Source organism: Juglans regia, chromosome 3, assembly GCF_001411555.2.
Source record: "Juglans regia cultivar Chandler chromosome 3, Walnut 2.0, whole genome shotgun sequence".
Taxonomy (NCBI): Eukaryota; Viridiplantae; Streptophyta; class Magnoliopsida; order Fagales; family Juglandaceae; genus Juglans; species Juglans regia.
Window position 1 is genome coordinate 14,188,481 of NC_049903.1, and position 59,444 is coordinate 14,247,924.

Consider the following 59,444-nt stretch of genomic DNA (forward strand, 5'->3'; position numbering starts at 1 on the left):
GATCAATCATTGACAAAGCATCCTTATCAGTTCAGTAACTCAAAGATGATCATTGACAAGTCATAAACATACTAACCACTGCAAAGATGATCTTCCCAAAACCATTCTTTTCCATGACTGCAACCTACATGAAATGATAAAAAATAAGAGATAAAACACAACCCTAAAAACCATATAGTTCACTTAAATTAAAACTTCTTGACATGCAGAAAGTTAGTAAAAATAACAATCAGTATTATGCCAAATAAAAGTAAGGTTCCAAAAATGATTCATTCATTCTCTTTGCCATGTTCACAGCGCATCTAAGAGCTGCTTTCTTTGCTCAAATAGTCTCCTTAGGAAAGATCCTCACAACAAATAATCTAAGTAAACATCATATTATTGTCGGAATAGTGTTAAATGAGTAGAAAATGGGGGGAGTCTGTAGACAACCTTTTTTTTTTTTTTATGAGTAAATCTGTAGACAACTTTTTACTACACAGTAAGTTTGCCAAAATCTTGTGGATAATATAATAGAAAAAGTTTGGTCAGCTTGGATTACACTTAAAGAATAGCATACTTCTTTGCAAACTGTAAAGGGTTGTATGAAAATACACCAATTGCAACAATGTGAAGATGATCCCTACATGTCCAGTGTGGTGCATTTGGAGGGAAATGATATTATTGAAAACAGAAGAACTTAAAATGTAGGGTTCTGTTGCTCTGTCCCCTCAAAGTGACCACTCACTTTGATCGCTAGTTCTAAATGTTTTTTTTTAAATATTAAAAAAAAAGACACTTATGCACTAGTGGTCAAAGTGAGAGGTCACTTTGTTGGGGCAACATAGCATTTTCCTAAAACTTAGGCTGCATTTGGATGTTTGGCTGAATTCCGCTGAGTTGAATTTTTTATGAATAGTAGTGAGTTGAGTAGTAGAGTGAGTTATGTGGGGTCAATCTAAATTGAGTTTAAAGTGTGTTTGGATGCTAAGACGAGTTTAGTATTTTTTATAGGAAATTGAAAAAGGTTGTGGGTCTCACATATAAAGATGTTTTAAGTTGAAAAAAGTTGTGGGTCTCACATGTAAGAAGGTTTTGAGTTGGCATGAGTTTAGTAATATGAGAATTGGGTGTTTAGATGTTAGACTCAGCTTAAAATTAGACTGAACTCAACTAAGGTCAGTTGAGTTTGAGAACCAAACACAGCCTTAATCTTCAGTGCTTTGTTTCTTGTATCTCTTTATTTGCAACTTAGCATTTTTATCTGTATACATCCAGCTTGTTTGGCTCTGCTTGATGTGCTAAATATTCGATTACTAATATAAAAACAAGTAAATCTAGCAGTTTTTTTAAAACCTCAATAACAATATAAAACTAGAACATAAAGGAAAGATTTTGAGGTTGAGAATTATCACAAGTGTGCATTTTCAAACACCATGACCTACTAATGCCCAAAAAAAGTCTCCTGTTTAGATTATCAAGTGTAACTTGACGAACTTCTAGGAGAAGCTTCATCTCGCCTTAACTACCCAAAGTTTTTGAAGAACTGACTGCAAAGAGGTTGCAATGATTGGAAAATATCAATTATTGTTTGTGTATCGTGAAAAAAAAAATTCCTCTTCCCATTAAAATTCCTAACCTCTACCAATTGTTATAACTCGTTTCCTTCTGCTGCCCTAGGGTACTTAGTACTGGATATATATATATACATAACATACAAGTGTAGATTCACAAGTGGTTCCACTATGAAGCTCCTTTATGCGAAGTTCGGCATTCTCCATGAAGATCCAAGCATCCTTACCTTTATTCTATTATGGTATTGAGAGCCAGTAGATTAGCAGTCCTCTTTTTTTTTTTTTTTTTTTTAACCATGGCCACTTCTTCTACTACCTCTCCCTCTCCAACATCTGTTCATTCCTCATTTTCTCATCTAGTTTCTATTAAACTCAGCTCAGAAAATTATATGCTATGGAAAGGTCAGATCACTGCCTACTTACGAGGCTAGGATCTGTTCTCATATTTGGATGGCACTCAAAAACCACCTCTCAAAATGCTTTCTGACAAAACCAATACCAGTTCCAAAATAAATCCAACGTTTCTTGCTTGGCAACGAACAGATCAACTCATTTTGAGTATTCTGTTCTCTTCACTAATAGAATTTGTGGTTACTCATGTGATCTCTGCAGGTACCTCACGCAAGCTCTGGATCGCCGTTGAATCTATGTACAGCTCCCGCTCACAAGCCAAGGAATTTCAAGTTAGATTCCAACTTACCAATCTATCTAAGGGTGAAAAGTCCATTTCGGATTATTACAGCAAAGTTAAGATGCTTGTTGATACACTTGCTGCAACAGGGAGCTCAATCTCAGACAAGGAGTTTGTTACATATCTCCTCAATGGTCTTGGTTCAAACTACGAACCCTTCATCACTTCAATTACTACTCGCACTAAACCCATTTCCTCATATGAGCTATACCACCTTTTTCTCATTCATGAGAGTAGAATGGCCCATAACACCCGTTCCCTTATCTCTTCTCCTTTTGAACCATCTGCCCATCTAAATACCAATAGCCCAAGAGATCAAAGAGGTAGAGGCTTTTATTGAGGTGCTCGAAATGGACGAAGCCATGGACGTTTTTCCTCTAATAGGGGACGATCCTCTTCACAACAGCATTTTTTCTCCTACCCAACCAATCAATCAAGACCTACCTGTCAAGTATGTAACAAACCTGGCCATGTTGCATTACAATGCCATTTTTGAGTCGACCATGCCTACCAATATGACCCTCCCCGATCCTTTTCAGCCAACTATACCTCTCCATCAGCTAACCCATATCAAACCTGGTACCCAGACAGTGTTGCAACCCATCACATAACCCATGATCTTTCCCACCTTAACCTCACCTCTGAACCATACAATGTACAAGAGCAAATTCGAGTTGGCAATGGAACATGTCTTCCGATTCATGATATTGGTGAATCTTCTTTCTCTATTAAATCTACTCCTTTTAAACTTTCTAATCTTCTTCATGTTCCCACTATCACCAAAAATCTTGTTTCCATTTTCCAATTCTGCACTGATAATATGTTCTTTGTATTCCATGATTCTCATTTCTTGGTAAAGGACAAAATGACTGGGAGGCTCCTCATCAGCGGACCAGCTCTTAATGGTCTTTATCAATTTCCCACCTCTCTGCTGTCATCCTCTCCTCTGCCGTCGTCCTCTCCTTCAATTAATCTTGGTGAGAAAGCCTAAATCAGCTCTTGGCACAAGAGATTCGGTCATCCATCACTTGTTGTTGTCTCCAGAATACTGCACATTCATTATTTGCCTTATTTTCCCAGTCAGTCTTTATCTACCTGCCCCGAATGTCCTTTAGCGGAGGCCCATCAGCTGCCTTTTTCTTTAAGTTCAATTTCTTCTGTAAAGCCCTCGGATCTATTATGGGCCGATGTATGGGCCTTGCTCCAATTGTCTTAAGAAATGGATTCAAATACTATCTCTCCATTGTTGATCATTTTACAAGATTTACTTGGTGTTTTCCTTTTAAGAATAAATCGGATGTTCTAACTGTTTTCACTTCCTTTATTCAATTTGCTGAACGGTTCTTTAATACCAAAATCATTTCATTACAAACTAATGATAGAGGTGAATATCTTTCTCTCAACAAACTTTGCAAAAATCTTGGCATAAATCATCATATCTCTTGTCCTCATACACATCAACAAAACGGTCTTGTAGAGCGAAAACATCACCATATTGTGGAAATTGGGCTTACGCTCTTAGCCCAAGCCTCTCTTCCCTTTTCCTTTTGGGCCGATGCTTTCGAAACTACAACATACCTCATAAATTTACTCCCCACTTCGGTCTTGCAAAATCGATCACCCCAGTTCATGGTTTATCATAAACACCCCCGATTACTCTTTCCTAAAAATCTTTGGGTGTGAGTGTTGGCCAAATCTCCGACCATATAATCGACACAAATTAAGTTTTCGATCCACCTCATGTATTTTTCTTGGATATAGCACATCTCACAAGGGATATAAGTGTCATGATTATACCAAAAATCATCTATATATTTCCCGGGATGTAATTTTCCATGAAACAAGCTTTCCTTATAAAAAGCCTGTCCTAGCCCAAACTGAATCCCAGCCTTCCTCCATAACTCTCCCCATTTTCCCAAATTCTATTATGGGCCCAGTCCCACTTGAACCCGATTCTACTAATCTCCTTTCTACTCCTTCTAATTCAAGCTCTGGCCCAACTCCATATCTTTCTAACTCAAACCCATTCTCTCCGTCATTGACTTAGCCCAACCCACCCTCACATGTCTCTGCGTCATCTTCGTTTTCTCAAAATCAATCTCCCGAAATCCCTAACTCAATCTCAACCTCAACTCTTGCGTTACCTTTTCCATCACCTCAACTCTCCACTCAACTACTTCCACCACGGTCTCCTATTATAACCCGTTCCCACACTAACTCCTCCAAATCTCGAGCTTTCACGGATGGAATTGTTCCATATCCAACTCGAACTTATCTTCTCTCTACTGCAGTGGTTCCGAATGAACCATCTTCATTCACTATAGTCTCGAAATTCTTTGAGTGGAAATTTTCCATGACCCAAGAGTATCAAGCCCTCATGAATACCAACACCTAGACCTTAGTACCACCCTCCCCAGCCTCTAATCTCGTTGGGTGTCGTTGGGTATTTCACACTAAGATGAGATCTGATGGGTCCATTGAAAGGAGAAAAGCCAAACTTGTGGCTAAGGGATTTCATCAAAAAATCGGTATAGATGAAATCATCCACTATCCGGTTGGTGCTGTCAATTGATGTTGCTCAAGGATGGTGCCTCTGTCAAATAGACATTCAGAATGCCTTCCTTCATGGTAAGCTTTATGATAAGTTTTATGAGACTATGTTCATGCAACAACCACAAGGTTTTATTGATCCTCTGAGACCAAACTTTGTCTGTAAACTCAATAAGGTCATTTATGGCCCGAAACAAGCTCCACGAGCTTGGTTCTCTGAACTAAGTTCATGGCTGATCATTTATGGCTTCTCGGCATCTAAGGGTGATCCCTCTCTGTTTGTCATGCATACATCTACCCTCTGTATGTTCATTCTTGTGTACGTTGATGACATGGTCATCACTTCTTCATCTTCGATTGTTGTTGATGATTTACTTTCAGCTCTTGGAAAGGTGTTTCCAGTAAAAGACTTGGGTCCATTGTCTTACTTTCTGGGCTTGAAAGTTGAAAATCTCGTTGATGGTGTTCTGATTACTCAAAAAAAAAAAAAAAAACATCTCGGATTTATTGCACAAAACTAATATGTCTAGTTGTAATCCCATTTCTTCCCCCATGTCAGCCTCCACAAAACTCTCCAAGTTTGATTCTCCTTCCTTTGATGATACTACTCTGTTTAGAAGTACTGCTGGTAGTTTGCAATACCTTTCATTAACTAGGCCCGATGTGTCTTTTGCTGTTAATAAAGTCTGCCAGTTTATGCATGTTCTCAAACTTTCCCACTGGACAGCAGTAAAAAGGATCATACGTTATCTCAAATCCACCATCAATTATGGTCTTTTTCTCTCTAAATCATCACCCTTTACATTGCATGCATATTCTGACTCTGATTGGGCTGGGTTCCAGGATGATAGAAGATCTACGGGTGGTTTTTGTATTTTTCTAGGGAATCATCTCATTTCATGGAGTTCAAGAAAGCAACATACAGTCGCTCGTTCTAGCACCGAGGCTGAGTACAAGTCCTTAGTCAATACAAGTGTTGAACTTATATGGTTGCAAACACTGATCAAAGAGCTTGGTTTCTCCCTCTCAAAACATCCTATCTTGTGGTGTGATAAACTAGGGGCGACGTATCTGACCTCTAATCTAGTGTATCACTCCCGCACCAAATATATGGATATAGACTTTCATTTTGTGCGTGACAGAGCGGCTGCCAAGACACTGCAAGTTCAGTTTTGTAGTAGCAAAGATCAATTGGCTGATGTTTTTACAAAAACCGTTGGTAGCTGATCGTTTCTCCGTTATGAGATCGAGTCTAACTGTGCGAGACACCCCGCTAGCCTCGAGGGGGCGTATTAACCATAAGCAAGACACTGCCCCTCTCAAAAATAAATTGCAATAGAATCCACCTCTATAGACTCAACAACGACACCAGTAGCTCTAGAATATTCTGAGTGTTTTGTCATTTAGCATTTCTGTTATAACAGAATTTATTTCTTTTCACTCTCTCCAGAGTGTACTATCTGGCTATATAAAGCCAACAGTCTCTCTGTAATTGTTAGGTTGAACACAATGGATTTTTGCTAAGGCATCCTTACCTTTATTCTATTAGCCTCCATATCTCAGCCATCAACCACCACGGAATAAGCCCACGTCGCCCTCTCGCTTTCCCTCTAATCCCATGCATCAGTTACTCTTTCTCATAAGACCCTCTATCACAACAACACCCAGCCCCATAGATGGGTTCCTTTCCGCCTCCATGGTGATAGCCCCACTGTCAAGCTCCTCCACACTGCTGCCACCCTGCACCAATAACCACCAAGCACCGACCCAACTTATAAGCAAACCGTGTCACGTCTTGCGGTGTCGCTGCACCAGACCACCATTGGTAGCCAACGCTGCCGTAGGAGACACCGCAACACTACCCTACACCACCACCCAATGCTGCCGAGACTGCATGAAGAAGTGGGTTGCACCACTATTTTGTTTCTAAAAAAACAAAGCTCTTTTGGATCCCCCATAGAGCCATTGCTCCTCGCTGGAAACGGACACACCACATGGCTGCCGTACTGCACTGTCGCCGCCTCACGCCAACACCCTTCCTCATGGTAAGCCACTGTTATCTTCTCCGTTCCTCCTCCCTCACAACGTTCTCTCTCTCCGTTCTCTCTCCCTCCACATTCCTTCTCTCACCTTATTTTTCCTATGTTCCTCTCGCTGCTTTTCTGTCACCCTATTGCCGTTGATCTAGATTCGGCCACACCCAAGTCCGTAGTTGCAAGCTGCACTTGGTGAGTCGAAGACTCCATCGTGCGGCCTCATTATGCTGGGTCAACACAAGAGAGGTGAGCCCTCTTATCACGGGAGTTTTTGTAAAGAAATCTTAAGAGGTAATGACTTTACATTTTTGCTCTTAATAGGAAGGCCTTAGCAAAATAAGAGTTTGGCTTGACTTTTAAACATTTGGATAGGTATTTTAAGTTGGGCTTGATGTTAAGTAGACTTGTGCTTTCAATTGGACTTATGTTAAGTGAATATTAAGTGAAGATGTATTTTACATGGGCTCGATTTTAATTGAGTACTTTTGTAGCCATACACGTTACTTTATAGAAATAATTTAGATTTTCAATGTATTAGTCGGAAAAAGGTAAATGGTTATTATTTATGTAAGAAGTGATGTTAGCTTAGCATTACGAGAATTTTAGAATTTTAGGACAAATAGGTTAAGTTAGCATTTCGGGTTTAAGAGTCGAAATACGTGTTCAATTGAAAATTTACAAAAGTTACATGACTATTTTATAGGTGACGATTAATATTTGCTCGGCACTGTTGTGGAAAAATTCTAAAAAAACATAAGAAATCTAGGTAAGTAACGTTCATATGCTAGACTTTGCATAAAATAAAATGAACTGTGATTGATTTTATGAAAAATATGCATGTTTTGTTATGAAAAGAAATTTGAAATAACTTCAGTTATTTGTTCGGCATTACTCATGAAATTCTGTATAGGAATAAAGTATTTTCTAGCGGTACAGACATGAGCTATTTTAGCATTTTACTTCTAAACTGTACAAAAGAGAGCGAATATAAAAATTTGTTCATAAATTATATTTTGTGATCTGATTCTGTTCTGTTCTAAAAATATTATGTACTTTGATATGATATGATGTGATTTCTGAAACTTCTAGAATGAAATTATGTTAATGTTCCATTTTGACCATACCATGAGTGTAAAACTGTAGCCTCTGTTCGGGTTGGTACCAACTTTTCTGTTTCCGGTGCATCCACTTTGGAAGCAAAGTGGTTTTTTGCATGTGCACACTCGGGACTCCGAGAATAATAAGGAAAATATTCACATTTTGTTTATGTTCGATTGGCCGCTGAGTTTGCACAACCCTACCACGAGGGTTAAACATGAAATTTCGTTCTGATATAATCTTTCAATTAAGCTATGCCAAATGAGTTTTTAATAAGAATATTTTGAATTTTCACTCTGACATTTTTAGCCAAGATATATAGATATATTTTATCTTTATCCCATTTTATAGTTTTACTAATTAAAATATTAATAATAATTATATTCTAATCAAATTAATAATTAATATTATATATTGAGTGTTTTAAGTATATTAGTTAAATTTACTTAAAGTTGAATTTTACAGAGAGAATGCTCTAAAGGGTTTCTGTTCTAAAGAGTAAAGTCATTTTATTTAAAAAAAAACTTAAAAAAGAAAAAAGAAAAATGAGTACACTGTTAGAACAAAAAATACATGAAAAAGAAACATCAATTCATGTGCGCTGCAGGACTATTAAGGGCCTTTTGATAAAATATGATCATTCATTAAATTCTACAAGGGAGCTATACGTCAAATGGTCAAAGGTCTTAAAGATATTTTGGTAAAACAGAATCTTTCATTAAGTTCTACAAGAGAGCTACACGTCAAATAATCAAGGATTTTAAGGGTCTTTTGATAAAACAGGATTTAATGGAGAAACAAGAAAAGTTAACGGAAAAATAATAAAAGTTACTATTCATAGTTAGATAACCACTTATTATAATATAGTAGTGATATGTATATATATCTGACCTGTATTCACCACACTAAAAAATGGAGTAAATTTAGAATTGGATAATCACTGCCTAAGACAAATTTGGGTACTTTGTACAAAAATGCTTGGAAGTTTACCCTCTTGGAAGTTGAGATAAAAGTTAAAAGTTAAATAAAATAATGTTAGAATATATTTTTTTAATATTATTTTTATTTTAGAATTTGAAAAAATTAAATTATTTATTTTATTTTATATGAAAAAACTTGAAAAAATTATAATAATTAGATGAGATAAATTGAAAAGAATTGTGAAAACAATGAAAGAATTTGACCGGTCCTACTTGACTGGAGACGATCAAATTGAATTTGAAGGAAACTAATTTTTCCATATCTGGGTGTGTGCAATTCAATTTGTTTAACATTTATTAAGTAGCTAAAATCTCACTCAAAAAGCTCCTAGCTTCGTCGACTAGCTTTAGCAAATTCAGCTCAGAAATAATTTTACTTTACTTCCTAAGAATATTTTTGATTTGATGTGTTGGGGGCGCCACTCTGGTCATGACAGTCGTGTCTTCTCCGAGATCTCAAGTATAGGAATCAGTCCAAGAATCTTATCTACACATGATTGGAGTCGGTTGGATGTTTTGTCAAATAAAGATCATGATAACTAGTGGTAGGAGTTGACCTACCCATGGATTTGGTGGCTAAAGAAGAGTTTTTAGCCATGGAAGCTCCGTGACCAAGGTCTGGAAATGGAGAAAAGGGAAAGACGAAGGGAAGATAAAAAAAAAAGATGGGGGAAATTCCGACGAAAATAAAAAGGGGAAGACTAACAAAAACATAAAACGGGTGTTAACAATATCAAGTCTGCAGCACCAACCACCTTAGAGAATTCACCTTAAGCATTGTCCTGCACCACGTCTGCACCTCAAGCACTGTCTTGCACTGCATCCGAATCAAGAACATTCGAGAATGGTCCCAGCAATCCACGTGTCACTCTCTCCCATAATTTCCTGTAAATTCTGTTATAAAAAATATTTCATTTCCTACTTATAAATACCATCAATGTACTAAAAGAAATCAATAAGAAAATCATCAGATTATTTTCCATTCTTGCACAACAATCTTTATTTTAATATGGTATCTAGAGCGCCAGGTTAAAGACTAACGTCTAAAAATGGCAGACTCAAACCACAACCCCCTCCCACTCCTCCCCCTCCTCCTCCTCCTCCTACATCTCAACCTTCCATTAATTCACTTTCGTCCTCTTCACACTTAGTTGCTGTAAAGCTAAATCATGAGAATTACCTCCTGTGGAAGGCTCAGATCATGCCTTACCTCAGAGGGCAAAATTTATTTGGTTTGTAGATTGAACCAGTAATGCCCCCCACCTGTTTGTTGAAAATTCTACAAAACCCAATCCTGATTTTCTACTTTGGCAACAATAAGACCAAGCCATTATAAGTGTCCTTATTTCATCGTTATCTGAAAACTTGATTGCTCATGTTTTAGATGCAAATACATCTTGTCAGATTTGGGTCATTCTTGAAGATCTCTTTGCTACAAAATCTCAAACTCAGACCATGCATGTACAATATCAACTGGCAACGCTCAAGAAGGGATCTAACTCCGTTGCTACTTACTACCAAAAAACAAAGTTATTGCGTGATACACTGTCTGCTTCTGGTAAACCTTTGTCACCCTCTGATTTTATCACTTTTCTCTTGGTTGACTTGGGATCAGATTATGAGTCCATGGTTATGTCTATTACTACTCGAATGGATGCTCTTAGTCCTCCTCAGGTGTACAGCCACCTACTTACACATGAAGCGTGACTATCTCATCAACATACTACTTTGAATGCTGCTATGGAATTTTCTGCCAATGCTGCCTACAAAAATCAACAAGTTGTTTTCAATCGTGGTTGTGGGATGTCTCGAGGAAGAGGTAACGATCGAGGTCGAGGTAGAGATCATAATGTAGGTCGGTTTTCTCCCATTCATTTATCTCCTAATCGTCCCACTTGTCAAGTATGCCTCAGATTTGGACATACATCACTCACTTTTTATCACAGATTTAATCATGGTTATCAATCTCCTTCACCCTCTTCTCTCTCGGCCAACTTCACTGTTGTTCCTCCCCCTCCTACTTCGGTTTCATCTGTTGACTCTAGTTGGTACCCTGACTCAACCGCAACACACCATTTCACACATGATTTCTCTAATCTTTCTATAAGCCCAACATAATACAGAGGAGAAGATCAAGTGTGTATTGATGATGGCACCTCCCTTCCTATTCAGCATGTCGGCAGCTCCACAATACCCTCAAGCAATGGAAATCTTCTTCTCTCTAAGCTTTATCATGTTCCTTCCATTTCAAAAAGTTTAGTTTCAGATAGAAATTTTTGTGTTGATAATAATATCTTTTTTGAATTTCATTCCAATTTTTTTTTGTGTGAAGGACTCCCTTACTCACCAAACTCTGCTCCAAGACAGCACTAAGAATGGCATGTATGTGTTTCCTCCAGTACCCTCTTCTCCTCAAGCTTACACGGGTACTCGAGTTTCACCTCAACAATGGCACATACGGCTTGGACATCCTTTTATGCAACATTTCAAAAGTGTCTCTCCTAGTGACGTCTTCTTCCGCGCTTGACTTATGTTCCGCTTGTTGTCAAGCCAAGCTTCATCAACTTCCATACAATTAGTCCACCTCTCGTTCCACTTCACCACTTCAACTTTTATTTTCAGATGTCTGGGGTCCTGCACCTATTCTTTCCCATGGCTGTTTTTGCTACTACCTATCCTTTGTAGATGACTATAGCAGATTTACGTGGCTATTTCCTTTGAAATGTAAATCTGATGTAACATCTATCTTTTTATCTTTCAAGCGTCATGTAGAGACCCTTTTTAATACTAAAATTCGTGCGTTACAATCCGATTGGAGTGGTGAATATAGATCTTTAAATACTGTTTTGCACCCTTTTGGTATTTCTCATCGTCTTTCTTGTCCATATGCTCACTCTCAAAATAGGTCGGTTGAATGCAAGCACCGACATATTGTTAAGACTGGCTTGGCTTTACTTGCTCACTCATCCACTCCAAATATGTATTGGTCTGAAGCCTTTATTACTATGGTTTTTCTGATTAATAGACTTCCCTCCTCTATTTTACATTTTAAACCTCCATTTGAAATACTATTCAAAAAGGCACCTGATTATACATTCTTAAAATCTTTTGGTTGCATTTGTTGGCCTAATCTTAGACCTTACAATAAACATAAAATGGATTATCGTTCACTTCCTTGCATTTTTCTAGGATATAGTTCGGATCACCATGGTTACCTCTGTTTTCATTTACCAATTGCACGAATGTTCATCTCTAGAGATGTATTGTTTGATGAATCAAAATTTTATTTTCCTACCTATGCACCCAGTGAGAATGCCAACTCCTAACCCATTCCGAGCGAAACTTTACGTCCAATATTGTCTCCAAATACAACCAGATCTACTCACCGACACTCACCATTTCACCATCTACTACATCAAGCCCATCTCATTCATCCACAATCAGCCCATCCAACTTCTCCAAGTCTTCTGATCTCCAACCCAACACATTAACACCAACATCCAGCCCCCAATCTCAAACGAATATCCTACCTAGGGCATCGTCTTCTCCTTCCCCAATCCCACCATCCCAATGCCTCCACTCAATGTCCATCCAATGCAAACTCGGTCTAGATCAAATCTTCACTTTCCTAAGCTTCAAACCGATGGCACCGTTACATGGCCTCCTCCTCAAACTCATGCTACCTCTGCCAAGATACCTGAAGAACCCACCTCTGTGACCGAAGCCTCAAAACATTAGGAATGACGCACAGCTATGCAACTAGAGTTTGATGCTCTTTTGACTAATAATACTTGGACTTTAGTTCTACCATCTTCTAACCAAAATCTTGTAGTTTGTCCATGGATATTCAAGACTAAGCATTTTTTAGATGGTTTGATAGAATGGAGAAAAGCCAGACTTGTAGCCAAGGGCTACAACCAGCTTGAAGGGATCGACTATTCAGAGACCTTCAGTCCAGTTATAAAACCCACATCCATCAGGTTGGTTCTCTCTATTGTTGTGTCTTCTGAATGGAATATTCATTAGTTAGAAGTGCAAAATGTGTTTTTGCACAGTACCTTGGATGAATACATATATATGTCACAACCACCGGGATTTGTTCATCCACAGTTTCCACACTATGCTTGCAAGCTCAATAGAGCCTTATACAGTCTTAAACAGGCACCTCGTGCCTGGTATGCAAGACTTAGTTCCCATCTTTTAGAACTTGGGTTCAGTGTCTCCAAATTAGAAACATCTTTGTTCATTTATCATCATAATTCTGTGACCATTTATTTTCTAGTCTATGTGGATGATGTTATTCTCACGGGGTCACATCCGACTACTTTAGCTCAACTTCTTGAGTTGTTGAGAGCGGATTTTCCTCTCAAGGATTTGGGAGCTCACACTAATTTTTGGGTATTGAGTGCCATTGGGACTCTACCGGCATCACATTATCACAGCGTAAATACATCCTTGATTTGCTAAAAACAACTAATATGAGCAACTATAAACCTGTGAGCAGCCCTATGTCACCCTCCACAAAGCTTTCAGCTTTTGACTCCACTTCTATGGAAGATCTGACTCTTTATAGAAGTGTAGTTGGGAGCCTACAATATCTACTATTTACCAGACCAAACTTGGCCTTTTCTATGAATAGGTTAGGTCAGTTTATGCATGCTCCTTGTTTGTCTCATTGGCAAGCCATTAAGTGTATTTTACGCTATCTCAAGCACACGTTGGATCTTGGTTTGTCTATTACTCAGTCCTCTTCTTCTGCCTTGGCTGCTTTTTTTTATGCCGACTAAGCCGGGTGCCCATATGATAGAAAATCGATCGGGAGATATTGTGTTTTCTATGGTAAAAATCTGGTTTGTTGGAGTTCCAAGAAGCAAGCTACCATTGCTTGATCTAGTACCGAAGCTGAATACAAAGTTTTGGCTCATGCTACATGTGAAGTAATCTGGTTGCAGGGTCTTTTATCTGAATAGAGAATTTTTCTGTCCAAGCCTCCTATTCTTTATTGTGATAATTTGGGAGCCACGTATCTAACCGTAAATCCTGTGATGCACACTTGCACGAAACATGTTGACATCGACTATCATTTTGTACGGAATAAGATTCATGCCAAAGCTCTTCAAGTTTCATTTCTTTCCAGTAAGGATCAACTTGTTGACATCTTCACAAAGCCCTTATCAGTTTCCAAGTTCTGTATTTTAAGATCGAGCCTCACTATCCTTCCAAGACTACTTGGCTCATAGGGGCATGTTAATAATATCACGTCTACAACACCAACCACCTTAGAGAATTCACCTTAAGCACTGTCCTGCACCACGTCTGCACCTCAAACACTGTCCTGCACAACGTCCTGCACTACATCCGAATCAAGAACATTCGAGAATGGTCCCAGCAATCCACGTGTCACTCTCTCCCATCATTTCCTACAAATTCTGTTATAAAGAATATTCCATTTTCTGCTTATAAATACCATCAATGTACTGAAAGAAATCAATGAGAAAATCATCTGATTATTTTCCATTCTTGCACAACAGTTTTTATTTTAATAACAAGGTCGGGTCGTATTCTTTTTGTCACATGGGACTCGGTTTTCCAGCGGTTCCACACCGGTTTTCTATAAAGTTTTTGACCTTCTTCGACTCTGGCTCCAAGTTTCATCTTCAATAACATTGTGCAAAAACTGTCATAGCTGATGAGCCTTCTCTAATGGTAAGATTGGTGCTATCCTCTTTCATTTGTTCTTCTTATCTTCATTTTCCACCCTATTGTGTTTTTCTACCACGTCCTATCTTCATTTTCTGCCTTTTAGACTTTTTTTTGGGCCTAGTTGTATTTTTCCGTCCTATCTTTAATTTCCGACTTAGAACCTTTTTCCGTCCTATTGTATTTTTCTACTCGGGACATTTTTCCATTTTATACTCATTTTCAGCCTTGGGACTTTTTTCCATCCTATTTTATTTTTTCGCCCCCATCTTCAATTGGTTATACCATTTAGCCCCAATTGCTTAGCACAAGTGGTCAATCAAAGAACTAGCTATCGAGTTGTATTTTGGGTTGGTGTATAGGGGTGTAAACTCAAACCGGAAAATTGAAAAATCGGACCGGACCGGATCGAACCGGACCGGTTTTACCAGTTTTGAAACGTAAAAACCGGCCGGTTCCGGTCCGGTTCTGGTTCCAGGATTTTTTGGACCGGACCGGACCGGTTAATTAAAAAAATTAAAAAATAATATTTTTATATATAAGTTTGATATAAAATATTTTATATATATTAAATATTAATATATATAAGTTTTATATATAATGTATAATTATAAATTTTTATGTGAAATTTTATATATAACATATATATTCATATATGAAATAATTTCTTATTATAATTTATAAATTATTACATAAAATGTTAATACTAAATCACTAAAAGTTTATAACTAATACTAATATATAACTTATAACTATACCAATAGTCTAATATTAATACTATTATATAGTCTAATATATTAATAAAAGTATAAAACAGTTTTTTTTAAATTAAATTTTTTTTTTTATAAACAAATTTTTAAAGACAAATTGTGAAATTTAGATTTTAAAAAAATCGGAAAACCGGACCGGACCGGACCGGAAACCGGTAAAACCGGAAGTACCGGTTTAGGAGGGTAACCGGTGCGTAATCGGTTTTGAAAAATACAAAACCGGTACATACCGGTTCGGTTCTAAATTTTATCCAAAACCGGATCGGACCGGACCGGTTACACCCCTATTGGTGTATACTGAATGAGCATATCAAAGACGGAACATTTTCCTCACCAAATAGAACTTTCGTGCAACTATTGTAACAACTAGGTCATAGGGAAGGTCTTGGGAATAGATGCAACTAGAAATTCGGGATATCATTGGTTCATTGCAAATCTTCTACTATTTGTTAAAGACCTTCCATAGGAAAATGGTTGAGTAGTTAAAAAAAAATGAAAATAAATGAGTTACAAAATAATAATAAAAATATAATTTTAATAAGAAAAAACAGATAATACGATATAAAAAATTTTGAAAATAAGAATAGTTATTTTTTTTTTCAGATTACACGATTTTATTACTTCTTAAAAATTAAAATATTTAACTTGTTATTTTTAAATAAAATTTGGAGTTAATTACACTTTGTTGTCTCGAACTTTCACTCAATTCACAATATGCCTCTAAAATTAATAATTACATCAAAGTGGACTCTCGAACTTTTAAAATTTTTCAATCCCTCCTTTCCGTCTATCATCAACGTTAAATCTAATAAAAATTCACTGCACGTGTTGCTCATGTGCATAATATTTACTGCAAAGAAGTAATTTTTATCTAATTTAGTATCATTAACCATATTAAATATAAAATAATATATACTATCAATTAATAATAAATGATAAATCATTAAATAATTTTTTTATTAATTTATATATGGTTAATGAATATTAATGTGTACATAGATTATTCATACTTACTTGCAACTTAGTTATAAAATAATTTTATATATGGTTAATGATTTATTATTAATTGATATCATATATTATTTTATATTTTATATGATCAATGATAAAATTAGATAAAAATTATATATTTACAGTGAATTTTCGTTAGATTTAATATCACTGGTAAACGAAATGAGAGGATTGAGAAGTTTTGAAAATAGGTGCGGCTACTATGCCGCCCCAACTTGATCGTTGGGCTTACCGGCCAGCGTAAAAAGTTTTTTTTCTTTATTCTCTTTTTTAATTTCATATTTTTTTAACATATTTAAATATATTTATAAAATAAAAAATATATCAATATATTTAAAATCAGTTATTTAATTATTAAGTAAAAAAAAAAAAAAAATTTGACCAGCGGTCAAACGGTGTCAAAAAAAGAAGACATAGCAATATTTTCTTTTAAAAATTTAAGAATTTATTTTGATATAATTATTAATTTTAGAGTTACATTCTGAATTAAGTAAAACTTCGAAGGATAAAATGTAATTAATCCTAAAATTTGGCAAAAATTTCAGGGAGCCAATGGTGCTCTACTGCTCTGAAATCGAGCTCAAATTCGAAGCTCCATCAAGTCTCACTCGCTTCCCGTCTCGAGTGCCACTGTTGCTCTACTGAGAAACACAAGCTGCCCTTCGTCAGTTCGTTGTTTACATTACTATGTTTTCTATTTGGCTGCTGATTCCTTGAAGGAAATATCATTATCATACATATTCTGAAACCTATAATTTACAACCTATTTTGCCGAGAGAGGGAGACACGGGAATAGAAATATTGTCACCGGATTCAGGCACTGGTGTGTCGGAGCAGGCGATCAGCACGGAAAAAGTGGCGGAGCAGCAGTCTCATTCAGTTTGGTACAAAGCCTTTCCTTAGTTTAACACTCATTTAGAAGTATTATCGTGCTCATTTAGACACCAGTTAGACGGTGTAAAGCCTTGTTTTACACCACGTCCGTACCAAAGAGACGAGCTCTTCTGATAAATCTGACTCTTTTTGGATCCCATTCTAAGCTTTAGGTATAATCTAGTCCGTGCAGAATCATTGTCTTCACTTAAACGAGACGAGCTACTTCATTTTGTAGTTCAGCTGTTTGAAACAATTCCTCTTTGGTATTTGCATACTACGTTTCCTATATTTTAATTTTTTTTTTATTGTAATTTTTTATGATCGATTCTATGTTTTTTCATGTGTTTAGGTATGTATGTTTTTCTGCAGTTAAAACTTGAGTGAAAAATCCTCTCTTCGGAATTGCTCGTGTCGTTATGGATAAAGCTGAGCTTGAAAGTTTCCTGAAAGTTCTTCCCCCAGTAGACTTCTGCTGTGTCTATGGCTCAGCTCTTCATACAAACAATCGTGACATGGTTTTAACTTTGTTCTTGCCTTGTTAATATTCAGATTCTCAAATGTAAGCATTTGTTTTTTTTTTTTTGGTCAGTTTTCATTGAATTAATGAATTTCTGACATTCCAGTCAACCATGGTGGATTACATTCTCGGTGTATCAAATCCTGAACAATGGCATTCTCAGGTAAGTTCTAACTATGATTATTTTTTGGACAATCCCTTGTAGAGAACGAAGACTGTTTGAATTTCTAATCGAATTTACTTATAAAAAAAAATTTCTGATCGAATTTAATTTTGCTGATTCTATAACCTAGAATCTACAAATGAACAAAAATCACTACGCTTCATGGATGGTGCATCTTGGAGGGCCAAAACTGGTTTGCTCTCTCTCTCTCTCTCTCTCTCTCGTTGGGTCTTGGTCTCATTTTCACTGATACAATAAATTGTTTCATCATGTTAGATTACTGAAATTGCGGATGAAATTGGTGTCGGAGTACACTTTAACCCTTTTGTTACTTGGAATCACAAGGTATTAACCATTCAATGCATACACTCATCAACTGTCTCTGATTGTGCACACTTCTACTCTATGTGGTAGAATCTATGTTCATTAAAATTTTGGTGTATGTTCTGGTATGCCATGTAATATCGTCTGATCAATTTCCCGTAATTTTCACATTTAAGTAAATGTAACAGATGCTCAAATATGGGGTTGTTCGGATGCATGACTTGATTAAGGACATACTCAATTGGGAAAGATTCTACTTGAGTGGTCGTTTACAGAAACCGGTATGTCCTCCTTATCAGTGTCTCTAGAAATAATTTCTTTCATGTCTTCATTTCTTTACCTGGGGATGTTATAATGAAAGGGGTATTTATGCCAACGGGACATCATTTTTCTAGCGAGCACTTTTATGATGTATGTGTATATTGCATCCATCTCTGTTTTCAACCCCTCATTATATGCTACGTATGAGAACAAATTGTGGGATTTGATACTAATATTTTAGAAAAGAAACGAAAAAAATGTTTTATGGATCTTACTTTTCCTGAAAAAGTGGCCAAGCCAAAATTATTTTGCACTGATTGTGTTTTTTCCTTTTCATTAATGATTTAATTAGTTAATTGACTCTTCAGTCAGTTTTTCTTACCAGCAGTTTTTAATGGAAGGGAAACAGTGTAATGGACAACAAGTTCTCTATATAGTTAAAAACTCTTCATCGTTTAAAACTGATTAGAAGATGGAAATGAACTGAGATGCCTTCGGCTTTCACCGTATGTGGGCAGCACTGAAGCTATTCAATGTTATTTTGTTCTACTTAATTGCCCTTTAGAGGTTATTTTTGTTTTCTTCAAACCAAACCCCACACAGGGCTTTCCTTTGCCCAGCCATCTTTCTCTTTCTCTTCCTTTTTTGGTAGTTCTCTACATGTGGCTACAATATGGTTGTTGAACCCAGTCATGATATGATTCCTAGTTTGGTAACATATGCAAAGTTCCAATTCAATTCCACATAAAGTAGGTCAACATGTAGATATGAGTAACTTAGTATGTTATCTGATCAAACTAGTATGGTGTCTTTCTTCTGCTGTTTCATATCCTATAATGTCTCAGCTTGTAGTCTCTGGCTGCCGCAAACTTTCTCTGCATTGCATTTGCCTGCTAGTCTGGACCAGTCAAATTTTTGTTTTTGTCTTTGTAAACTTAATCTCAAGGAAGCTTTATCATTTTCATACAGGTTCATATACTTGTGGATAACCTGGATATAGAAAATGTAAACTCTGCTAATTTAAAGGCTGCAATGACTGCTGCCCTCCTCCTTTTGCCACCGAAATTCACTGAGGTTTTCTTCTATTCCAATCCTTGATCGTTTTAGAATTATTAGAGTTCATAACTTATTATGCTTCTTGCAGGAAGATCTTTATGCCAAAATATGTAGCCTCTCATATATGGGTGACTTGCGAATGCTTTTTGCAGAAGACAGAAATAAGGTGATGCTTGATAAAGTTCAAAATGGTCTTTTGATGGTAACTGGTCCTAGTTTTTCATAGCTTTATGCATGGCTGATAATTTGAGGATCTACTGAAACTATATGTATCTGTGATTTGTAAGATGTAATTAACAATTGACCAAACTTAAGTATTATTCTAGTGATTGATTAACAAAATTGAGTTTATACGACTGAGATATTCCTGTGGAAGACATATTATGCAATTATCACTACTACCACCAGAAGTTTTGTAAGGCCTCATTTTTTACCAGCCCTTCAGTACATTTTTTGTAACTGCTTATCGGATGCCTTTTTTAGGGGGAAAATGCATTTTCCACCCACCAACTAATTCGCATTTTGCAATATGTGCTCCAAAATTGACGCATTGTACCCTTCCAAGTACCATCGAATGCCAAATAGCACCTATTCAAATCCGACCATTTAGATGGATTAAAAGTGGGTAAAATTGAGTGTTGCCACACAATATTGGTGGTCGGATCTCAACGGAGGGTGCACATTTCAACTTTTTGGTAGGTAGAGGACACAATCTGCCAATTTTGGTAGTTTATTTACAGTGTATATTGGGAAATGCATCTTAGTTAATGGCAGTAAGTTTATTTTTCTCTCTTTTTAATATATTATAATTTAGATATTTTTTTATCATTATTTTATTGGACGTTACACCTGGTAAGGCATTTTGTTTTTGGTGAAATTGGATAGTTTTAGCAAAATTACTTTTCTTATGAAAGTTCATTTGTTCATTTATACAACCTGCTCAGGTGAAGAAGATTGTACAAGGGCAATTTGATTTATTCCAGTCAAGGTATAGGCCATTTCTTGAAGAGTATGAGGCTAAGGAGTTGTTGAGATTCATGTCGTCTGGAAGTGGCCAAACAAATGTTTCTCAGGTCTGTTTAGATCCTCAAGTTCTCAAAAGAAAGCTGATTCAATATGCCATCTTTGATTTTTTGTGATCTATTCAAGAGAGAGACCTGAGTGTTCTAACCTCTCTGCTGCTTTATGCGTCGGACATGTTTGGGATCTTGAACTCAGCCACGAAGTATACTTGTAAAATTTAGCATTGAAATTTCTACTGCCTTTTTCTTATGTAGCCATCCTCAGGCAAGCAACATTGAAGTCAGATTAGCTGAATGAGAGTTAGATGCCATTTACCTCGCTTTTCTTTCTGCTCATTCTGCTCATTCTGCAATTCTGTTTCTTATTATGATAGTTGCGGTGTTTTTAATTTTATGCACCTTTCCACTCCTCCATGAAACAGTTGAAATTCCAGCATATAATAAGGACTAGTTCCTTATATGGTGTTTTGGGTCATTATTAACTTCTTGATGCATACTCAATGATTCATTACTTTGAGCTAGATACCTATTGAGCTTCTGGATAATGAGTAGATGTTCAAAAGTTATATGTTGTCTCCAGTTTATGTCAACTTCCTAAAGTAAATGTCTTGTTCTTTCTTGAATTCATTAAAATAATAAAAGAATTCATGCAGAAAGTTGTCAAATTTTGTCTGGTATTCCATGTGGGGTAATGCTTATGGCACTGCACCAACAAAAATGAAAGCCTATGGAGGACTGTGATAGACGTAAAGTATGGTAGCTCTTAGGGTATTCTTAAGAGGTTATTGGGCCTTTCAAGTTCGGTTGTGGAAAAACATTTGTAGGCTTTGTTGGCCGCCCACCGTGCGGGAGATGACTCTTAGATAAGTTCCGGCACATGTATGGTGTGGAGCCCAAGCTCAAATGAGACATGGGAGAGAAGACAAGATACATGGTTCACTGTGCGTTGTATCCACATGAACGGCCTCCTTTCCCATCGAAAGCATTTGTAGGAGTAAAGCTGCATGGAGAAGGGCAGTCCTTGCTTGGGAGGCAGCTCTGGAGAAAGCCTCACAAGGCATAACTTAAGGAAGTGACAGATAATAGTATCAATTGGTGCTACATGTGTAAGAGGGATGGGCAAAACTGTGGTTCACTTGTTCTACATTGTTAAGTAGCTAGAAAGTTTGAGTTAGGTAATGTTGTGATGGGCAGTGGATCTTTTTCTTTTCTAGAATGGTTGGTTTGGTAACCCACATAGTGAATGATTGTGGAAAATGATCTCAATTTGTCTATTGTGACGCATTTGGAGAGAGATGAATGGTTGTAGTTCTTGAGAGTTGCAAGAGTAACATGGAGGGTTTTTTATTTTTTTATTTTTTTATTTTTTTATTTTTAAATGTGTAATAACATGGAGGGGTTAAATGATTTCTTCTGTAGATCTATATATCATTGGATGTCTGCAATCTTTGATTTTTCAAGCTTGGTCTTTTTTTTTGTTATCTTTTTACTACTACTACTTAGGTGTCTCTAATGTATACATCTTTTGTTCCAAAAGTTTAAATACCTTTTCTCCTCTTAGAACAGGATTGTGGCTTATCAGCAGCTCGCTCTCTTGTTAGTTCCCTTCCTCCAATGGTTAGAAGCAAAATGGGCATGAAGCTAGGGCAGGAGAAAAAGCTGGTAGAATCTGGTATTAACTTCAATTCGTCTGCTGTGGATTTGTAGTAAAGAACTGTATGTGAAGAATCTGATATTTCTATAGTTCAACACTACACGGATGGACACCCATCCTAACTTTGTGAACTCAATTGTATTTGGAAAAAACATGATTTTGATTGTTCATTTTCAAACATCAACTTAGTTGCTAGTTGACTTTTAGTGTTAACATGCTAGACTTAATTATTCAATATTTTCGCCAAATTTGATTTGATAATAACATCCTTTCAAATCGCAATTGAAGGTCGAGTAATACATGAAGTTTCAATTGGCTCAAGAGAAGAGGCTGCAAAATGCATGCAGAAGGTTCTGAGGCGAACAGTCATGGTTTCAAGTGCAAGGCAGGCTGTCTCTGGTCTACTAACTGTTGGTGGAGTTAACGCTGTTAGATATCTTTCTAACAAAATGCGCAAGGCTTGGAAATCCTTGAGATGAGGCTACCTTTAAGTTTTATGAGAAATTTTATTTATCAACCTCTCAAGCCTATTCCTTTGTGGCTGGCCCCTGCACTTAGCGGTAGAGTTATGCTAAATAACGACGATTGATCACTGATAGCCTGAGATTATAAACTAACAATTCCACATGGGCTTGCCTGGATGTCCTAATCAACTCAACTTGTTTGTTTGCAGATATAGGGGTGCAATGTGAAATGAATCCTGATGTTGGGTAAAAAGGGTAGGTCTGATTTGGTCAAAATGAAAATTTTGTTTTGATGTGTATTGATGTTGAAATTCTCTCTTAAATTGCTGAAAGGGAGGTCAGAAGTTTAGCATATTCATTGTCGAATGACGCTCTCCTTGTGTCTTGTTTGAAATAATTTCATTCATTTTTGTCTACTGAATATGACTTGATGTAGTGAGTACATTTATTTCTAACCAAACAGGGGCTATTGTCAGTCAATATACTACGAAGCATTGAAAATTATAGGCTTGATGGGTGGGTCTTTTGTTTGGATGCAGAAAGAAATGGTAATCCATAAATACCATAAACAAGGAAGATATTCGTACTGGAGAATTGCACGACTTTTTTTAGATCCGCATTATTTCAAAGAGGTTGAGTCATCTTTGAATATTTTCGATTCTCACTTCCAATGGAATCGTCGCGTGGGACCCCTGTTCATTTCCCACTCAACTCTCTTGACTTTTAACTACCCTCAAGTGAACGCATGCCAGCATTTTTTTCGTTCCGATGGATAAGCATTGGATGTGGACAGGGTGGCAGCAGCTATACGCCACCAACCATTGATGGCGATGTTATCATTCTTTTTTAAAAGGAAAAAATAAGTATCTTGTTGCATAATTATTAAACATGAACATATGATGTAGTTAGCTAGTCTTTGCTGCTTCCAGACTATGACGTCCCCAATGATTTTTCTATTTAAATTTGCCTTTGCAAGGTTTAAGATTCGAAGATCTCAATAGCTACATAAGCTACGCATTCTTTATTTAAAAAAAAAAAATCAAATGTTCCTCGTAGTTGCAGCTTTTAATCAAAAGCTTGATCTTTCTGTTCTCCCTAGCAGGAAGCCTGAAATTCTTATTCTGTGGTGGTTTAGATAAAGTGGAAGGAAGTTTACTAGGGAATACAGGTCCATGTGGGGAGTGTGGGGGCATCATCCGAAATTCTGTTGAATGTTGTTTTGGCAGGCTTCTCTTCTAACCATGGTCGGGGGACAAATTTGAAGGCTGTGCTTGATGGTTTGAACTTGTTCTGTGGTTTAGCTTACACGCTAAGTTAGGTAGGGAATGAAATGGGTTTTGTTTTTTAAGAAAACAGGAAAAAGCTTAGAACAAAAGAAAAACTTGGATTTAGCAAACGGTGAGCCAAATTTGTGTGTTTGCACAGAGCTCTAAGCATCCCAAACCTTGAATCAAGGATATAAAATTTCTGTGAATTGAAAGAGGGATGGTGGATCTTTGATAGTTAACGGTTCTTTTTTTCCAAAAGATGCGTCTGTGAGCCAATCACAAACAAGTCGGCCGATTCCTATTTTGTCTGAAGTGGAGGAGACTTGAAGTCAAGCATTGTGCTTTGAGCTCACAACCTTGGTTTCATCATCCATTATTGAGGAAAGAGCAATGCTACATACAGTCGTGGAATGCGCAAACGCCGTGCCGTGCAGTCGTTTTGAAAAAGAGGGGGTCCATTATTAAAAAATTAATTTCTTTTCAGGTGGGTCTCTTATTTATTCACTTTTTTCAAAGCGACTACACGACGACTGCACGCTCACGACTGCAAGTATCATTTCTCTTGAGGAAAATATCTAAAGAAAGAAACGAAAAGGGCGTGGAAGATTATAAAATAATAGCATCAATCTTCCAATCTTTTTCACCAGTTTCTAGTTTGCCTCTTAGTATTACTGGTAGGAAATAATACAAGGGAAACCATTAAGATGGGTTCCGCAGGAGAATTGGGTGACGATAGCCAACCAAGAAAATATTGGAGATGTAGCAAGCAGGATTTCTTCCCAGAGGAATCCTTTCAAAACTGGAACACATATCTGTCTGCACTATCACAAACATTTCTTCGGTTCAAGGACCGTCTCATAAGCAGATCAAATGAGGCCGAGGAGATTGGAGAACTTCGCAAACGAAGTGAGAATGATATGAAACAATGCCTCACCTGGTGGGATCTCACCTGGTTTGGGTTTGGTTCAGTCATTGGTACGGGGATCTTTGTGCTCACTGGCCAAGAAGCGCATGATCATGCTGGACCAGCCATCGTTTTGTCCTATGTTGCTTCCGGTGTTTCAGCAATGCTCTCTGTCTTCTGCTACACAGAATTTGCTGTAGAAATCCCAGTTGCAGGAGGGTCATTTGCTTACTTAAGAATTGAATTGGGCGACTTTGCCGCTTTCATAACAGCAGGAAACATACTGCTTGAGAGCATTGTTGGAACTGCAGCAGTTGCCAGAGGATGGACTTCGTACTTCACATCTTTACTGAACCGCCAACGCAATTCATTGCGCATTCACACAAACCTCAGAGATGGGTATAATCTCCTGGACCCAATAGCAGTAGTTGTCCTGGCAACTGCAGCAACAATTGCAATGATCAGCACGAGGAAAACTTCATACCTCAACTGGATAGCTTCTGCAGTTAACACTGTAGTAATCTTATTTGTGATAATTGCAGGATTTGCTCATGCCAATACGTCAAATTTGACACCCTTCTTGCCATATGGTGCTAAAGGAGTCTTTCAGGCTGCTGCAATTGTTTACTTTGCTTACGGCGGATTTGACAATATTGCCACCATGGCTGAAGAAACCAAAAACCCATCGAGAGATATACCATTAGGATTGCTTGGATCAATGTCCATTATCACCGTGATATATTGCTTGATGGCGCTTTCACTGGCTATGATGCAGAAATACACAGACATAGATCGAGAAGCAGCATATTCTATAGCTTTTCAGAGTGTGGGCATGAAATGGGCAAAATACCTGGTAGCTCTTGGTGCCCTAAAGGGAATGACCACTGTTCTTCTTGTAGGGGCACTAGGACAAGCACGATATACTACTCATATTGCACGAGCTCACATGATTCCGCCATGGTTTGCTCTTGTCCACCCAAAAACAGGAACCCCCATAAATGCTACACTCTTGATTGCCATTTCAAGTGCCTGTATTGCTTTCTTTTCGAGCTTGAATGTCTTGGCAGGCCTGTTATCGGTGAGCACACTCTTTGTCTTTATGATGATGGCAGTTGCACTTCTGGTGAGGAGATACTATGTGAGGGAAATCACCCCACGAATTAACCTCCTGAAGCTAGTTATCTTCTTGCTGATCATTATTGCCTCCTCAATGGCAACTTCAGCCTACTGGGGACTAAAGCCCGATAGTTGGCCAGGATACATCATTACCGTTCCTCTTTGGTTCTTGGGAACTGCAGGGATTTCATTTTTTGTGCCTCAACAGAGGACGCCAAAAGTTTGGGGGGTTCCACTTGTCCCCTGGCTTCCATCCTTGTCAATTGCAACAAATATCTTTCTCATGGGATCTTTGAGTTCTGATGCATTTATCAGATTTGGAGTCTGCAGCCTTGTAATGCTCGCATACTATATATTCTTTGGTCTCCATGCAACTTATGATATGGCTCACCGCCCACCAGCAACACAAAATGAAGTCTCTGGAATTTGATGATGATAACATCAAACAGAAGGCAGGACCTTGAAATCATTGTACTTCCTTTATCCTTTAGCCTCCCAATGCTTAATAAGATTTCCTTCCCGGTTATGTTTCATACCAGGATGGCTCATAAGTGTTGGTTAATAGTAATCTGCAGTCTAGATAGTATTATTGTCAGATGTCAATGAAACAATGTTTAAACAATTATCTCTACATATAGCAATGTACTAAATGCTAATGTCGGAAAGTTTATTACTAAGCTAATATTGGAAAGTTAATTATAGCATGAATTACCTGATGGAAAAGATGATAGACTGATAGTACAACAAGCCAAGATGAAGTCCTATTGATACTTTGATGTGCTGTGAAATATCTGGAGCCATCTATTTGCACTAGTCTGAGTGCATATCCATTTTTTGTATTCAAATCCACAACAAAGATAGTCTAACATGAATGACCAAGTTTTCTACCATGATATCAAATGAATTTCCATGGTGAGGCTCTTATTATTTAACTAAAGAGAAATGATAATTGTAGTCGTGAGTGTGCAAGCGTCGTACAATCACTTTGAAAAAAGTGAATAAATACGAGACCCACATAAAAATAATAATTTTTTAATAATAGATCTCATTTATTTTCAAAATGATTACAAGATGCTTGCGTATTTTATGATGTATGTAGTATTACTCTTAACTAAAATAGTATGACCTTTTGAGATGGCTGACTTTCCAATCATGTGGCAGTTCTGATCGTTGAAAGATCTTTCAAGATAAGATTGGTAAAAAGTGTTAGATATTTTTTTTTCCAATTGGGGTCTCTTCAATTGCTTGACCAATATTAAATACTCATGTAGGATCTATATTATCCACAAATCCTGCACAAATGATATAAGACCCACAAAATATATTTATCTCTCTTTATCTAATTTTATTAGACAATTAGAAGATCCATATTCCAGTTTTTCACTTCCGGTTGGTAAGGATGGATGGGAGAAAGACAGGGTGGGACTCCTGACAAGGCATTATCATAACATCACTTTCAAACGATAGGGAATGCGGAAGGATCTGGACCGATTTACGAAGGGTCCACGAAGGATGACCGACGTCTTCACAACCAATCTCGAGGGTCTGTACTCTTGAGCATTATGTATCTATCTATCTATATACAATAATTTTCAAATTATGATGATTTGTTTCTATGAAGTCACATCATCAACTAGTTGACTATATTATTATTAAATTATATTTAATGATATAAAGTCACATCATCAACTTCATTTTTTGTTATAATTAAATCAAAATTAAATAATATAAAGCAATTTCTATTATAATAAGCTTTTTAGAATACAATTTCCAGGCTTTAATACTTTGTACAACACTATCACCATAAATGATAAAATAAATAAATAAAAAGCTTTTTCTACCCAAAAAAGTTTCGACCTGCTGCAAGTCCAGCAAGAACGATTAATAGCTGAAAGATTTCAGCTTTCTCATTCAAACATTTCAATACTAAACGTTGTTCTTCAACAGCAGAACCACCAATATACCATATGCACCAGAGATATGAAGCTGAAGAAACTCGAGCTCCATCCCCGACCAACATCACCTGACATATCTGCCCCTCTCCTCACCTCCCCCATCTTCGTCCCACAGACCAATCAGATTGCTCACCTTTGTCATCTGCTCATCCAAGCTTCTTTCAACACCATGAATCCTCCGCACAGTCAATTCTAGAGTGATATTGTCCAATTCCCTAAGCAGATGTTACATGACAGTGGTATGCATAAGGCACGACCTACAAGAAGTTAAAAAAGAAAAAGAAAAAGCCATAAGCCTCTCAAACATGCAGCATTATGCAGAACCATACAACCCAAACACAAGCTTTGGCAATACCTATAAGGCTCAGACACCTAAACTAGTCTCCTAATGTCTTTCTCCAAGGTAGTTTATTAGATGAAGTCTACATGGTGCAACTACCTGGGTTTGTTGTTCATAAAGAGTATCAGAGTGGAAGATGGTCCCTATCTGCATTATGTGGTGCATATGGCAGGAGCGCAACAACCGGACAATAGAGGAACTTCGATCTTTCTTTTTTAGAACTTTATTCCTATGGGCCATAGCTATAGATTTTAATGGCCTAGATTTTCATGACTTTCTTGTTTTATCACCGGGACTGAAATTGAGGTTATTGCCAAGCTGAAAACGTTTTTGTAGCACCAATTTCAGACTAAAGACTTGGGAAAACTTTGATACTTTCTTGGTGTTGAAGTTATTTTATCTTAAAAGAAGTATGCAACCTGATTTTCTGAAAGAATTGACTTGTTAGGCGACCCGTTATTGCTCCTATGGATTCAAATCACTCCAAATTGATGAGAAAGAGTCACATGGGATGCTAGAAGATATCTTCGTCTACTTGAAAAGCTGAGTTAATTTTCCATTAGTAAACCAGACATCTCATATGCAATCAGTGTGGTGAGCCAGTTCTTGGAAGCCCCAAAGATTCCACATTAGGATGGTGTCACTTGTATTATTCGCTATCTCAAGCAAACCTTACGCCATGGACTATTGTATAGGATGCATGGATATCTTAGAGTACAAAGGTTTCACTGATGCTATCGATAAAACTTGCTTACTGATAAAATAAAAAATAAAAAAAAACGGTTTCATTGATGCTGATAGGTCTGCTATTGGGTACTACAACATTTTCTACATAGAAGAGAAGGAAACAGAGTGGTATTGTGATCTAGTGCATAGACTGTGTATAGGGTACCCACACCTTCTAGTGAGTTACTGGAATTACAACACTTTCTTCAAGAGATCGGCTTTTCAGCTCCAACTTCTATCCAACTATTTTGTAATAACTAATCCTCTTTTCATATTACCTCAAATCCAGGATTTGATGAAAGAACTAAGCATATGGGGGTTGACTGCCACTTCATTAGACAGGAGATACTGAGTGGAGACACTTTCCATACATTTTTGCACCATTTGTGAAGTTGATCAATTTGAATATATCCTTACAAAGTCTTTGAATCATACTCAATTGGAATAAAATTGACCCTACAAGTTTGTACTAGTCGTTGTAATGCTTTTTCACATCACATATTCAATAAGTGTAAAGTAGAGAAGTATCTTTCTCAACATTTGATGACGCCTACTTTTGGCAATTCGAAGGGGTATTAGATGACATTCTTGAAACAAAATTTTTTGATAAGTAAACGATTGTATTAATGATACCAGGCTTAGCCCAAGTACACAAGGAGGTATACACGAGTTAGTGCCTATCAAGGAAGAAGAAAAAGAAACAAGAAAGTTGGAACAAAATTGACCCTCTAAGTTTGTACTAGTCGTTGTAATGCTTTTATACATTATATTCAATGAATGTAAAGTAAAGAAGTATCTCTCTCAACATTTGATAATGCCTACTTTTGGCAGCTAACTGAATGCCCGTCCAACTTTTTGCAAAATAATTGTTAACAAAGTTGCAAAAACCTTCATGCTTTAACCAAGTTATATGTACAGTTATGTAACAGAAAATTACTTGTAGAAAGTGGTATGTGTGGCCCCTAGGTTTGCCTTGCCCTAGATCTCAGTTTACGTGCGGTGGTTGTGGCAGTTTCGGCCAACAAATATCATAATCTGGTACTATTACTTCGCCCATTGTATCAGTGCTTGGTGAGATGGACGTCTTGGGCTCCAGGGAAACAATGAGAAATTGAACTGCAAAAGACTCCAGCCTGCAAGAAAAAAAAAAGAGGATAGAGCTTCACTATATTTTTAAGGATCTTTTTTGTTTCTAAGTATATTTTAAAAGAACTTAAGACTAGAACAGAGATGATTACTAACTAGAATTACATGGACTATACTCATCATGGCTCCGCTGTGAACATGTAACTCTTTTCGATGAAGCCTTTGGCAAATCCAACTAGTTTGTTATTCTCATAGTCTTGAAGTAGAAAAGAACTATATATGCATACATACACACACACACATATATATATATATATAGAGAGAGAGAGAGATAGACACATGCATATGTAAATTGCTGGTATTCTAGCATGATTGCCACAGGAACTAACATATAAAATAAAAAGAGGAAAGAGGTCTTGTGGCCTTTTCTCTGTGCTTGGATCCAGATGGTTTTCTCTAACAATGACAAGAAGAATTTAAGCTACTACTTTTGGTATGTTTAAAAAATTGACCGTACCCAAGAAAACAACAACCAAACTGAAATCTAGAAGAAACTGGGAAGTCCTAGGCCTATTATTTTATATTAATATCTTTTTGGCTCCTAGAATGCTTCCCAAAAATTACATGGAACCATTGAACTTTAGTCTCAAAAAGTACAAGTCAAGCAAGGTTATTGGGGTAGTACAAAAGGTATTACCAGATCTTTTAGCCAAACTTAATTGCAATTATTTTGTTTCAACTTTTTGTTTTTTGACTGTTTGTTTCTTTCCTCTTCTTTCATTATTTTATTGCTTTTAATTTATTTACCATAATTGCTTGTAGCATACTAATATCATGACTACGGTTAGATTAGAGAACACCCCATTTGTTATCCTAAGCCAAAGGCTAACAAACCCACAGTAATCAAGACTCCTTTCCAAGTAGTAATTATGAGGCAATTAGCATCTCATCTTAATTTAGTATTTAACCGTTTCTAAATTTTATTAAGCAAAGGATATTTTGGTTTTTTCAATTTTTTGGGGATTGCAATTGTAGTCATATTAGCTTATATTAACTTATCAGGCAGCATACGAGGCCTTCAGCTTGAGCTGCTAGACATGATATTAGAATACTAACTAATAAGTAAATATGAGTCATAGCCAATCTACAAACCAACCCCTAAGAATGCATGCAATTGGTAAGAAAACATATCCATCAGGTAAGCCCACGGAAAGTTTATGTGATACCCCGAAGGTATTGTGTTAAGTCCCATAAATTGTGAATGCATTGTAAGGGTACTAATTCCCATGTTAGGTATTTACAAGGTGTAATCCATATTTGTAGAAATTATTCTAAGGAGTTCTAATTGTCTTTGAGATATTACTAATCAAAAAATAAATAAAAAATTGTCTTTGAGATATTGAACAGCATGGGTCCTGACAAGGACTTCCAAGGATTTAAGCAGGGAGACCACCATCCAAATTGGATATGAGTTCCACATTGGGTGGATGGATTGTGAAGGAGCTGTAGTGTGCTAAGTCTCACATTGGTTAGGGAATAGGTGGAATTGAATTTTATAAGCAATTCCACAAAGTCCCAATTGTCATATTGGCTAATCCTTTTGGGATATAGCACAGATGCGGCTAGCACGTTTCCCAGGTTATGACAGTTTTAAGACTCAGGTATCCCAAGTCCAACTACAACCTGTAGATAAGTTGAATAATTTTTTGAATGCCCTTACAATGGCTCAACATTTTTTGAAACTTACATTTTCTATGATGAAAGACAATCTTCAGGCACCCTCACTAGGACCTCAAAATAACAAGTTTCCTATATTCTTTTGAGCATAATCTATTCTCATATGTACTAGGGTTGGGCACTTTTGCAATATTTAATCAAATTGCAAAGAGTAAGGTCATTATCGCATGTAGTTTTGCTACATTTTTTAACACGGTTTGATTATCTGATTAAGGATCAAGAAGTTCTTGTATTCAATAGTTTGAACGGTGAGGCAGTAATAGAAAAATAAAACAAGAAGAAAAGAAAGGCATACTTAAGAAATCAGCAGTAGAGGCTGCTCCAACACTTGTCAATGGCAGCTTGAATTTTCTTAGGTTTGCAAAGCTCTTGAACAACTCTAGCCCAGGTAGAGGCTTTTGGAGGCAAAAACTTCTGCAACATCACTTCTACAATTTTGGAAGCACCTAAAATCCTGTGTCGCTTAAACAGCCGAATAGCAAGTTCATCTAAAAACTCCCTCCCATCTTGAGGTGGGTGTACCTTTTCTCTTAAAGCTCGCAAAAAAACGTTGCATGTAACTAAGTCTGGATCACAACCTTGATCCATCATACTGTTTAAGAAATCAATGGCGCGTGAAATGCTACTCTGCTTGCACAAAGCATTGAAAATGATGTTATAAGTAATCACATCAGGTTGAGATTCTGGTTCTTGACAAAGCATTTCATTGAAAAGTTTCAAACCCTGCTCCACCAAACCAGCATTGCAAAGACCATGAATCATGGAACTGTAAGCAACAACATCAGGTTTAAATCCCTTTCCCAACATCTGCTTCCACACCATCAAGGCCTCCCTAAGTTTCCCATCCTCACATAAACCATGAATAAGTACGCTGTAACAAACCTCATTACGGATAAAATTATCATTTTCCATATTTTTCCACACAAGAATAGCTTTATGGCAATCGCCTATTTGGAAGAAGCCCTTCATTAAGGAGCTATATGTGAAAGCGTTGGGCATGCAGCCCTCTTTCACCATCTCAGAGAGAACGTCCTTTGCTTCATCCAACCTCCCTTCTCGGCACAGACCATCTATAAGAGCACTATAAACGACAGTATTTGGTTTGCATCCCCTTTCCACCATTTCCTTCCACAATTTCATAGCCTCTTCCATCTTTCCCTCCCTAAACAAACCGCTAACAAGGGCTGAGTAAGCATACTCATTTGCACGATGACCTCTCTCCTCCATAGAAATCAACAGACGAGCCCCATCAACAGCTCTTCCTTGTTTTACAAGCCCATGGATGATTGTTCCATAAGTGATGTCATTAGGCACACATTTACTTGATACCATTCGATCCAGTAGACTCACTGCTTTCTCTAATTTTCCCTTGAGACACAAACCATGGATAAGGGTGTTATAAGTCACTTCATTAGGAACACATCCTTTTAGAAACATATTATCAACGAGCTTTGCAGCACGTGCCAAGTCACCCTTCTTGCACACTGCATTGATCAGCACATTAAATGTTGCAGCACTCGGGAAACACCCCTCAATTTGCATCTCATCCAACAGTGAGACCGCCTCATCAATCCTAATCTCCCTGCACAATCCATCCATCAATGTACTATACGTGAACACATCAGGAGTGCATTTTCTTAGCGGCATTTCTCTAAACATCTCAACCGCTCTATCAATCATTCCCAACTTACACAAAGCCTTAATAACCAAATTGAAGGTAAGCACATTTGGCAAAATATTCGAATCCCTGCTACCAATGACCCGCGAATAAAACTCTAATGCGTGAGAAAAACGACCTTCTTGTATAATAACATTTAGAACCGAATTAAACGACTTCACAGTCCTCCGACAATGAAACTCATAGGCCATTCTATCAAACAATTGGACAGCTTTTTCAGGTAAATGCGCTTTCCCATAAGCTCTAAAAATTACAACAAAACATCTCTCCATAAACCGTCGGTTTTCGCGTTTCATTCGATCTAAAACCTTCTCTAACGACCTAAAATCACCCAAGTCGGCATAGTTCGCAATGAGTGAATAGAAAGTAGAATCACCCGGTTTGTAAGAACCCAATTTGTGACTTGACTTGAAGATTTCATCAGATATTGGGGGCTCAGTTTCCCCTATGTTATCAGGTTCGGTTTCAGAGGTATTGTTCGATGGAATGGTGAAAACAGAGAAGTGGGAATAAGAGTGAATTGGAGTAGGGAACTTAGGTGGGACTGAAGAGAGGCCCATCTTGAGAGCTTTCTTGATTGATTTGCTCAGGAGCTGTGTGTGAAATAAGGAGCATTTTGGCATGGGTATTACTGGATTGAAGCTAGTATATCAATGGAGCTTGATTTGGTTAATAGGAGTTTTCTCAGAGTTCTTAGACTTGAGAGACTTCTCGCCTTGAGGAAGAAAATAAGGAAGTTTTGATGGGTTTTCTCAGAGACTTCAACTTTTCACCTCGAGGAAGATTACAGTGAGAGAACGAGTCAAACCAATTTCTTTGCTGGCCATGCGAGTTAACTCACTGTATATTTTATTTCATTTTTAGCTGCATTAGTTATTGTTTTCCTTTTTTCATTTAAGTGTTTTAAAATTCCTTGAAATAAAAGACGGAAAAAAAAACATAAAAATGAAAATACTCTCCGATGGTTTATTGCATTCCTCGTCCATTTTTCTTTTTTTCGAGTTATGCTAATTATTATTTATTTATTTATTTTTATTGTTATCATTATTTCAGGCATAGTGCTAATTTTAACAAACGTATAAACTTCTAGCTCTAAATAATATTTCGAAGGAAATTCAAACACGCGGGAAGAATACAAAAATAATAAATACCTCAAATCTTGATTTATTTAAAAAATGTCTAAAAATATTTTTGCAGAATTTATTGGCCCTAGTTATTCTCATTAATCTTTATAAATGCAACATACATGTTTATTATTATAAGGCTGAGTTAAATCCTTTGTTGACGTCGTGTTTCACACATATTTGGGTCAGGCTCTAACAATTCAGATTTTTCGAAACGGGCCTGCAAAAAATAGGAGAGAATGTAATTAGGAGAGGGCGGTCTTGGGGCCGGGGAGTCTTCGATACTAAAGTTAGTAAATATTCTTGAAAGTTTGTGAATAAGCGAAAGAGTTTAGGGATCAGAGAGCTTTCTCATACCTGGAGCTTGATATTTATACCGTGGGTTGGGGGAGGTGAAGATTGTCTTTGTCTCCACAGAGTATGTGCCTCTTCTATTGTTTCTGCTGTCAGAGTCTTTTAATGCGCTGTGATTTTGTATCGGCACCATAAATGTGACATGTAACTCAATAGTAGCACAATTAATGCGGCGTGATTTCCTGGTCTTGCATTTATCCCTTGTGAGCCGTAAATGGTCTGATATCGATGGATCAAGAGCCTTCCGTATTTCCCATTGTGCTCTATACAAGTCTCTAGGTTCTGACTGCGGTCGTGGGCTGTCAGGTTGATCTATCTTATCGATTATTCAACTCATTTTCTGGGTAGATGTTTTGCCCCCTTCGCGGTCCTGGTGGCCCTTGAGCCGGGAATTGGGTCGAGGCTCAATGGGCTTTGTGAAGTGGAGAAATCCCCTTACACCCTTCATCATCACTATTTATAATCTTTTCACAAGTGACTATCCTTATTTATCACTGATTATATCATATCAGAATAAATGTTTACATTTGAGTGTGTGTCATGTCAAGGTTATTTATATAAAAGACATGAATTTTATTTACAATTTTATTGCATGTTTTATGGATTTATTAGTTTAGTAACAAGGTGAGGAAAAATCAAAGATCTAGGTTTAGCTTCCAATCTTGTTGAGTAATTTTAGATACAGTCTTCTCATTCTGTTATTAAAAAATAAATTTTTAATGTAAATCTCATATTAACTTACTTTTTTTCAAAGATGATGTACAAAACTTGCACATTTTAAGATTACAAATATCATTTCATTTTCGTTACGATGAAAGTAGCCTTTCAACTAAGAATGAAAGAAGTGAGAAGCAAAAGAGAAATCGATCGATGAGAAGATTTGTTGAAAATTGCCTGTTGGGTTTGTCCAATTTGTTCGGGCATCACACACTTGGAATGCAAAGCACTTTTTTTTTCATCTTTATTTATTACACACGACCAAATCTTGAATATTAAATGGAAGAAAAATTTCAATAAAATTTTGAAAAATACAAAAGAATAGCTAAAAGATAGAAAGATGAATCATTAATAAAAGTTTGGCTAAACATTTGTTGAGCCGAATGTGAATGCTGTAGCCATAACAAGATAGATCTACCCTCTATGTTTCTAGCCATTATCGTGTGAGTGTGGGCATTATATGCCCTGAATTTTGCTAGTTATTATATAATCAAGATATGGGTCAAGAACTTAAGTCTATTTAAGGGTTGAAATCATACAGAGACTACAAGAAATATAAATGAATGTGGACAATAAAATTCGAAACGCCAAAGTGCTAAAAAAAAAAGTACTAACGGCCTTGCTATTCTAGAGATTGTTTGGTTCCAACAATAAGAGAGGATTTCAATTCTTTTTACGTTTGGCAGCTTGCTTTCCTTGTCCCTTCTTGGGTGGTCCCTTCCCACGACGCTTCAACATTTCTAGCTTGGATAAACGCCTGGGACAAAGCACAACATACGCTTAACGTTAGACTGTTTTGTAAATAGTATCACATTAGAAACACAAGTAATTTCCCTACTATTTACAGCAAAAGAAACGAACTGTCTTCAAAGATTTTCTAAAAATGTTCAAGGTAGATGGATATTTCAAGAAATTATTCAAAGTAAAAGGTTGCAGCCCTAATGGAAGCTTCAAGAAATAACACAACCCTTTTAGTTGGTCTAGTTTAAGGTGCTTATCCAGAGAGTGAAAATTAGTTAATAGTCAAAGCTGTAGGCTGTTCTTAGTACAATTCTTCAACCGTATGCTTCAGATTACAATGATGTATCTAGTGAATAGAAAATTACTGATAAATTAAGCATGACAGTCCAGTAATTCCTTTAGGCATAGCAGGAGGAATCAACAATCAAACCGCATATTAATATTGGTCAAATCCATCAACCAGCCAACTTTTAGTCATAAACTGTAAACCTGAACCCTCTTCACTAGGGGTGATTAACGGTCCGGTCGGACCGAATGGACCGACCGTTTCGGTCCGGACCGAGACTTAGACCGGTCCGGTCCGGTCCATATTTTAGAGGACCGAAATCATTCGGTCCGGTCCACGGTCCACAGTTTTTTCGGACCGGACCGGACCAAATGAAAAATTTAAAAAAAAAAATATTTTTTATATATATTTTATATATAATAATTGTACAATTAACAATATAAATTTTTAAATATATTATTAATACTTGTTAATATTCTATAAATTAACAATATTTTATATATATCTTCATTTAACCTATCACTATTAACAATATAAAATTTTAAATATACTATTAACACTTGTTAATATTCTATGAATTAATAAATATATAATATCAATTAGTTAATTATATAGTAATTATATAAATTAATAATATAATTTTCATCTAATTTATTATCATTGACCATATAAAATATTTTTTTATTGAGTTTGTTACATAATCTACATTAATAAGTCACTTAATTTAATTTAGTATTTTAAATAATTTTTTTTATTAATTATTTAAAAAAAAAAAAAAAGAGGGCGGACCGACTGGACCGGACCGGACCGGACCGGGCTATCGGTCCGGTCCGGTCCCTTTGGGCGTTCGGTCCGGTCCGGTCCGGAAAAATAATGGACCGAAAATTTTCGGTCCATCGCCGGACCGGACCGGCCCGTTTGCAGCCCTAATCTTCACCATTCAACTCCAAAACCAGAGACCTTTCCATAGCTTATCGACAACCTATTACCAGATCTAATGCTGCTACTGATAATTCCAATCATGAAAATTCAAAAGGAGCAACGCTCCCAATTAGGCTGGTCTAATTCTGCCCCTCATATAATCTAGATGTGCAAGATAAAAATACATGAAATTACATCTAACCCTATTCTCCCTTCTTTTCTCTTCTTAACTGCAACTTTAAAGTTGACAATATGCGCTAAGTTAATGAATTTACAATTTTTGGATATGAACATTGCAACACAAACTATGCTTTTGTGTAAAAATATGGTGAGTCTATTCATAATTCGGTTCAAAGCAATATGTTTTCTTTAAGGCTTTATTGTAAAGTTACAGAAATAGATCTGGTCTCCCTAGATTTTAAAATCTTGGCTTTACCCTCACACTGAGCTCAAGCTCAAATAATGACAAGGTGGACGGTAAAAGTGTTGCTAAGAACCCATTGGATATGTGTAAAACCACCAGTAAAAAAATAATGATAATAATACTCAAAGCTGTAGAGTTGAAATTGACAGTCAAAAAGATTCCTCCAAATAAACTTCTAATATCAAGCAAACATATGCTAAAACATTCCATTACAACTCCTTATAAATAGAAAAAATAAGTATGCCTTTAGGCATTTCGATATCTCAGACAAGTTGCTGTAAAACAATAGTAGTTCATTGCAGATACTGTAAAACATTAAACATGGCAGAGAAGGCCTAATCAGAAGTATACTGTTACACAGTTCAACGTAAGTGTGAGGAATAAGTTTTTTTTTATATATAAGAAACTTTATTGATTGAACAAAACTAGACACAGCCCATGTACACAGGAAGTATACAAAAGAGATACCTAATTACATTCCAGAAAGTTGAAAGTGTGAGGAATAAGTTGAAGACTATATAGGTTTCTTGCTTAGTATAATTGCATAAAATCACAAGGTACTTTTTTCTTCACAAATTCATTCAAAACATGAAACATGGTTATAGCCTACCATAGACCTATTTGTTAAAAGAACATCAGGGAACCATACTTAGCATTACTCCCAATGTCGCCTGAGTTGCTTAACTACTATCCACCAATAAGATGCCGTTTGTCTGTATAAACAGGCAACCATAAAGGACATTTGCATTTGACTGCTCTATCCACACTTATAAAGACACGAAACTGCTCTAAGATCATTCTGTAACACACTCTTTCTCATCAATACAATGAGGAAGCCCACGATCTCGTACAACTTGGCTTCATTACAAGTTCTAGGACGAAGAAAGTAGTTGAGAAACCTAAGCAAATATTTGTTTGGCACGAGAAAGCAAGAGAGAGATAGAGAGAGATTACTCTTTTTCTTGACGAGCCATGATAAGAGGATCATCCTTCATGACATCATGTGGGTACCATTCAGCAACCTTGTCACCGATGAGCTTCTTGCGTAGCAGCTTGTGGGGTGATCTCTGGCCTGTTGGGTTAAGCATGTGGCCGAATATCTTTGCTCTCGCTTCGTTCACTCCACTCGTCACAGCCTTAGCCAGAATGCTCTTTAGGCCATTAGTAGCCATCTTCAGTTCGCCTTTAAGTCAAAAAATAAACCTTTTTTTGTCAGATTTTGAGGAGTTGATGGTACAAATATATGGAATAATGATTTGCGATACAGAAATCTATGCATAATTGATACAAACCCAATTTCAAGTTAATATTACTTGTGTATTTTTCACGCTGTTAAAAGAGGACCAAGCATCACACAAAGATCCCTGGTGACCCAGAAGTGATGTGTCTGTAAACAAAATTGTATTGATAATAGGAATGGGCAAGTGCCCAAATACACGGGTCACGGGATATATACAAGAGCATCACCTATGCATCCAAATATTGAGACTTTACCTTGACCCAATACCCAATTTAGACATTTTATAGGAAGTGTGAGTAAACTGAACAATAGTTGACTAAGATCACTCGCATTGGCTTGTGGAAAATTCTAGCAAAATTTTAGCTAAAGATGGCATCTTGGCTATTTTACATAATCTATTTGCCATGCATCCCACATTGGATTATCTAAAGTTTGGCTAAACTATTAAAATAATTTTTTTAATATTTTTTTATTTTACACACAAGGATGCCACTACTGCAGCCTGATGAACACACTCAAGCAATACAAAGATGGATGCTTTATTTTTCCTTTGTTTTCACTTAGTTTAAATAATAATTTATACACAAAGCACCAAAGCTAGTGTATAAAAATTGACGGAGATTTTTCACTCTCCTCTACTTTGATTTCGATTAGAATTCAGATTTCAAGTCCCTCTCCTGTCCCTCAAAGATAGAGATCTATCCAACAATCTTCCCATTAAACAGTTCTTGCCAATTCTATATTTCCCATAATCACGCCAAAATGGTGTCTTTCAGTGTGGATTAGGCTCTCAATTTTAATTACTTCTTTATAATATCTATGCTGGGAATCAGGCTCTAGCCTCCCATAAGAACAAGGTGGCAATATAATCATTTACTTATAAAAAAAAAAAAAAAAAAGAAAGAAAGAAAGAACAAGGTGGAAACAGAACTAGTATAAGACTAATGGCTAATGAGTTTGAGCAGGCTTATAGAAAAATAAAATAATCATTAGTACAATGTAAAACCATTATGTCATGGACCAATATGGCACCAAACACAAAAGCAATAAAAAAAATCAGATATCCATGAAACGGGGTTTTATGGTTACATTTCAATTTACCCAAACTATATCAATAAAATATCTTCTTATTTATCATAAAGAAATTTACCCAAACTAATATGCACTGGCAGAAAACATCAATTTTAACCACTAATATGCAAATTTTTAAAAACTCAAACTAAAATGCAAATTGCAAAAATGATAACTTCAAGGTAACTGCAGCCATAACCCAGAGTCCGTGCAAAAATGCTGCATTGGCTGCAAACTTCAGGCTAACTTCAAGCTAAAATATGGAGCTAAAACTAATAATTGTTCTATATTTCTAGACCATCCATCAAGAATTGATATGAGAATTTGCTACAGCTAATAATTGAGCCATTTTCAATTTACAGACTGCAGGGATTGAACAATTTTGCTGATTTAACAAGTTTCTCTTAAGCAAATGTCTCTAGACCTCCAAGCTATTTACAATGTCACTAATAAAGCTGATGAGAAACTCCTTTCTGAATTTCTCAAATAATAAAGGATGCTGACCATCAAACTTATTAACATCCACACACACACATATACATTAAGGGTAAATTCCATTTTACAACCCTAAACTAACAGCCACGCCAAAATAAACACAATTTAACCAAAGGAACTGAGATTTTGTAACTACCAATTTGAACCATTTTCAATTTTGAGAAAAAATCTACTAACAAGTTGTGGAATTGTAAACCCTAATATGCAAAATTATAAGAATTTTAACAAATTAGTTATCATAAACTCAATGAAAAGTTCATAAACCCTAGGAATCCAGGAAAAAACCTCCACAGATTCGTAACCCCAAAATCCTCGGCGCTGCTGGCTTGGCGAGGGAGGAGTACGCGATGCGGCTGATTCCACCGGTACCGACAGCGTCGCCGGTGGCGCTAGGCAGAGGAAGGTGACGCGACACGGGAGGAGGTTTTTCGCGAGGGGAAATTCGAATGGGGGAAGAAAATTCAACCTGCCAAAATAAAACCAAAAATAAAAAATAAAAAGGGATTGCTACGTATATAAAACACATGAATTTTATTTACCATTTTATTACATGTTTTATGGATTTATTAGTTTAGTAACAAGGTCAGGAAAAATGGTTTAGCTTATAGCGTCAATGGAAAAAGCCAGTACCGAGCTATGTTCTTTGCAGGGCTGGCTCAACTTAGGAAATAGAGGATATGCAGAGAGCACCACTGCTGCAGAGAAGGTTGGTCGAGGCACTCTACCAGAAATAGGGGCTGGACGTCTTTTGCTGCCGCAGTGCAAAGTGTGGACAGTGGCCGAATCAGTAATTTGCTTTAGGAGTCGAATAAAGTTAAAATTATAATAAAATATTTTTTATTCTATTTTTATATAATTTTTTTATGGTATGTAATAATTTGATAATAAAATTTAAAATAAAAATAAATTACATTTAATATAACCTATTTATTAAAAAATTATATAATATGTCAAAAACAATATATCATTGAAATAACATAAAGACACTCATACAAATATATCAAACAAAAAAAATATAGAATGTCTAAAATAGTAACTTACATTCTTTTAAAGAAACAAAATCATCAAGTATTAAATCTAAATCAAAATTCTTAGCTATTTCTTTTTCAATACAGACAACTAAATTATTTGCTAGAAATTCATCTTCAATTTTATTGTGAAGTCCTATTTTAACAATCTTCACAACTAAAAATGCTCGTTCACTGGTCACTGTAGATATTGAAATTTTTTAAATCGATTAAATTTTTTAAATTAAACTTATAAGTAATTAATCTATAAGATAAAAATAATTTTATAGGAGAGGGGTCAAGATAATTTTTTTGAGAGAAGGCCAACACAAATATCATCTTATTAAATTATAAAAAATTAATACGTATTATTTTTTTTTCCAAACTTTTGCCACCTAGTGTGGAGTTGAGGTCCCTCTTTTATTCGAAAAATGTATTTGCTTTACTGAAAACTAATAAGTAATGTGGCTTAAATCTAACGGTTTTGTAGACATATTAGACAATGGTGAATCTCTTACAATTTCCAAAGCTCTCAAAGCTTCGTAATGGTAAGAAAGTTAAAAACACTGAAACATGATCTGAAGTAATGGATGAACAAATTTTTAGCAATGTGACTTAACAGAGGCTATCTCTTTTGGAGGAGCTCCAGGGGTTGGAAATAGAGGATGAGGCAAGATCTCTCTTTGAATTTGAGAGAACTTGCAAGACCCAGATATCTATAGAACTTGAGAGAGTAACTTTGCTAGAGGAGATATCTTGACGACAAAAATAAATGGCATCATAGCTTAAGGAGGGAGATAAGTGAACGAAATTCTTTCGTAGGGAGGCTAATTATCATAGGAGAAATAATGCTATTGATATGTTGATGGTAGATGATGCAGTGTTCTCGGATCAAGCAGTCATCAAGATCTCCGAGGTGTTATAGACAAAAAAAAAAATATTTTATCTTTAAAATATCATGTCCTTTAAAATTATATAATTATTTAACAAATAATCAATGAGGTGGTTTAAAATGGACAATACTAATACTTCAGAATTTATATATGGAGAAAAGGAGTTCAAAATTAAAATGTAAAGACAATAAAATGCTCACATCCTTTAAAATTCCACGACCTTCAAATTTAATATAAATTTATAATCATTTAACGTAGGAAAAGATGAAGTGGCTCAACTGAAAAAGATAAAATATTATAAATAAAAGAAGATGAAATATTTCTAACTTTTAAAGTCTCATGACTTATTAAATTTATTTTAAAATCTTCATCATTTTTGGGAGTAGTAGAAATTGAAAGGACTTTTCAAATCGGAGCTGAAGGGTCTTTTTATGTACTGAATTAGATTAAATTATATAGAGAATAATTTTGTAATTAAGAAATCAAAATTATTTAATAATTATAATAAAATTTTCTAGGAAAATCAATATTTTAAATTTCTTTTCCAATAATCATTTTGGTTTAAATTGTCAAAAATATTTTTCTGACGAGAAAAAACTGTCACTAAACCGTTATATAACCCCATCACAAATTATAAAAGATATTTTTTGTGACGATTTATAACCCAATATTTGGTTGAAAGTTCAAACATTTTGTAACGGTTGGTTTGTCACTAAAATTACGTTCCAACATCATGGTTTACATTCAAACGTATGGCACTCACATTTTGCATTCAAACATTTGAACGTAAGAGCTTTGCTACTCAATCTTCACTAGAGGTGTCAATATGTGACACGACCTATTAACCCAATACGAACACGACACGATAAAAGTGGATTAGGGTTTATCCTTAACGGGTTCGGGTCAAAACGGGTTGACACGTTAAGACACGATAGCTTAACGGATTGATAACGAGTCAACCTGTTATGACCCGTTAAGAAAATTAAAATTACAGTTATACCCTTATACCTAAAAAATAAAATTGTTGAAATTTTAATTTCGATATTTTTATTGTTTAGATTGTAATTTTGGACTTGTAGTTAGATTTATATTTTTTATAGATATTGTGATTTTAACATTTATATAAAATTATGCTAAACTTAACTAGATTAAAGAGGTTAATTTTGGGTTTGTTTCAATCCATTTACATAAAATAGGTCAAAACGAGTTGACACGACACGATCTGTTATGTTATTGGGTCGTGTTAGGGTTTGAGATTTTGACACGATAAGCTTAATGGGTCGGGTTAGGGTTTGAGATTTTGACACGATAAGTTTAATGGGTCGGGTTAGGGTTTACCTATATAGTATAATATACATGTTTTGACACGACACGAACACGACTCATTAACACGATTTGACACCCCTAATCTTCACCACACTCCACACTCTATATTTTTTTAAATTTTTAATATTTTTTTAATATTTTTTTGAGTTTATTGATTTTAAATTATTTCAAAATTTTCATTCATTATTCATATAATAAATATTTGATAAAAGAAAAAAATAATAAAAATTAAAAATAATGTGCAGTGTGAAGTGTTAGGAAGTTGTGAAGATTTTTTATGAACGTAAATTGTAACATTTTTAAGTGACTTTCAATTCAAAAGTAAAATTGAAATTCAAACATAAATGCAACATAACGTTCGAAAGTGAACTTGGTAATGTTCTAATGTCAAAGTCTTAGGACATGTTTGGATGCATAGCGTATTGCAGAATTTTATAAATGTAAAATAGTTTGAATGAAGATGTTTTATTTAGTTTTAAGAAATGAGGGAGAAAAAATTAATAAAAATATGAAAGTGAATTGATAAAGTCAAAAAGTTGTATGAATATAATGTTTAATATTATTTTTGTTTTAAAGTTTGTAAAAGTTATATTAATTTTTGTGTTTAAGTAATGATTATATAATAATTTAATAAAAATATTAAAATTTGAAATAGAAAAGTATTTTATATTTGAATTAAATTTAAAAATAAAGTTACGAGAAATCTTTAGAATTTTGGAAATTATGTTTAGTGTTACCCAAATATGTCCTTAATGTTTGCACGTTTGTATGTTCGAACGTTGGCATGATAATGTTTGAAAATCAATAGTTTAGGGATTCTAAACTCATCTCAATTCATATCAATTCATCTTATTTAATCATTATAATTTTTTTAAATTCCAATACAAAATATAATAAACAATTTAACTTTTTTAAATATCAAAATAATAATAATATTAAAAAATAATATTTTATTTAATTTTTAATTTTTATCTCAACTCAACTCAGTTTAACATTCAAACGCAGCCTAATTTTTAAATGCATTCGAACGTTGATATCTTAATGTTTCAACGTCATCATGCCAATGTTTGAATGTCAACAGTCTAACGTTTGAACATAATATGGTTGTAAATAAATTTTAAGATTATAAAATTACCCTTTATTTTATATAAAGTTAAAAAACAGTTTTAAAATAATTGTAGGCTAATCATTTTCCTAATTATAATATGTTCGAACCCATTGTAGTTAATTGATTAATTGATAAAAAGAAGTTATTTTACCTTTAAAATTATATAATTATTTTAACAAATAATCGATGGCATGGTTTAAAAGGGGCAAAACTATTACTTCAGAATTTATATACGGAGAAAAGAAGTTAAAAATGTCATAAATGAAAGAAAATAAATGTTCATGTCCTTTCAAATTCCACGACCTTTAAATTTATTCTAAATTCATAATCATTTAACATATCACATATGGATTGAAGATGTGGCTCAAAAGAAAATAAAATATTATAAATAAAAGAAGACAAAATATTTTTAACTTTCAAAATTAGAGGTAAAGGGTCTTTTATGTATAGAATTAAGATTAAATTACATAAATAATAATATACGAGAGTTGTAAGAAGAAAAATGCTAACTGTATTTGAGAAAAATTTATAAAAAAATTATTTATCCATATGTTAGGTATTGATATGTTGAAAACCATGAAATTTAAAATTTAAAAATTAAATTTTAAAAGAAAACTAACAAAATGAATCTTGTACCTAAAATTGTAAGTACAACTATAGTATAATATATATTTATATATATATATATGTAGATACAAACACACACTCCCATTGATTTTTGAGAAATTCTATTTGCAGTCCACATTTGGGGACTGCATGTACAAACCCTTCATTAAATGAAAAAAATATATAATTTTGATAAGGATATTATTGTAATTTCAAAAAAATTTAAAAATAAAATTAACTAAACTTGTAATGCAGTCCCCATTTGAGGAATGTATGTTCGCTTGAAAGCTCTTTAACCATTGTGCTTGCTTGATCAAGGAGGATTCACGAAAGGTATAAACAAACAAATTTTTCGCAAAACTGAGATTTCCAAAAATTTCAGATGGTGTGTTGACATTAACCATTCAACTAATGTGCATATGGAAAACTAGCTACACAAAATTTTCCTGTCTTTTAAGCTGAAAACTTTAGGATTAGAACAATATCCGCTCTTGATAGATCTCTAATGCTTGAATGGTCTTTTCTATGAACAACTTCCGGTGCAATCTATACCTGCACATACCCAGGAAGACAGCAATCACTAAGAGGGGAGGTGGGGTCTCACTTTCAGAACACGTAAAAGCCAAATTACACAAAATAAATGGGAAAGTTCTCAGAAAACAAAAATAGTATGTGAAGACCACATACTTGATTGCGGCTTCAAGGGTTCTCGTAGGTTCTGGCATAGAATCTGTCGGTAGCAGCATGGCGGAAAATTAGAAGCTTTAAATGTGTAAATATTATATTTCAGGAATATTAATAGACTGCTAGCTATCCCAATGTTCAGAATATTGGAGATTTTAACCATAACTTAACTCATAGGCCAAAAGTTGGTAGAATCCTACTATCAATGCAGTCATTAGAATGTGAAGATTAGCATTGCAACCATACCTAGCAATTTCTGGTCTTGCTCAGAGGTAGTAGGAAATTCTGCCAGCATTTGTTGGCATTCTTCCTGTAACTCTTTCACAGCTTTCCTTTCCATGCTTGGGATTGGGGGCACATCCCCATCTGACCAAGTGGGAATTGTTCTTGCTGCTGCTATGACCGCACCATCAACAAAAGTATCTCCACCATTAGAAAGACGACCTGCTACAAATTTTATTTGAATAATTTGGATAATAATTCCAGATTTGAAGTGCAAAAAGAATTAAATATCAAGCAAGTCATGAAATGAAAATATCAGATAATTCATACTGTTATGATAATACTCTTCAGGTAGGCCAGATATATTGAAGACTGACAAGAAGGAATCCAAATGAATATGTGCATTGCCTGAGAACTGGATCTCATCCCAAGGATTCTGTACACTCGAGCCATTAGAACTTAATTACAAGAAAATGACCCCAAATAAAATATCAAATTTTAAAAACAAATAAAACTTTCAAAGCATTCTAAACAGAGGTGCAAGAAGAGGATGCTACTAGCATACTTCTACCCACAAGCATTCCACTAATTGAGAGGATTTTGGGTAAGAACATCAATCACATGCCATCGAAAAACTCATATGAAGCACTTTAGATTGATATAATTCACCTGTTGGATCGTTGCCAAGTTCTTTATCTAATGGCTAGGCTCATGTCTTGAAACTTGTGTAAGACACTCAAATGAAGGATATCCAATAACAAGCTTTTCCTATTCGAACAGATTTGCTCATTTTAAAACATACCAGGGACAATATGATGAAATATTGCCAAAAGGTTAAGACTATAAAATGATAGAAGAAAAAATAAACTGCCCCAGAAAATGTAGCTCCTACAAGTAACATTCAGAAATAGCGTGCGATGTCATAAATCTACTACATTAAGATTTAGAAGTTAGAGCTCTAACTCAAAGATTTTCATACCATTTGAGGAAAAAAAAAAAAAGAGGAAAAAAGCCACCAACCCCAGGTACAGGTATCGCATGCCTTCTTAGTCTCAGGAAATAAAAAGAGTAAAGGGAAATTTAATTTGTCATCCAGTATAATGTCACATAAAGATGTCCTTTGTACTAATCTTAATTGAAAAAAGAAAAGGACAAAAAGAAAAGAAAAGAGAGTGTGAGTGGAGGAGGGGAACCGTTTGACACATATACTTACTTTTGTCTTTGCCCGAGAGAAGGGGGGGGGGGGGGATAGAACCGAGACTTGACCATCATGGCAGATATGATGAACCACAGCAACGGCATCACTTTGCCACAGTTCAAGTTAGACTATGATGTACACCACTAAAACCCAGTTTGAAACCAAGAGGGTAACATGGATTGGAAACTGATTCAAGGTACAAGCACATAGCATAACGGATACAAACAGCAGTCACTCAACTGTTTTATTCCATTATTTAGTGTTGCAGACCATACAATTGCACATAAACACACTCTCATATGAAAAAGAAACCATAGTTTTAGTTTCCAAACAAGTTAGATTGCAAAATGATTACTGCTAATGATTTCATTGTGCACGGAGATCAAAGTGCTGAAAATGTGACATTTAACTCAAAGGGCTCCTGCATGTTACACAATAGCATAGAATTTCTAATTTCTCGTTTAGTTGTTCCTACACTTTCCAGGACCAGCCAATATTTGGTTGGTGCTGTATTCCAAGGTGGTCAAGATATTTCACTCAGGCACCCTTGCAAAACTATTGACCATCTTTTTCTTTTTCCTCCCTCCTATTTTAAGGCTTGAAACACTAATCAACAGAAGTTCACATATAATTAGGATTCACAAAAAGCTATGGATAGTTTTAAAAAGTAGCATGAAAAACTCACCATTTCTGAAAAGAGCAATTATTTCCTTTTTCTTTCGACTTGAACAAATTGAATATTACTTTTTTTTTTATTTGTATTACAATCTCAACTAGATTAGTTCCTGGTAATTGACACGCATCCAAAACAGGAAAGAGAAGAGTAGAGATAAAAGAAAATACCACTGATGATGAAAATCCATATCTTTGCATGAACATGTCATTCTTCTGTCCACTCAGGTAATTGACAGTCATCTGTGTGAATTTATGAAATTAGGAGCAGATGGTGCAGCATTAAGAATTCTGGGTTTCTTTTCTATCTATCATAAGTGATAAGTTGTTCTACATGTAGAGCACAAATAATAACGAGTAAAATATTCAAAATAACTACCCGAAGCAAAACCAATTCTAGTATAGAATGTCATACCATAATCTCAACATTAGCTTTATGCATACCAAATAGCTTTGAAAAGTTTATATAAGAGATTGCCTTGGGAGGTACATTATCCGGAGCTGTGTCAAAAGAGATTGCCTTGCGTGTGTTCGGATCATTTCCCTATTTTGCTGGACAGTGGTTCTATTCATGGGGGTTGGAGGTATTTTAAGTTTGAAAACATGTGGTTAGGAGTTGATGGTTTTGTTGATAAGGTTAGGAGTTGGTGGTCTTCTTATCAGTTCACGGTAGGGGTGAGCACCGACATAGTCAGAGTCGGATTCCCCTAAATCCGAACTCCGACTCCAACTCCGACTAATTCTCCGACTTGTCGGAACTTTTTTCTGCAATCTTTATTACTTTGGTTTTCTGCTTTATTGGTTTTCTGTTTTCTGTTGTCGCTCTCTGTTTTTTATAATGTATTACTTCCAGTGTACATAGGCTTCACCTATAAATTCGTTTCTAATAAAATTACTTCTTACTAATAAAAAAAAAAAGTTGATATGACTTTCTGCAGCTAGATATTATCAAAATGACATAATCAACTAGATTTCATGAATAGCAGTGCTAAGATTTTATCAGGACAAGCACTATTATGGCGGAATTATACATCCCCATTCTGATTTTATGATAAATAACTCCTTTACATGCTCTCCAATTAGATAATTTATCCAAAAAATGTGAGGAAAACAAGCTGAGATGTAAATTAATAATTTTATAACAAGAGCAAAATCACAAATAAAATTATGTAGCCACCATGGTTTTACATTTGAAACAGTTTATTTTAATTGAAGAAACAAAACTCAAAACTCCACTCAGTGCATGTGTTCAGTATTAGGTTACAAATTTTGTGATGAGCAAGATAAATTTTATTGAGACTAAAAAGGGTGTTATCCCAGTACACAAGAAGTATACGAAGAAATCCAACTAACTAGCAATTAAGGCAGGAATGTAATAATATTCAAAATTGATCAATCAATTGAGCAGGTCACCCCGCCAACATGATATACCTCTTGTAACAACTTTTACTTTATATTGCCTCGGCACTAAAGTCACATCCTCACATAAAGGCCCATATTATTCTCAAGCGAAAGCAACTGCTAACAATGATCCTAAATATATATCTCGTAAAGTCATTCACTCTTCAGTGCAATAGTATACCTCCAGGCAGTAATCTTGTAATCTCCAGTGTTCTAGGGTTCTTCCTACAATGGGTCGTTACAAAATTTATTTGCACTGTTTAATTCATGTGCAAGCTCAGAGGCACAATTAATTGGAAAAAAAAGTGAGTATAGGAGTGCTCAGTATCTGTCCTGGCCCTATTCGATAGCACATCAAGGTGTTTCTCTGGTACATCCTCCACAATACTGTGTATAACTTTGTTCACCGCCACTTTGTCCACAGTCATTAGGACTATGAGCAGATCAAGCAAATATTAAATAAAAATTAACAAATTCAGATCAAGAATATACATATAATGATTAATGACAAAGATAACAGAGAATTCCAAACACTCTATTGGTTACTGCTTGCCTCCCAGTAAGTGAAGTTCAGTTTTGAGTTCTATAAACACTCTATAAACACTGAGCTCAACAATGGTTGGAATTCTATGTTTGGTTTCTAGACAGAGAAGGATAAGTTATGCCACTTTATATAATAATGAACAGTGTTCATTCTTTTAACCTATAGTTTAATTTTACAAACTTTTTTTATAAGTCTAATTGTACAATCTTTACCATCATGGATCTATGCTGTTAAGCCCATGTATTCATTCCACTTGAAACATTTCAACAGTGCAGAGAATTGATCAAAACAATATTTGATAAACATAACAGATATTACCTCATCTCCTTTCTTAATCCGTTGCCCAGCATTTATCATCACCTCAAGCATACGATCCTTAAAACGCCAATGGAAAAAACAATTTGGCTGGAAGGAATGGTTTAGCATGTCTGCAAAAGTAAGAGCAAGTTGGTCAAACATATATCCAATGACAAACCAGCCAATCTACATAATAAATCTAGACGTTTGAGAAAAACTGAGTTGGCAATTTGCTTAGTTGTAGATAGTGTGACTACAGTTAAGAGTCCATTAAAGGAAGGAAACAACTGATCCAAAAAGAAGTCCTGGTATTCTGGCCTTAGAAGTGACAATATTTTGTCCTTTAGTCATCTTCATATGTGGTGTTGAAAGTAAAACACTATTTTTAGGCTTAAACCCATATTGGTCCTTCCGTGTAACTGTCAATTTGGTATTTTCATCTGAATAATTTAGCCCTTAGACTTCTGAATTGCATTCAAGGTAATCCCCCATCAAATACATCTTATACTGTACAGAAATATTAATTCACCCTAATGGCAAGTCTAGAAAACTTTCTATTTCAGGGAACATACACTTATTTTTTATAAGTGCTTTTTTTAATAAGGGAACTTATACTTGTTTTCAGGAAATGGAATATCACACTCTTTAGAAATGCACAAGATTGGGGAGTTGACGCATTTTCAGAGTTTTATGACTTATACTCTACTCTTATGAGGGGGGAAGTCGAAGACGATTTTCTGGCGTCACTTCCAGAAAGGGAAGTTGACCGTCCACTCATTTTACCAAGTCATAAACACGCATAATACAAATTTATTCCCATGGAAGAGTATTTGGAAGACAAAGGCACCCTTAAAGGCAATCCTCTTTGTATTTACGACTTCCTCGGGAAAGATCCTCACCCATAAAGTCAAAGATCAAGGCAAATGCAGAACAGAGATATCCGAACTAGAAAATAAGATCAAACCAGATATGAACCTAAATATCTGTTTCACATTATCTATCCCCACTGCTAGATTTAACGGGATTCATGCATAACAGTCTGATGATCAAAGTACCATGTCTAAATTTTATAATTTACAAAAACTAAAAATTGAATTCCATGCACAAGATTACATGACTCCTTTATCAATTATCATATTGATAAAATTCTGTTACAACGAAAAAATATCTTATCGTGAAATAGAACACAGTTGATTGTTAGGTTTTAACTTTACAGCATACAATCATCTTTGGCAATATACTAGACAAAATGATTAGAAGAATGTTTACATGGATAGAAGCTTACCAGCATAAGGAATTAGCATATTTGAATCTTGAACTAGTGCACCAATCCTCAATTGCATGTTAATGCATCGTGATTGTGCTGTACCCACCGCCCAGATGAATCTCTCAGGATCATTGGCAAGGCGCTTGATTTTAAGGGGTACACCTGAGTGCTGATCACACGGATACAAATATCTTTAATGATATTTCAAGAAGATACTGGGGTACATAATAGCAAAGGACAAATAGAATGCATGGTACAAGGCAGACAGGTTTATTCGCACCCAGTTCTTTTCCCAAAACTCCAATGCTCGGTGTCGCTGTTCTCTCATAGTTGAAGCAAGCTTAGAATCCTGAAGCTCCAAAAGCTCCTCCTATAACATATATAGAGCAAAAGGGAAGAGCAGCATGGCTATAAATTGTTATAAGGCTGTAAGAAAGGAATTATTAGAAAAACTGCAAAGAATCATAAACCTGAATTTTAGAACTGCACTAAGATACTGACTACTGGTCAAAAAACGTACTTAGGCTCAAGTGTATAAGAGACACCTCTAATTCATGTTCATGTGAAATTTCTGTGATAAGGACCTCTATGTCATTAGTGATGTGAAATTTCTGTGATAAGGATTTCTAAGTCACGCACCTCTGTAGCTAAAAGCAAGCTCGTGCACTCCTCTGCACTAGGTAAAAAGTCACCATACAACCTCCAAAAGTTATTCTCCAGATCAAATGCATATAAAAGAAGGCATGCTAATCGTAGGTCCAAATCTGTCTGCCACAAAGAGTAAGCTAATATAAGACTATAAGTACTCAATCCAACAAATTACAAGAGAAAAACAAAAGGATACCAAGTGAACATTTATTCTAATGAGTAAGCAAGCTTGTTCACCCATTGACCGAATTGAACAAATGAATATATCAAAAGCTGGGCCTACATTCAAAAAATACAATTACCTCTGGATTGGTTGAGTTTATAATATCAAATATAGGATGACCCACTGGTATTATGTCTGGAAAGAACATCCATGGGAGCTTTTGGCTTATGGTTAACATTAATTCCAGTGGAATTTCCATAATTACCTGCACAATATAGTAAAACTTCATTTACAGTAGAATACTCGAAATGAGGCTCCAAGATTAACCATGACAACAAAAAACTTTATTAGTCTTGTAAAATTATGCAAGAAAGAAACCAATAACTAAATCAAATTTCACTTAACAGACACTCTAATGATCAGGAAGCTATAATACAAGCAATAAACGGTCTACACAACTCACCCTGGGTCGGCGAAGTGGCTCAACATCTTTGGATGCATACACTCCAAATCCATCTGGCCCTTCTTTAAATTCAATTCCATAAGCTCTCATGCTCCTTACATACCCTATCTTGTAGAAGTCAGGGTCTGCTGGCTCCAACTGTGTGGAGAAAAAAATGTATTTATAAGTCAACTAATCAATTATTGAGAAATGAAAAATAACATACCAAGAGAAGTCCCCACATCAAAAGGGAATGTGTTAGGACAGATATACTGCTCTGTGGATTGACATTTTCTGTCGGGTTGGTTTGTCTTGGGTTATTCCTAGCAAAATAGTGGATCCTTTTTTCCTCTTGGGATACTTGGAGTACGCATTTGAGCACTTTCATAATTTTTTTTAAAATATAAAAATAACTATCTAACCATGAAATTAGCATATGTTCTCTATTTCCAACGAAGGCGAAAGTTCGTCGTCTTGCACATATGAGCTTTGAAAGAATGTACTATCGGCTTTCAAAAGTCCAGTCCAACGTTCTTACCCTTACGTTCTCTCATAAAGTAAACAGCAACTAAATGAAGAAAAGAGACGTAATTTTACCTCAGAGGGCGATTCTTCAACTTGGGGAGTTTGGAATATCGGATATTGTGCAGTCTCGGTGGTTCCTTTAATGGCTTTAACCAGATTTTCGGTGTCAGTAGCAAAAGAGAAACTGGGTCTTCGTGACCACCCATGGTGGAAATTCCTCAACTGCTTCACAAAGAAATCAAAATTAGGCAGAAAAAGAGTATGCGCGAGTGTGTGTACAAAAAGAGAGAGAGAGAGAGAGGACCTTCGAATTGGAGATGAAGCAATTGGCGGGATTATAAAGAGGAAGAGAGGAGGCCATTAGTGAGAGGCGAGAAAGTTCAGTACATGGTTTTGTTTACTGTGTTTAGCGATGTCCCGGCGAAGACGAGCATTCCGGTTCCAATTTCAAATAAACCTTATCCGCTTCCCTTGTCCGACTATATTAATTTTTTTTATTTTTATTTTATAAAAATAAATTTATAAACTATATTATTTGATATAGTATATCAAATTTATTTATAATAAAAATAATTTTATAATTTAATATATCACGTCAAATTATATTAATTATTTTTATTAAATTTATTTATAAATAAAATATTTCTCTTACATCTTATATTAAATTTGACTACTACCTGGTAAGATTAATTTAACTAATAAGACCCATTAAAAATTCAATTAATAATTTTTTTTCTTATCATCAACAAAATCTATCAATTTTTTTTTTAATTTAATGGTTATGAAATATTTTTTAATGATTTGCGAATTTTATTTTTTTTTAAATATTTAAAGAGTTTAAAATAATGTTTGAAAAAAAAATTTTGCTCGTTTGGATTCGGTAGGAAGTCTCGGTGGGCTTCTTCGATAGGTGTAGCAGTGTCTCGGGGTGGGCCGCACAGCTACTTTTTCATAATATTTCATTTTTGGTGTCATGGTTTCATAAAAAAAGGCGATTAGCACAAAGCTAACGATCAAATTCCTGATAGGAATCATCAGCTTTATAACGTTAATTCAGCAATGAATCATTTAAACTAACAAAAAATAAATAAAAAATAAGAAATGAAACGCAACCAAGTAAATAAAATCTCCATTAATTAGTTTGATAATATGCTTCAACTTTATGGAACTTCAATGCATAAATCATTGAAGTGGAAGTTCAAAAATATTAGCAAGATTCGAATAAACCGAAACCCATGCCTTGATTTCTCTTTTAGTAGTCAACTGCAAAATGGGAAAGTGCTTTGGTCATCAAGTCTTCAGCGTCTAACTAAAGAACATCATGATAGACCAGAAAAAAAAAAAAAGAGAGTTTATATGTCTATGACCATGCACTTTCTTACCTGAGATAGCTATTTAAAGGCACTAACATCTCGTCAACAACTACTCTTGCAAATCTCGAAACAGTTCCACACATTGGCCGCGTGTGTACTGGTTCAACTGAATTTCATTTGCCTCTGCTGATTAGTCAAGAGTAACATAGACTTCTTCAACTGCAGTATCAATTCCTGCAAAACAACTAATGCCTGTTTGAACAACTATAGAGGCTTTTCTAACAAGTTTCAAAGTATAGGGGGAAAAAATAGCCGAGTCAATAAAAAGTAAATTAGGAGCATGACCAAGGGAGCTACTCCATTCTGCTTTCTAGTTTACAATATGTCTAGGGCCTAATTCGTTGCCTATGAGAACAATATCATCCATGTTTTTCCAGTTTCTCATTCAAGGTGAAGAAGACAAGGTGAAGAAGACGGGAAATAAGTTTTTCTTTGTTTTTTTGTTTTTGTAAGGAAGAAGACAGGAAATAATGATAGAGATAGCAGTGACCCTTGTCATCGACAAGCTATTCCAGTTGCTTGCTCAGGAGGCATGTAAGGCCCAGTTTCTTCATCAGTGGCCCGGATCAGTGCGTGTAAATGGCCCAGCCATTTTAATGTCTAGTGAGACCACCGAGCGGCGTCGTTTTGGGAGGTATGTTTATCTCCTCTCTTTTCCGTTTCTTTCTCCCTTCTTTTCCGCAGTTTCGGTTTCTCCCGCACGTCTCTCGCGCACGTCTCCTTCTTTTCTTTCGGTTTCTTCTTATTTCTTGTTGCTTCGTTAGTCTGTGGGTTCCGATTCTCTGCCCAAGTTTCCTCATTGTTGCGGTTTCTCTCTTGCACTGCTTATTATTCCAGTGAGTTGCCGTCTGCTACACTCTGTTTTCTCTCCATTTTCACGTTTCTGTTCTTCCTCTGCAAGTCAGCGAGCAGTACCTCTCTTCCTCCATTTTTCGACTGGTAAGTGTTTCCTTCTCATCCCTTTAGGTTTCGGTTTCATATACTGAAATTGTGCAGATTCTGATCCTTAGTATTTGGTTTGTTTTATCCTCTGTTTCTGCAGTTTCTGTTTTGTTGCCGTGGGTTTTGGGTAGCATTTTGTGAGTTTTCTGGTTGCTGTGCGTGGGAGTATTTCGGGTTGGTGAGTTTCGGGTAAGTATTGAAACCATTGCTGGTTTTTCTCATTGCCGTAACGTACTCATGCAGTTCTCCTCTTCGAATTTATTTTGATTCTATCCTCATTCTGCAGTTTGTTGTTGCCGTGAGTTGAGTTTGCTTTTCGTCAGTTCCTGGACTTCCGTGGCTTGTGATTCCTAGTTCCTGGTAATTTTAAGTGAGTAAGCCAACACTTTTTATTGGAATGGTCTTAGAATTTTTGACTATTGGTGTTGGACGTTGGCTTTGGAGGGTGTTTTAGTAAATATTAGGATTAGTATATGTTATTTTGGATTGAATTTAGGGCTGTCCAGATTACTACTTGATTGACTTAGTAAACTAGTTTTTGCTATAATATGGTTTGGAATGGTGGATTTTAATTATTTTAGATGGAGGTTGTGTTATTTTCTTTTAACACTTAGTTTATATATTTTTTTATGAATAGGCGACGAGATTGATAGAGGTCAATTTCAAGGTTTAGATAATACGCTGCAGGAGTCAGGTAAGCGGGGTTCCTATGTTGGGTTTTATATAAGTTAATAAGACTGAAGTTGATTTTATGAAAACTTGCATAATTTGTGTTGTGTTGGGAACTTGTGAAAACAAAGGTCAACCTCGGTCACTATTCTGCATTATTCATGAAATTTGTGTGAAAAAGAGAAAAATATGTTCTGACATGCATTGTGTAGACATGAGCTAAATTCTGTCATGTGGTTTCTGAAATCTGAAAAATGAGCGATATTGAGAATATGAAACGTTGTGCATTTATTTGAAAAGATATTCTGGCTTTTGTGTTCAGTGTGTGTAAACTGTTTGATTCTGTTTTGATACTCTATATTATTCTGATATAACACCTGAAAACCTTTGGCATGGTGTACTGGTTTTCGTATCTGACTCTGTCTCTGCTCTGCTCTGTTATGCTCTGCTCTGTTTGGGTTGGTACCAACTTCTCTGTCTCTGAGTGCACCCACTTTGGAAACAAAGTGGTTTTATTGTGGTCTTTCCTGTGTGCACACTCGGGGCTCCGAGAAGAATAAAGGAAAGATTTCACCTCTGTCTCTGCCTGGTTTGGCCACCGGGGTTAGCACAACCCTACCACGGGGGTGAAACATGGTCTCTGCTCTGTTTGATGCTCTGTTTTGATCTGATGATGATACTCAGTTTATGTTATGCCAAAGTACCATGGGTTTTACTTGTTTTAAAACCATCGCTCTGTTATTTTGAAAATATGTTCTGTTCTGCATGATAACTCTGGAAAATATTTTATTCTGCATACTCTACTTTATAAATGCTCATGTTTGCACGCTGGCATATGATTTTCTGCTTACTGAGTTGTGATAACTCACCCCCCTATCATGATAATATTTTTCAGATGATGTGGAGAGTCCAAATGAGGACCTGGATTAGATTGGTGAACATGGATTAAGCTGAGGAGATGTAGTTGGAATAAAGACTCTTGATGTTCTTAGATTTTAATGCCTTTGAGTTTTAATTATATGTTTGGGTTTAGTAGGACCTATGGTGTTTTCAGTTTGGTATGTTACTATTACCGGGAGGTTATGGACCCCTTTGATTTATTATTATTGCATTAAAGTTTGTGTGGAGTTTGTAATGAGATTATTGAGAAGATTTTAGATTGATTTCATTTATAAAGTTTTTGGAGAATTTTTCTTTGGATGTGTTGGGAGACATGTTTTTGAGTGACAAGTAGTAATTCTCCAAGCCACCCGGGTTTGGGGCGTTACATTTGGTATCAGAGCCAGGTTTGAATTCTGCATACTATAAACCTTGGAGGTTCAGATTTCTGTGGGTTCATAGGAGGTAAAGATTTTAGAGTATAGATAGTGATTAAGAAGTCATTTTCAGATTTATTATGATAGTAAAGCGAACTATAGGATTGAATATTGTTGATGTGGAAAGTCTTAGAATTCGCAGGCTTTAGGAATAGCCATGAGGTGTGGTATTTCAGAGGTCTATGAACTAAGTTCATGTTGATTAAGGTTTAGTTTAATAACGGAGCCTTCTTAAGTAGTTAAATGGGTTTAAGTATTAGTTTTTGGAAATTGACTATTACTACGGTTATATGTACTTTTCTATTCTCCGTTATGAGTATTCTTATAGTTTTGAATTATAATATATACGTCTTGTTTTTACAAATACCACTAAATATTCTATGTTCTTATAAAGTCTATTTTTTTTTGAAGCGTTGATTAAAAATTCAAGTTATTTTGTCAGGATGCCACCTCGTCGTAGAGAACGAAGCATGTCGGATCTGAATGCGAACGAGAACGAAAGGGAAGCAAACCCGAGTGCTTCCGACGTATTACGAGCAGCTGCACATCAATTAATTGATGACCTTGTGTAGAATCCCACGGGTCGCCAGCGTAATTTCAATGAAGGGGGTTGTACTGTTGAGCAATTCAATCGAATGCACCTTCCTTTATTTGATGGGAGAGGCGATCCAACTTTGGCGGAGGATTGGATTCAGGACATTGAGGAGATTTTGCGAGTCCTAACCTGCACTGAGGAGCAAAAGGTGGCATACGCCACATTCAAGCTTACTGGGGAAGCGAAGAGGTGGTGGATCTCTAAAAGGACCATCAGAGAAGCAGAGGGGACAGAGATAATCAGTTGGCTGCACTTCAAGCAGATCTTTCTGGAGCGCTTCTTCCCTAGCTCTTTCCGTGAGGACAAGGCTATGGAATTTGCCACCTTGGTTCAGGGAACTATGACGGTACATCAGTATGCTGCTAGGTTTACTGAGTTATCCCGTTTTGCTACTTATTTGGTTCCCGATGAGGAAAAGAAGGCACGCAAATTTGAGCAAGGACTGAATGAGAAACTGTATGTGCGTGTGGTGGGTTTCCAGATTCGGAACTTCTCTGAGTTGGTGAATAAAGCAACAATTTTTGAAAGAACCCTTCAAAGAAGTGTTGCGTTGCATGAGCAGAGGAAGAGGACTACTCCTACTGGGTACCAGTCTGGCATGGACCAGGGACCATGGAAAAGGAGGAGTGAAGGTAGT

At 35.8% G+C, this 59,444-nt stretch overlaps 5 protein-coding genes across 14 annotated transcripts; 2 read left to right on the forward strand and 3 right to left on the reverse strand.

Moving 5' to 3' along the window:
- Positions 1–16,924: 16,924 nt before the first annotated feature.
- LOC109010522 (phosphatidate cytidylyltransferase, mitochondrial) lies at positions 16,925–22,981 on the forward strand. Of its 8 annotated transcripts, none has more exons than XR_001999217.2 (12): positions 16,931–17,273; positions 17,635–17,780; positions 17,889–17,945; positions 18,076–18,138; positions 18,222–18,290; positions 18,458–18,550; positions 19,500–19,604; positions 19,675–19,752; positions 20,531–20,659; positions 22,175–22,280; positions 22,551–22,822; positions 22,936–22,981. XR_001999217.2 is itself a non-coding variant. In XM_018991387.2 (12 exons), exons 3-12 carry the CDS (start codon positions 17,682–17,684, stop codon positions 22,739–22,741), a joined length of 990 nt encoding a protein of 329 aa, XP_018846932.1. In that variant the 5' UTR covers positions 16,931–17,273; positions 17,430–17,528; positions 17,615–17,681; the 3' UTR covers positions 22,742–22,934. The 8 variants fall into 8 exon arrangements, 7 of the variants coding, with proteins under 7 accessions (XP_018846927.1, XP_018846932.1, XP_018846928.1 ...); XM_018991387.2 differs by lacking the exon at positions 22,936–22,981 and adding an exon at positions 17,430–17,528 and having other exon boundaries at positions 17,615–17,780; positions 22,551–22,934; XM_018991383.2 differs by lacking the exon at positions 22,936–22,981 and adding an exon at positions 17,430–17,528 and having other exon boundaries at positions 22,551–22,934.
- Positions 22,982–24,611: 1,630 nt separating this feature from the next.
- On the forward strand, positions 24,612–26,559 carry LOC109010521 (cationic amino acid transporter 5). Its single transcript, XM_018991381.2, has one exon. The coding sequence runs from the start codon at positions 24,699–24,701 to the stop codon at positions 26,442–26,444; it is 1,746 nt and encodes a 581-aa protein (XP_018846926.1). The 5' UTR covers positions 24,612–24,698; the 3' UTR covers positions 26,445–26,559.
- A 1,184-nt stretch (positions 26,560–27,743) lies between these two features.
- Positions 27,744–34,342, reverse strand: LOC109015371 (pentatricopeptide repeat-containing protein At4g20090). Of its 2 annotated transcripts, XR_004801098.1 has the most exons (3): positions 32,154–34,342; positions 29,973–30,168; positions 27,744–28,226 (listed from the first exon to the last, which is right to left on the reverse strand). XR_004801098.1 is itself a non-coding variant. In XM_018997850.2 (2 exons), exon 1 carries the CDS (start codon positions 34,157–34,159, stop codon positions 32,162–32,164), a length of 1,998 nt encoding a protein of 665 aa, XP_018853395.1. In that variant the 5' UTR covers positions 34,160–34,342; the 3' UTR covers positions 29,774–30,168; positions 32,154–32,161. The 2 variants fall into 2 exon arrangements, 1 of the variants encoding a protein (XP_018853395.1); XM_018997850.2 differs by lacking the exon at positions 27,744–28,226 and having other exon boundaries at positions 29,774–30,168.
- Positions 34,343–36,229: 1,887 nt separating this feature from the next.
- Positions 36,230–41,685, reverse strand: LOC109015370 (28S ribosomal protein S33, mitochondrial). Its single transcript, XM_035688131.1, has 4 exons — positions 41,540–41,685; positions 41,195–41,375; positions 39,058–39,286; positions 36,230–36,488 (listed from the first exon to the last, which is right to left on the reverse strand). The coding sequence occupies exons 3-4, from the start codon at positions 39,273–39,275 to the stop codon at positions 36,395–36,397; spliced, it is 312 nt and encodes a 103-aa protein (XP_035544024.1). The 5' UTR covers positions 39,276–39,286; positions 41,195–41,375; positions 41,540–41,685; the 3' UTR covers positions 36,230–36,394.
- A 4,500-nt stretch (positions 41,686–46,185) lies between these two features.
- LOC108993936 (protein PLASTID TRANSCRIPTIONALLY ACTIVE 14) lies at positions 46,186–54,368 on the reverse strand. 2 transcript variants are annotated; one of them, XM_035688133.1, is made up of 13 exons: positions 54,217–54,368; positions 53,985–54,134; positions 53,409–53,546; positions 53,085–53,210; positions 52,774–52,902; positions 52,415–52,504; positions 52,153–52,303; positions 50,889–50,998; positions 48,797–48,868; positions 47,086–47,191; positions 46,780–46,977; positions 46,537–46,579; positions 46,186–46,401 (listed from the first exon to the last, which is right to left on the reverse strand). In XM_035688133.1, exons 1-13 carry the CDS (start codon positions 54,271–54,273, stop codon positions 46,323–46,325), a joined length of 1,449 nt encoding a protein of 482 aa, XP_035544026.1. In that variant the 5' UTR covers positions 54,274–54,368; the 3' UTR covers positions 46,186–46,322. The 2 variants fall into 2 exon arrangements, with proteins under 2 accessions (XP_035544026.1, XP_035544025.1); XM_035688132.1 differs by having other exon boundaries at positions 46,780–46,980.
- Between the last annotated feature and the right edge of the window lie 5,076 nt (positions 54,369–59,444).

Bases quoted from the DNA above. Each gene is read 5' to 3' on its own strand.
- LOC109010521 (XM_018991381.2), top strand. From the start codon at position 24,699: ATGGGTTCCGCAGGAGAATTGGGTGACGATAGCCAACCAAGAAAATAT.
- LOC109015370 (XM_035688131.1), bottom strand. From the start codon at position 39,275: ATGGCTACTAATGGCCTAAAGAGCATTCTGGCTAAGGCTGTGACGAGT. The intron at 36,489-39,057 runs GTAATCTCTCTC...GCTTTGTCCCAG, and splicing joins ATGGCTCGTCAAGAAAAAGA to GCGTTTATCCAAGCTAGAAA.
- LOC108993936 (XM_035688132.1), bottom strand. From the start codon at position 54,273: ATGGCCTCCTCTCTTCCTCTTTATAATCCCGCCAATTGCTTCATCTCC. The intron at 52,903-53,084 runs GTAATTGTATTT...TCTTTGTGGCAG, and splicing joins TAAACTCAACCAATCCAGAG to ACAGATTTGGACCTACGATT. The intron at 46,402-46,536 runs GTATGTGGTCTT...GGGTATGTGCAG, and splicing joins ACCCTTGAAGCCGCAATCAA to GTATAGATTGCACCGGAAGT.
- LOC109010522 (XM_018991382.2), top strand. From the start codon at position 17,682: ATGGATAAAGCTGAGCTTGAAAGTTTCCTGAAAGTTCTTCCCCCAGTA. The intron at 18,291-18,457 runs GTATTAACCATT...TAAATGTAACAG, and splicing joins TTGTTACTTGGAATCACAAG to ATGCTCAAATATGGGGTTGT. The intron at 19,753-20,530 runs GTGATGCTTGAT...CAACCTGCTCAG, and splicing joins TTGCAGAAGACAGAAATAAG to GTGAAGAAGATTGTACAAGG.
- LOC109015371 (XM_018997850.2), bottom strand. From the start codon at position 34,159: ATGCCAAAATGCTCCTTATTTCACACACAGCTCCTGAGCAAATCAATC.